This window comes from Pezoporus wallicus, unplaced genomic scaffold (assembly GCF_028554395.1).
Source record: "Pezoporus wallicus isolate ANWC-B61680 ecotype Strahan unplaced genomic scaffold, APGP_CSIRO_Pwel_v1 contig_5967, whole genome shotgun sequence".
NCBI lineage: Eukaryota > Metazoa > Chordata > Aves > Psittaciformes > Psittacidae > Pezoporus > Pezoporus wallicus.
Genome location: NW_026639377.1, coordinates 1,787,063 through 1,848,010, shown reverse-complemented (window position 1 = coordinate 1,848,010; position 60,948 = coordinate 1,787,063). Strand labels below are relative to the sequence as shown.

General features: G+C 39.3%; 1 protein-coding gene across 1 annotated transcript; it reads left to right on the top strand.

Moving 5' to 3' along the window:
* Positions 1–10,033: 10,033 nt before the first annotated feature.
* On the top strand, positions 10,034–40,398 carry SLC17A6 (solute carrier family 17 member 6). The gene is made up of 12 exons (XM_057414414.1): positions 10,034–10,631; positions 13,579–13,831; positions 14,670–14,788; positions 29,318–29,432; positions 31,820–31,907; positions 32,004–32,090; positions 33,018–33,160; positions 34,937–35,086; positions 37,177–37,309; positions 37,962–38,072; positions 39,469–39,596; positions 39,952–40,398. The coding sequence occupies exons 1-12, from the start codon at positions 10,546–10,548 to the stop codon at positions 40,282–40,284; spliced, it is 1,746 nt and encodes a 581-aa protein (XP_057270397.1). The 5' UTR covers positions 10,034–10,545; the 3' UTR covers positions 40,285–40,398.
* The last annotated feature ends 20,550 nt before the right edge of the window (positions 40,399–60,948 follow it).

The following is a 60,948-nucleotide window of genomic DNA, read 5'->3' as shown; positions in this document are numbered from 1 at the left end:
AGCTATATCAGAGCTTTGATTATTATATTATTATTCCTAATGGGAAGTGAAAAGGCCATGAACCTTCTTGTTCTTAAGGCCACAAAAGCTTCTGATGTGTTCAGCCCTTCAGAAAGCAGAAGACATCCAGAAAGAAGGGGATTTATAACATGGTGGGTGTGAATGAATTCACCGCCTCAGATCAATTACTGGACACAGGCATCCCTCCAAAACAAAATGAAACAAAACAAAAATAGGTACAACTAGTGCCTTCCTTATTGAGTTAAAGTCAATCATGATAAGGGAAAAGAAGTTATCTGCACAGAAAACACATGGCATGATTCAGATCACTGTAAGAAAATTTGGGTCCTTTGTTCTGGAAATAACTCCGGTGATTTTATTGGAATTATAGATAAAGTTAGACCTACAGTTTGGAACTGTAAGAAAATATTAAGTGAGAGAGAACAAGAAAACAAACAACTAAATTTAACAAGTTATGTGTTGCAGAAATTAATTACCTAGCTGCAGCCCCCAGGGTGTAATCTCAGGACATCCGGCAAACAGCAATAGAACTGTGCTTGTAGCCTACCTTTTCTTACATATTTATACACATCTCAGTCTTGATCTCTGCTTGGCTGTAGTTTAATGGATGTTTTTTGTGGGTAAAGCAGGCTTAACGTCTAAGAAATGCCTATTCTTCAAGAGGGCTTTAGAATAACCAACTTAACGACAGTCTTTGAGGAACTGGTATCACTTCTGAAAGGAGAGCATAGTGTGAAACTGTGATTGGAAGAGTTTCAGCTACAGACAGATAACTGGTAAAATGCAACTTGCACAGTAGAGTTAGTTCCATACAGAAAGTGAAATCCTGAATTCCTTTCTTCATATTCTGCAGAGACATGCCTCTTGATGGGTCAGGTAGGAATACAGCCCAAGCAGAGACTTTGACATTTGTCTTTTTCCTCCTTTGAGTTGTTATTTTTCTAATGGATTGAGAAGTTTCTGTAGCACTGAACCAGAGAATAAGCAGTATTGCCTTACAAGAGCTTTATATCTACACTTTAATATTTGGCTTTGGCAAACAGAAGGGGATTCATAGATCATACATCACAGCATACAGAGATAGCACCCATGGTGACAACTGATCACTTCTCCAGCTATGAAAACAACCCAGCCAGTTAAGTGCTGCCCATAAAACCATGCCCTTTGGGTAGAAAACAGAAAATCTTCGTCACAAGGGAAGCCAGAAAGCACCTTGACTGCAGAATGAGTTGTCATAATCAGACATAACACAGTGAAAGCCCACGGTGAAGGCCCAGTACACATCAGCTGTCGTGCTGAAGGCTGTTAGGCTGAAAACCAAAAGACAGAAAAGCTTGTCCTGGTTTTCACAATGGCAATGCCAACCTAAGAATAGACAAGGAAATCCTGAGCGTGGTAAGGGCTGAAGGTTCAGCACAAGCTTTTGAACTCTTTGGACTTCAAAACCACAAACACACCATTAAATAGGTAATTAAAATTCACCACCTCATAGGAGAAACCCTGGTGACAAAGAGACATCAGAACTGGTGACACAGAGACTGAATCCCACAAGAATCACTGGGCTCAGTTTGACTCGGATGGAACAGAATAAGCATTCCTTGAAATGTTTAAAGTTGTGGGTGACTACATCCAGCGGAACCTGGGAAGGAAGGGGTAAGACAGACAGAAGTGAATCAGAACCATGTTCTTAAGTACGTGGATGTACCTGACCTTAATCTGGTATATGTATATATAAAATTAAGGTGCTAAATAAGGATTGAGAAGCACTCCACCCATTTCAATTTGTGCTGTAGAGCCTAATCATGCAAGACCAGTGCCACTATGGTGTAGCTGTCAAAGCATATGTTCCCCCATGACACAACCCAACACATTCAAAGCCACAGCTTCCTCAGAAGAATCAAGTAGTTAATCCATCAGATCTGTAGTTATTTATTTATAACAAACAATGAGAAAAAACAGAATCATAGAATCACAGACTGGTTTGGGTTGGAAAGGACCTTAGAGATTGTCTAGTTCAAACCCCCAGCCACAGGCAGAGACGTCTTTCACTAGACCACAATGCTCTAAGCCCCATCCAAAATGGCCTTGGACACTGCCTGTAGATTTAAAATTTTTACACATAATGCACGTGAATCCTAAGATTGAGGGTGTTCCCTGTGACATTTAGAAAAGGGATCTGAACTGACAACTTGGTATTTTTAGTTACATTTAGAGATCACAGAGATTTTGAAATGGATGGGTTGAGTGCTCTGGCCAAAAGCCAGCTATTTGATACCCCGATCTTCCTCCTAGCCCCATGGAACACAATGTAATCACCATCAAACTCGTTAGCAGTGCCTTAAAATGCAGCAGGGATTTTCCTCCTATATAGAATTATGTACTGTTCTAATGTTTCTGGGAAAGAAGGAGCAACTTATGTATTCAATAAACCAACAGGAATAGTGGTTCTGTGCTCAGATTACCTCAAAACCTTTTACACTCTTTGCTCTTCCTTTGTATCTTGTGGTAAGGAAAAGAACATTTGGACCCTTCTGCCGTCAAACCCATGGGCATGTTCTCCAAAGAAGGTATCTATAGCAATTCTTAAGTATTTATCTCATAAAAGAGGTGAGACCTTTGTGGTTTATAGAAAGCAGAGGAATTGTTTCTCAAAAGATAGAGAATATAAAAGATAACTTTCACTGTTAATGAAACGTGGAATCAACAATACCAACAATATCTAACACTGATTGTTTCAGACCTTTTTTCTAGTGAAATCATACTTAGACATGTTTTCGTGTGTCCATTACCCTTCATAATCACTTTTGAACTATTTTGCCCAAATTTGCCAGAAATGTGAAGTGCCAAAGTTTTTACAATTTTAGGGGAAAGAGTTTACCCAAAACAGTTTTGTAAAGAAAAATAAGGGACATGATGAAGGAGAGGGAAAAGGCCTACTAGTGACATAATGGGAAGTAAGGATGCTGACAGGAAAGCATTAAGGAGCAGGCAGGAGTGGACAGGAGCTCTCATAGATACGGGGCCTGGTATGAGGAGGAGGTAGTAGCAAACTGGGGTTCCTGAAGACAGGAAGACTCAAGGAGCCGGGTGCATTCATTCTGATGTTCACAAAACAAGCAATATTTGATTTTACGATGTAAATAAAATGATTGGAGTACTTTGTTTAAAATACTAGCAATTTGAGGATATGCTGGCACTGCTAGCTTGGATTACTGCTATCCAATGTGGATGCAAACATAAAACATAATAATCCCCCCCAGATTCCATATTTTCCTGTTTTGGATCCAGGTTGGAGACAATTCTATTAGGCTGATTCCAATGAAATTTAAGAGATGAAATGTGATTACATTCAGTCTTAAATTTATGTGATGTCATGTCATGAAATAAAGCTAAACAAAGAAATATGGAATGGGTGGAATCCTCCCTCAGTGAAAAACATGGTTATTTCTTGGGAAGGTATAGAATCACTTTCTACAGACTCCACTAACCCCAAATATCAGCTAAAGACACATGGCTCCTCCTTATTTATCTTCTGCTACAGTTAAACACCCTGTCTCAATATCATTCTACAGAGAAAAGCTACGGTATAGCAGTTGAAAATACACAAGTATCCTTAGATCACTGGAACCTGTTCTGGCATATTCTAGTAGTGAAGGCAAGATATGCTGGCTGGCTGTACCACTGGCAAATTATACTTTGTGGCTATAGATTACTAATTACAGTTTTACGTATGTGTTTCTCCTTAGAAAAACCTCTTTACATGCAATAGAATAACCAGACATTCTTCCTACACAGCTTTTTATGTATTTTGGTTTAATTTAGCCTATTGAAAAATCAGTATTTGTCCTAAAGAAGGATTATTCTATCTCTTTCATAACAAAATACCCTGAGGCATGAAAAAACTGAGTGACAAATTGAGGCTGTAATGTCAGTCTCAGACCAAAGAGTCCAAGTGTCTGCCCACAAACTCAGGTGTCAGTTCTCTGTTGTACTAAGCACAACTACTTTCTAAATATATATTATGAATTGTGTTGGCTTGGTTTCCCCACCAGGAATAGTTTCCTGATCAAATTATGTATCTGAAGTTATCTTTAGTATCTCTTTAATGGTTCACCTAGCAAATGGATGTCTGTAATAGATTAAAGCTCTGTTCAAATCAGTGCAATCTGTCATCTGAACCAACAGAAATTCCACACGCACTCTCAAACTTCTCTTAATACAGTTTAGAGTAATGTTAAGAGACAAGTAAACAGAAAAGAAAGGACTACTGCAGCCTTAGGAAATCTGGTTCTGATTTTCTAATTCTAGCAATAAAAAAGCACTATAATCCAGTCTTCAGTTTGTACATTTCTCTCCAGGTTTTTCATGCAGTGAAGAGACCTATCACTAAGACCAAACTGCCTCTTACGCAAAAGCCTTGCCTAAGCTCTTAAACAGTGTAATGGACATAATGGTACAATAAAATAATAATAGATTAATGATAGAAAAGATCATTAACTTTCATATTAATAAAAGGTAGGATAATAAACTGCAATCCTTGGCTAAATTTCATTGTGGTTAATTGCATCCCACTCACCAAGTGTTGCATAGCTTGTGTACCAAGAGAATTGATGCTCCAGCTCACCCCCAGATGTAGGTGCATTTCTGTCTGTGGAATGTGACAGATGGCTGGAAGTCCTTTGGGATCCTTCACATTTAACTCATGGAACAGTACAGGAATTCAAGGGAGCAGATGTTCCTGTAATATCTGGAAGAAGATAAGCACTCCCATCTACTTTCAAGATATATTCAATACTGTCAAATTTCGCCACTGATATACCAAAAAAAAAATAGATTTTTAATAGTAACATCATTGTTTTCAGTTTTAAAAGGCGTTTGCCATTGGGTGGATTTTTGTTTGATTAATTTTTATTTATTTTAATCTATTTGCTAATATTAAAAAACAAACCAGATTTTAGACAGGAACAGGATGATGGAAGAAATAATCTTTCTGTGGTTTTCTGAATAACAGGAAAATTTCCAGCCATAGTGTACTCATATATGGTAACTGCAAATCTCCTAGTGGGATTTGTTTTTTTTTTTTCCGCAGTGAAATCCGCTATACATAGCAGCGCACAAAAATTGTCTGCACTTACAGTGTCTTAATGGCTTTTACCACTAGATGGCTGAAGGCAGCACCTTCAACAGGATAATGAACCTGCCCTGCTACCAGAGCCAAACACATGCTGGGTTATCTTGGAATTAGGCGTTGCCATTAGAGTTAACACCGGGACTTTAAAAGCAAGAAATTACTTAATAAATAAATAAAATTAAAAAATGCAGCTTCCAGATACTTTTGTGCCTTTTTCCTTTTTTTTTTTTCTTAATGACTGTTGTTACCTTCTCAGAAAACAATAGCAACTTCCCAACTACTAGGGTTTATAGCAAGTCATTAGAGTATTTCATCATCTATGCTAGTGCAGAGATTTCTGGCAAATTACCTCCAGTTTGTCTTAAAACTAGAAATCACCCTGAAAAAATGAGTGTGCAACTTCCATCTGCTATTATTTACCATTTCTTGTACTTCTCAGGCTACTGGCAAAGCAATGTAGTAACATTCTAGCAACTGCATGGGAGCACCTGCAAGAGAGCAGCACAATTAACAAACTCCAGGCTGTTGTATATCACACTTAGTTAAAGAAGTGGAAAATCTCCATAACTTTGTTTGACAAAATCCACCATTGTAATTTATTCTGCCTCTGTGGCAAACTTCTTGCTCAGTTTTCCTATTTGTTCCTGTGATCTTGGCTCAAAGCTCCAGATTTCTATTTCTAAGAAGCAGGAGCTGTTTGATAATGACCTTCCATGTGAATGGGCATGTTCTGCCCAGGCACACACATTCTTTAGCTTGTTTCAGCTCAAGCTTTTTCTCTTTGCGACACAAAATGAGAGACATCAACAGTCTTCACAATGTTTTTATAGACACAGAGAACCAACATGTGCTCCAACAGTTCAACTTGTGCCATGTCTGGTTTATAGCATTTAAATTAACAATCCAGCCTGCAGCTCAGGAAATTAAAATATCGTTCAAGACAGATCAATGAGAAACAGAAAGAAATTCACTTCTAGCATTATGACACATTAAAGTTTCTCCTTTAGACTCTGTGTATAGTACACATCTCAACAGAACATAGTAACCACGTTGTGAGAACAACCTAGGTTTGGAGTTATGTGCACAAAAAAAGAACAAGGACATTTCATAAAATATATGTTTAGCCACTGCTGCACATATCTGCAAGAGGCAAAATAACCTATAATGTACGGTGAACCCAGCTTCATGTAGTTTCAGCTGGGATTCAGGAATCTTTACAAGTGGGAATGCAGGATTCAGCACAGACACATCTTTAATGTATCAACACATGGACACTACATCTAAATCCTCAAATTGCTCTGAGTTTTTCAAGGGACTTATCCAGTTGTTGCTGGGAATCATCATGACACTGGAGGATAAAACAAAGTGAGCGACCCTCACAGACTTTCAGGAAGAATGAGGAAGCTCACAATTTTAAACAATCTCTTTGCCCTCTTTTTCTGCCTCTTCATCAAGGGCTTGGCAAAAGATTTCATTTCAGTATTTGTTTTGGAATATTGAATATTTCTTTTCAATAAATAGCTTATTGAAAAATTATTTGCATAGCTGTTGCTTCTTCCAGAAGACCATCTTCCTGGTGCCTGACAAGCAAGATCATTCTTTTGGCCTTGCTTTGGGATTTTGCAGTTCCATGCTCCAAAAGAAGGTAAAAATTTGCTTTGTTCTTAAGGTTACATCAAATTTTACTCAATTCAGTAGATGGATGTCATAGAAGTGAGAATCAGATCATCATTTTTAAGGCATACTTCTGTTATTCTCAGTCCCAGATGACTCGGTATTACAGACATGCATTTCATGGCATAACTAAGATTTTAAGCACATAATTTATTTCTGAAGATGATACTATATCCTTAAGAGCAGTATTTGGTCACCTCTGAATAGATGGGTAAAACGAAATCTTTCAGATTTAATCTCTATGATCATATGAATACAAAGTAACACATACCAGGATTATTTTTCAAAATGATTCATAAAACATATATTCATTTACAAGATCTGCATTCATGACCCTTGGGAAGGACCAAATCCATCTGGCAGTGTACCAGCAGTGAAGACAAGGTCAAAAGCGGAATTGAAATAATTTGTATTTTTAAATCACTGGTACATAACACTGATGAAAATTTTAGTGTGATGAAAATTTTAGTCTTATGAAAATTTTAGTCTTGTTTGGACAGACTAAAACTTAGGGAAATATATATCACTGTGTTGCCTTTGTAGTCCTCTAAAAGGATTATACTCTAATTAGACACTACACTAAGGGTTAATGAGGAAATTTTTGAGATTATCTATATAGCAATAAGAAAAACTAAGCTAAGAACCATGCCTGTAATTCTTCATCTCTTTTCAATTAACTTGTTGAAATAGCTCAATGAGGAACTTGTAAGAATTGACTATTTACAGAAACAAAAGCGCAGGTAAGGACTCAGTCCTTTGGTCTCCATGCAAGAAAAAAAACAAAACAAAAGGAAACTCTTCTCAGGCAAAGAGAGTTGTGTTTAAATACAAGATCTGGGGATTAAACAATAAGCTTTCCTCTCTATGTGAAAAACTGCAGGCACCTGCAGCATCCTGCATCCTACACTGTCATCCCAGACCCACAGGAATTGTTAAGAGTTTTTCAGAACTGCATTTTTTACTGGGTGATTTTTGACCAAATCTCTATTCTTCTGGTCAATATGTGAACATTTAGCTGTGACATCTGGATGGGAATTTGCTGCATCACATCCTATTTCACTTTCCACTGACACCAGTGGAAAGACCTCACAGGAATTTCACTGGAGTGTGAATTAGGTCTTTTGTGAAAGAGGTCTGTCTGTGACAGGTATTTGTTATAGAAATAAATATTGATAACAATTCTGAAAGCATATATTAATGTGTTTTTTCTTTCAGAAGTGCTGTAATCTACTAGGGCTAAATAACTTGTGTCAGTAACATGCAATAAATAATAAAATATAAAAAGTTTAAAAAGCTGACAGGTCTGTACATATTTTGTAACACTGATGACATTAGCTTTCTTTATTAGTGCCTCATGTAAACCCAAAGCAGATGAGCTTGATCAGGATGTGAGTCAGTAATAGCTGGATATAACATGTGATAGACACAGAATTTCTGCTTCAGATGGCTACAGCAGCAGCCCAGACACTGTAGCATTTCACTGTACTATTGCTGTTTTGCATATTTTACCCAATTAAGGACTAATTAATTCTCCTCAAGTATGATTCTACACCCAGGAATGTCTCATCCTTCCTGTAAATCCATTTTTGTGTGATATAATAAATTATCTTTCCCAAATCAGTCATTTACTTAGAAAATGCTATGATTTTTCTAATAATTATTGCTGCTATTTAGTAGCCATAGCATCAAAACCACGCCAGTGCTGAGTTTGCTAAAGAAAAGGGACAGAGCTCCTCCTAGGTAGTGCACAAATGAACAAAGCACCCTTGCTCTGCAGATTTCCAGTCTCAAATTCCAGCTCAGAAAAGGGCTCAGTACTTTTCTGGAAGGCTGGCGTTATGGAATCCTATCCCTTTGCATCCCTGCTAAATGATTTCCTGTTCCTACTGCCTGTCAGAAGAAGCTATTAATACAGGTTTCCTTTGAGCTTCTGCAATGGCACACTGAAGCTGTGAAACCCTGGGAAGACTTGCTTATGTAACTGTGCAGCTTTGCTTCCATTGGGAAAAATCCTGTTGGCAGCACAATAGTAGGCAAGATGCTGCACTGAAACCTGTGCTGAAACCCCCCTCCCTCAGTACCTATCACTATTCAGAAATCAGCTCTGTGTTATGATGTTAATTAGCAACATTGCAATTACCTATCATTTACACATCATTTATTTTCTCTTTTAGTACTTTGTGGCTCTTTTACGATTTTGAAAGGAAATATCAAAATTCTACGCTGATTATACATTATGGGAATTTCAATATTTAAAAAAAAAAATAAAAATCCTTGTATAAATGTGCTTTGCTGCTGTAAAACTTCATTAACCCTCCACGAGAGGGCAACATCGGAAAAAATAGTTACATAAATCCAGAGAGCAGCTGCATTTAGGGCACTGCAGCTACAACACCCGTTTCCATCAGGGAATCTTACTTTTAAATACTCTGTTTACCTTTTGTCATCAACGAAGCAAGTGAAAGAGTTTAATAATTTTAGGAGGATTTGATCAGAACACAGGTTTGTTGTTTTGTTTTTTTTTTAATTAAAAATACATAGAAACGTTAGGATTCACATGAAGCCTAAGAGAAATGTAGAAATGTAATGGTTATGACTTAGAAAGAAATAGTACATTTTGCATCTTCAATCTACTTCAGAGTGATTAAAGTGGGAAAATAATTACTAGACCTGCAAAGAAAAAATAATTCAGTTCAGAATACACCCAGCTCATTCCAGTTCTGGAACACTGACACAAGTCTAAACGTTATGCTGGCCTACACAGAGGCATGAAAGCAGAGGAGACAGAAGAGATAGGAAATATTAAATGTTTAAGAGAATGCAGTCACTAATGGATGCCTAATATGATATAAAGTAAGCAGTGCAAGTAAAGATGACTATAGAGATAAATATACCTTCAGAATAGATGTTATCTATTTATAGCAAGAGCGGTGCCATGTGCAGTTAGCGCCCTGACTGACGGCACGAAGGCCCCTTTCTCTCTCCACGCTTGCCCCGACGTACGGCAAATCAGCCCCGAGGAGCGGGGCGACGACGAGGAGAGTCCAAGAGGACCCTGCGGACTGCGGTGCTGTCCACGGTGCTGAACGGGCCGAGGTGCCCTGAGGGTGCCTCTCGCCGCCGCCGCCTCAGGGCGCGACCTGCGCGGCCGCGGTGGGAGCAGCCCTGCGCGGAGGGCGGGCGGCAGTACGGACAAGCCGGGGCTCCTCGCCGTCTAGGGTTTAGCCAGCGGCCGCTCTGCCTACGGCGGAGAAGCTCACCCATCCCCCTCCAGCCGCCAGCGCCAGCCCGAGATCGCATTGAAGCGCTCCCGCAAAGGGATCTCCGTCCCCTCCCAGCCGGACTCCCTCCACTGCCTCCACCTGCCAGCAGCGAACCCTGCGAGGCCAAGAAGACTTTCTGACCGTGCGTGGCAACTCCGTGCTGCCAGGAAAGCCGGGGACTGCCTGCTGCGTGCTCGGGCTGCCGCTCGCCGCCGCACACAGGCGCGCTCCCTCGCCCTCGCCCCCCCGCCCCTCGGCTCTGCACGCCGCCTCTCCGCTCCCTCTCACACACACACGGGCGCGCACGCTTCCTCTCACTCTCCCTTTCCCCGGAGGTACACTGAGAGCCGTTTAATGAGGGGAAAAAGTTAAGAGATTAAACCAATATGAACCACCGTTGCTCGTAGCAGTGCCCTATCCAGAGCAGAGCAGAATCCAGCGAGCACCCCCGCAGGAATGGAGTCGGTAAAACAAAGGATTTTGACCCCTGGCAAGGAGGGATTGAAGAATTTTGCTGGGAAATCGCTTGGTCAACTCTACAGGTAAGACTGCGATCTCTTATAGGGCTCTAACTCCTAGAAATAATGGGAAGCTTTTCCTCACCGGCAGCTGATGAAGGAGGTCGGATGCTTTGGGGAGGTTCGTAGTGGCAGGGCTGGGAGCCGTTGAGAGACTGCTGATCTAATCTGTACCCTGCAAACTACTGCTGAATCTTCTCAATATGGCACCCTCGTAACTTCTCTATCTGATTCGTAGATAGTGTCAGTAAATACGAAGGGAAAGATTACCCCATCTCTCTCCCACAAAAGCAGGATCCCATCTTGAAATCGTAAGCAAGGGAGAGCAGCTCCCGGTATTCTGGCTCTGTGTTAATTTTGCAATGCAGTCACAGGGTCTTTCCTGCTGCCCTTACCAATCATTAACTACTACTACTACTAATAATAATAATAATAATCTTTCCTGGTTTCGATTAGTCTTCTCCCTTGTGTAATTCGTCGCCAGAGGAAGATAAACATGGAGATGTATAAATAATTAATATCCGAACGATTTTTTTTTTTCTCCTGAAGCTGAAACATATAGAGGGATGTGTTTAATTATTTATCCGTCTGCCTTGAGAAGCTTCCACTTCTATTATAGGTAATACACAACTGCAATTGCTAAACCCAAAAGTATCCCTCAACAGTACGTTTGTGTGTGTACTGAACATTTCTGCCGCCTCCGAGCCCTGTACACAGACCGACCCCAAATTCTCGCACACCTGTGTATGAAGTGCATGAAGCTGACACATCGTGCTCGGTCCAATCTGGCCACCTGAGCGACCTCCAGGACGTTTGAGAGTACTCTGTGAAATTCCAGCGTATTTTCGATTGTTGCCTCTGCTACAAAGTACGCAGAAATTTGAGGATATTTTTCTCCCCGAATTACAGAGAGGGAACTGCGGATTTATCTGCCTAGTGCAGGTCACGTAAAAGTCTTTTCTCCCTACCTATGCGGCAGTGCCGGGCACAAGCACAGGGCTGTGCCACAGCATGAGTCACAACTGCTGCTGCCATTTGCAGGCATGGGGGACACATCAGTGAGGTGATAAAGGCAAAATGAAGATTGTCGTCTTAGTAGGAAGGGGGCGATTTTGAAAAGCCAAAGGCAAAAGCAAGCCATCAACACCGCAGTGAATATTCTGCAGGGTTTGGTCATATTTGAGTCATTTTCAATGGTCAGAAAATGAAAATAAAGAAAAAAAAAAAGAAAATCCATAATAATATAAACATATACATATACAATATAAATATAACGAAGGAAATAAACCTCCTATCTCCCGAAAAGACTCAAAAACATATAAAACTATCATATCTAGTGCTTTTTAAGAACAGAGCAAATAATGGAGAAACGGTGTTTGTATTTTCCAGCAGAACTCCGTTTGAACTCCCCCCTTGATGAACAAATGCACGATTTATAAATCTTTTTCATCTCGCGGGACTGAATTACTTTTCTTCAGAATCTTAGAATTACAGTAGTTTTCCTGTCCCTTATACACTGATTTCTGGTATCTGCCCTAAGACAAGAAGCCGTTTCAGGAGGAAAACGCTTCTACATCGTCCTTAATTTGCACAAACGAATTCTGAACATAAATCCAAGGTGGTTTATTTTGTCCACACCTTCAAGACGCTTCTTCATGCTGCTGTCTTTAAACATGGGAAGAAATCTCCCAGCAAAGAAAAATCAGGATAATTTCAACCGAGTAACTTGGAAAAAATACGGGGATTTTCTCCAAAACAGAGTTTTTGAGCCTCATTCTGCTAATTGTTAGTGCCCATTAGCCGGATGAGTTAACCTCAAAGGGATGCTCCTTGGAGGAGTATTTCCGACGTGAGGAAAGACTCCTGAGGGCAGGGATAGGACAGCCCAGAGGCTTGGGAATGCTCACATCAGGGCGATGGGGCTTGAGTGCAAGCGGACCGTTTTCCTGTCTTTTAAATATCTCGGTGACTGCAAAAGAAGATGAAGAGGTTCAGCGTAGGACACTTGCTAGATGGACCCGATCTTGTTGACACGGCATTTGAAAAGCTTTTCCACCAAGGAAGAAATAAATTGAAAAGTTCTAAATCCCCTTTCGTGAGTGCCAGGGGTGCAGTTTAGGGGTTCTTTTTAGGTGTTTTTCTGATGATTGGAGATTGCTGCAAATAACCCTTCCACTTCAGATTCCTGCACATTGTTCTCCAGGAGAAAATTAGAAGATAGGATTCTCATGTAAAAACGAGGCGGGGGAGGGAGACGGGGTGGGCGGGGGAGGGGGGGGACGGGACGGGGTGGGGGGACACGGACGGGGGACGACACGACGACACAATGAGATCTGGCTTAAAGTTGATCTGGGGAGGTTAAACCTGCTGAGGGATTCCTGCTCACAACGTGAAGCTATGAGCTATTGCGATCTTGTGGAAAGCCTTCTCTGAGGCCGCTCATGTTTTCTTCCCCTACATGTGACAGCCATTTTGCAAATCTAAAATAAGTAGCAATCCCTCCCCCCGTCCTTTTTCTGTTAACATCTCTTTTGCTCCCAGACCTGAAGCGAGATGCACACCAAGATCATTCCCCTTTGGTGCTCCTAATACAGCACGGAGGGAATAAAACCTCCTCCAAAGGACTGTCTCGCTTTCCATGCTGTGGCTTTTGGGCTACCCAACATGGCGCCTCCGCAGTGGTTACAGATGATGTCTTCTTAACGCCTCCTACATCTTTAAGGAGAAGTCTTTAATGATAGATGAGCGGTCCTCAGCCAGGGCTCCTCCCCGGGCTCCTGCGGTGGGGTGGCGGGGGGAGCTGACCATGACTAATCCTGACTCGCACAGGTCTAAAGAACAGTTGAAGGTGAACGGAAAACGAGGAATAAATCCCCAACTCAACCCCAAGGGATCCGAGGGGCGGGGAGCAGAGGGTTAAGCCCCAGGTGGTCGGGCTGCTGGGGCTTGACTTTCTCCTGGTGTCGGGCAGGGTCCTAGAGAAGAGGCAGAAGCCAGGGGACACCATCGAGCTGACGGAAGATGGGAAGCCCGTGGAAATGCCCGAGAAGAAAGCCCCATTGTGCGACTGTACCTGTTTCGGGTTGCCCCGGAGGTACATCATTGCCATCATGAGTGGACTGGGATTCTGCATTTCCTTCGGGATCCGATGTAACTTGGGAGTGGCCATCGTGGATATGGTCAATAACAGCACCATACACCGAGGAGGAAAAATTATCAAAGAGGTGGGAACCCTTCCCTCGCAGATCCCACTTTCTCGCAGCACAGTCTCGGTCGGGGGCCCTGAGGTGCCCCCCGCTCCCCAAGGGCGGCCCCGCGCGCACTGCCCGGCCCCTTCCAGGGCGGAATTCGTAAAGGAGAAGCTATTTCTTCCCGTTATTCCTAGTTTGCCTTTCCGCTTTCCAGCCCCGTTTTGCGGTAGTAATTTGAGGACACATTTATTTTTCTTTTGCCCTCAACCCACAGACACTTCGTACAACAAGCGGAGGGGCCGGGAGAGAGCAGGGCGCCGGGTGATCTGGTACCAGGGGATGCGCTGTAGCAGCGACGGGAAGGGGAATGTTGTGTAGGAATGTCTGAAAACACCGGAGTGGGAGCGTTTGCTTTAATAAAGACCCGTTCTCCCGTTCTAAAGCGAGTTACAGCTTAGGGAGAAAGTAGAGTTGCTAAGCACAGGTGAGAGGGTTCAATACACAAGTCCGGAGCCTAGCCCTGGGGCAAGGGGTGGGTGCTTGAAGCAGTAGCCGAGGGTCCCGCCGGTCCTGTGTTTCCCCGGGGCTCCTCGGCTCTGAGCACATGGGAATCTGGTCACTCCTGAGCCATGCGTCGCAGGAGGCCCGGTGCTCTTGTTGTTCCTATTGTTAATTAGGTTTGTAGCTGATGTAGGTGGTGTATTTGCTGGGCTAAAGCAGAGCCAGCAGCGCGGTGTGCCACCGCCGAGGTTAGACAGACCCCCCACGACTGCCCGGTATAAAGGTACTACGGGTGGATGCTTTAATTCGGCAAGATTACAGCCTTCCTTTTTTCTTTCTCTCCTTCTCTGCTGGTCCGTTGCGTTGGAAGAAAGCAAAGTTTAATTGGGATCCGGAAACAGTTGGCATGATCCACGGCTCTTTTTTCTGGGGATACATCATCACCCAAATCCCCGGCGGGTATATCTCATCCCGGTTGGCAGCTAACAGGTAACAGCGGTTTAGGATCTCCCGGGCACGGGGAGGGAGGTCAGAGCGGGGCAGGGACCGGTCCCCCAAGGCAGGAACACGCGTGAATCCTGGATTTAAGGATGTGCCGGTGCCTTGATGACCGATCTTCAGACCCTCCTGTTGGTTTCTTTTTCTTTTAAGCAGTCGTTTAAAGAGGTTGTGGCAATGATAGTCAAATATTCAGTGGCAAATTCAATGATTCATTATTTCGTCAAAGCTTGAGTTTTTGATATTTTTTTTTTCTCACGATTGAAGGACAGAATTTTCAGATTTTTATTTTATTTTAATGAAAAAGAAAACCATCAGCGGCAAATTTTCCACTCACGCACAAATGAATTTAGAATGGTCAAAAAAAGCATGTTTCAATGAGGCTTCCACAATGAAAAGGAAGTGCAGATGGTGCGGGGACTTAAGGACTCGTTTCTATGGTGTCTGGCAATTTCTCAAGCACCCAGGGTGCGATTCTACCTGTTAATTAGATCCTCTGAGTATTCAAGACACATGAGGCTTTCACATCCATGCTAATGCCACGGGCTCATCGTTTGCAGAAGTAGCCAAGGTCCTAATGCTACCCTTCAAAGCAGTTACTGAGTGCAAATGGATACTAAAATCAGCACTATACACCTTTAACTCTGCTTAGGAGTGTGTAAAATCAGGAGTAGGTCTTGTGTTGTCTAGGCTCACTTGTGTTTGAGAAAGGGGTGTGGGGAGAGGGGAGCTACAGCAAAAAAAAATGCTTTCCCCAAGGTAAATACCCTTTAGACAGAAAGGCTCATTAAAAATGATGACTGTTTACTAATGGAGAGATGCTTTGTAACTGAGATAACCCTAACATCCCCCCTTTTATGGCAAATAAACTCAAATGCAACACTGATTAATCTGGGGTACCCATTGCTTACCTGTTTACAAGTGCCACCTTTCTGACCCTGGCTCAGAAATGCAAAAGCTTATCTCAAATGACAGTTATTAGCCACCTAAAGGGTTCTTTCCCTTTTCTTCCTTTTGAGCATTTTTGCATCTTTACACAGTAAAAGAGTAAAGGAGTCTGTAATTCCTCAGGATTAATTAGTGCTTTACTCCCATAAAGAGTGCAGAATTAGACTCAGAGAATCCCAAATCTGCCCTCAGTCACCCCAGCAACTTCATTGAGGTCATTTGAGTCAACCCAAGTGTAATGTGGTGTAACCTCAAGGATTTGCAGGACAGTTCCCAGGAAAATTCAGTAACAGAAACATAGCCTGGTATACAAATGAGACAGATTTTCCTCTTCACAAACATTTACACTCACAACAAATGAGTACTAGTCCCAGTTATTAAACTGGTGTGTTTTAACTCAGAAATTTTCACAGATTAGTGGTTAGTTATTATTATGGTAGAAGCCTCTGAGACAACTCCAACACAAGGCAAATGACTTTGTAAATCACAGATTTAATTAAAGGAATGAGCTATGGAATACATACTAGAGGTTGCAAATAGTAAAATATGGATAGTCACTGTAATTTATATTTAGTTTGCAGATAAAAATGCCAGAGAAGAGGGTTCTGGGTAGTCAGAAGTAGTGTTTGAAATAACATCGCACTGAGGAGGCCAAACCTCCAGTTAGTTCCTGAATGCTAAAAATAGATTTTGATATCTATATGTTCAACTTGAACAGAATGACTGTAGGGTAAAGCAGCACCCAAAATACGGTGCAAGTCATCAGGTCCATACCCTTTCCAAGAAACTGCACGAGAAAGTCAGACAAGTGCATACACAGGCCTCAAGGCTGACAGCACCAAAGGAACATGACCTACTCTAAAAGTCTCTACTGAGACATGTTTAGTGCTCCAGCCACAACAGGTCCCTTCACATGGTGATGGATGGCAGCCAAGGACTTCTTCATATTTTTATAAAAACCTCATTTAATATCTTGGTGATGTCAGTGGTTTCTTTTGCATTCAGAGCAAGTCTGAATTTATACAGAAAAATAACAAATTTCAGATGTGCTTTACATAAAAAAAAAGAATAGAACCTAGAATAGCATCACCAGCCTCAAGATGACCTGTGGGAAACTCAGCCTTGAGCTCAAGAAAAAGGGAGATTTTTAAGATTTTCATTCCAGGAAGGGAAGGAGATAATGGTGTACATGGAAAACATAGCTGGAATGAGAAACTGCTTAAAGGAAGGATCAGAGTGCACTTTGTGAGCTTAATTTGTTAGTGACAGGGAATTGCTGAGTGTATGGCACCAAGTTTGCTTGACATTAAGAGTCAGTCTAGCAACCAATTATAGAGATTGGGTTGACATAATTTGATAGTTTTACTATCAATAGTAAATACAGAAGAAATGACTCTCCTGTGGTATCAAGTAAGCCTTTCTACACACAAGGCATTAATTTCAAGCTGGGCTGAAGTCCTTTATTTTGATTCTTCCCCTGTTTTAAAATGCTTAGTACCAATCAAGAATTAGGAACCCTGAGCTCTGAACTCTCTATTGTATTTTTCTTCAAGTGAGTCTGTCAGTGGGAAGCATTTTACTGAGATCCTTTGCTAATTGTGGAGCTCAAGGCTGCTGCTGCATGATTATTCTGCTCAGCCTTGACCCACTGCTCTTATCATGCATAGCTCCACTTCTGACAGATCAGATTCAGTGACTTACAGATCTACAAGTAGTAAATGAGGTTTCTCAGGACTTTGCACTTGATAGCTTTGATATCAATTTATCTCATGCTGCAACACTGAGAATTTTCTGTTATACAGTATTTTCAGCCCAACACAAAATTAAATGCTTTATATAGAAGACATGTTTACACAGCTGTAGCACCAAGAAGGGTCAAACAAAACTGTTCAAAAATTTCACAGAACAGTCAGAAACAGCACTTCTCCTGAGCAATTACCTCTCAGGTGGTCAATAGAAGTCGGGTTAATACATTACAAAGGTCAGTGCTCCTGAACACTTTCGACCTTTATTGACTTCTGTAGGAACAGAGAAACTTCAGCACATTGCAAGGCAACATCATCTTCCAAAAGACATGGATTGGGCCCCAGGTGCCCGCTCATTTGCAATTAGTGAAGCTTTAAACTTGCATCCTTTGAGTAGTGAGTGAAAATAGAAGAGGATTCCCTTTTGCCACAAGAGGCTGCAGACCTCCCAGAGGAGGATCTGCCTCTGGAAGACACTCTATGCAACCAACCACAGCAGGCTGGGGGAATGAAGGAAGCATGATGTGGAGTCCCATGGGTAGTTTGCTACAGCTATCCCTTTACTTGGGGTTAAGTTCTCAAAGAACAATGAACAATTAACCATGTCACAGATTCATCATGACATGATGATAGCAGAGAGTATTGAGCAGGCACTAGTAGCTTAGGGAGGAGGCATCTTGTCACACGGACATCCAGGCTGGCAACTCATCTAGGTTACTTCTCCTATCTGAACATACATACAGCCTTACACTAAACAAAGCTACTGGACACTGGGAGTAGAATTCATGGTCCCTGCAAAGATCTTTACGTAACTTTTTACTGCGAGAAAATCTCCCACGATTCAGAGGTTTGGAGACTGCAGGGGCAAGGATAGACAAGCAGATTCCAGAGACAAATCCAAAATAATATAAAGGTCGATTGGTCACAATCCTTTCTGATTAGCAATAGCAAAACTTTCTTTCCAAAAAGTGAATGAGATTTTTTTTTTTTTTGCGATTATTTGGGATTTGGTGCCATGTTTTTCACTAAATCACAACGGCTTTTGACTATTGTCAGCAGGGTTTTCAGGAGGAAGGAACTGAGCTGCTTTTGCATTATTTAAAAACATTTTTCCTTGAAGAATACAGAAAACATGAACATTCAAGTGTGATGCCCTACACCATGTATCCACATTATTCAGTCAGCAAGGCTATTACTCATAATGGCAGTTAATACCATTAAAAGCACATAGATCTCATTTGAATCCTTTTTAATGACAGGTTTCTATATCAGCATTACAGAGGCTCCCACCAGAGGGGTTGTCATCATACAATTACAATCCACTGTGAAGAGAAAGGGTATGAAGTGCTAACAGTCCTTCAACCCCACCTCATCTGAATTTCCACTTAGCCAATGAAAAGAAATTTTGATAATCAGAATTCATACAATCTTTACAAGTTTTTTAAAACAATCATCATTCTTAGTGACTGAAATCTTAATAATGAAGAAATTTGGGGTTTGGTGGTTCTTCACCTCTATAATTCAAATTTTGATTTAAATGGAATGCATTTAAACATCAGTGGCCAAGATGTTGAAATATTCTGCAACAATGCTATGAAGGCAGTATTCTTATAAATTCAGAAATGCCATCTAATGATTACATTCTTTTGTAGTATTTAACAACTATATTATAAATGGATTTTGCTGTTCTGATGCTTTGAAAATAGCAAACTGGAAACTGATGCAGTTTTTCTTGACCTTGAGCTCCTCTAGGGAGATTTATCGTGCTTATCTAAGTTAAAAAGCACTTCAAATCTCAGGTATATTTTGTCACCACCAGAGTATGCATACCTCTGCCTATGTACTGTATGAGGACCCCAAGTTACTTGTGGTATTGGTCAGGTCATCCCATGGTGTGATGAAACCCATTTTTTGATACTATTATGATACTGCTGAGTAGCCCTTAAACAAACCATACTGTGAGTTTCACATTTTATCGGGCATTTCTGGAGTATGTATAAATGCTGATAAACTTGTGGGTAGAAAGAGGATGAGATAATCAGGTGATATACGAAATACCATTCACTAAACTGAATTGTTTGATAAATATGACTCTTAAGTGCAAAGTAACACCAAAGAGGGGCAACCACCCCGAGAAAGCTGAGTGGGATCTTAAGTGCTAGGCAAGAGACCCATCATGAGCTTCCAACATAATGCTGTACTAAGGAAGTCGCTACAATCCTTTTTTATTTTTCTGTATTTAGTGCAGTGAGCGTATTTAGGTCAAGGACACTGACGTTGGATTGTGGTGGGTATTTTGGTTACACACATATTAATATCGGTGTTGAAAAATTAGAGATTTATTTAGAGATCTTCAATTACTTAAATGATGATAATATATAATGGCACATAGTGAAAGAAATAGCATATATTTAGGATATCAGTATATAAAGAAGAACATTAGGAGGTAATCTGATTACAACGTATGCTACTGAAAAAATCACTGAGAATAATGTGTGCTTTAGTCCCATGGGAAGATAATAACAAGAACCAGTAAATTATAGCTGTATAAATAAAAAAAAGCATAAATATGAACAATAATGACTAGGCACTGCTGGTCCAACCAGAGAAATTAAATGTTAGATTTTTCTTCTTTGGGTGTTAAATTCCTATATTGGGATTTCTATTTTAGCTATTATAAAATGTTTTCAGTACAAGGATAATTAAGCAAAATATAAAGGATAATCAAGTGAAACATAATGGTTAATGCCATAGTGAATCTCAGGCTACATGGCCTTAAAGCCAAGCACTTGTTCTGCTTTAATCTAGAAACAGAATAACTTTATTAAATTAGTATTTTCTATTTCACATTCATGTGACTGCAAAGCTGCATCTGCCTGTGAATGAAGTCCCTGCTGTGCTGTCACCCATATATGGGAAGGTGTGAAACTGGACTGGTTTTTAGCCCCTCATCTCAGGAGAATTTAAATATTGTTATATTTTAACTGCTAGTACCCTCTTTAAAAATTCTTTTAAAACCACACTGGAAATCTGTAATAAACCCCTTGTTCTATCAAAAGCATTCCCAAAATGCTGTGGCAGTGTTTCCTCACTGATTTTCTAAGTGAACAGTTTAAACATTTACTGTAAATCAGGAAAGATTCTCTGAAATGAATGGGACGTCACTAGATTACACAGGATAGGGAATTAATTCCCAAGTTTTCAGTTATATATTTAAAATAGAAATGCAGGTTTGGACTGCACGTGCCAAATAATGTTTCACAAATAGATCTGTACTAATCACAAACTGGGTTTTTTTTTTGTAAAACAAAACTAAGTGACCACTTTAGCTCATTTGTGTATATGCAAACAGAACTTTCTTACACAAAGAAATACAAAAGGCAGAATAGAATGATAGTGTTTAAGTAATTAAAGTCTCCCTGTAATTCTATGAGAATGACACATATTTCTAATTATCTGTTAAACTGCAGTGGCACTATTCCATTAAAATCATTACTACACAGCTACCCTAAATGTCTCTACAATGCAATTATCTTTCATCTATGTTGAACTCTTCATCATTGTCACATTCTCACCTGAATGAAAATATATAAATCAACCTTTCACTTCAAATTCATCTTTGTTTTTAAAGTGCCATTCATCTTGTTATTGAGGACTAAATCCTTCTTTCCAGCAAGTAATCCGATAGGATTATTTGCATGAGTAAGATGGATGATATTTTGGACAATTGTGTGCCAGTGCATCTCATCTCAGAGCCCCAAAGATTTTCACTGAAACTGTGTCATTAGTGTGGCAGTGAAATCAGTTTTAATCCCAAAGCCAGTCTTAATGACAACAAGCATAAAAACATGCAAGGTGAAGTACTTGTTTAGAAAAACAAGGACAAAGATTTCCTAGAACCTAATATCTTCACATTGTTCTGCTTGAAAAAGAGAAATAATTCCCTCCCCCCCCCCCCCCCCCCATCGTGTAGTTTTCTGATTTGCAAACAATGTATAATTCTCAGCAGAACCAAGGAATTTGGGGATGGGTAGTGTCCTGGGTTCAGACAAGAACCAACTTATGAACTCCTGAAGACATAAACTGACCTTGCACTGTAAGACAGAACACCTGAAGCTATACTTGCTGAGCCTGCTTTTCACAGCTCAAAATCCTGCAGATGAAACTGGGTGCTGCTGTGGGGTTCCTCTGTTTCCAGGCAAAGAAATCAATATTGCATACTCCTCTCCCACAGATGATTCTGTCACCTACTGCATTGCAGGGCCTCATAAGCACCAGTCACTGCAAGAAGGGTACTGGGGAAGGGTCCAGTGTGGCTGGTACCGCTGCTCTCTCTGCCATATGGCTCAGGGTCCTTCCATTTTTCTGTCATGAATGATGAAGCTGTTTTTGCAATTTAATGATCCAACAAGGGATTTGAATAAGGGTTTTGGTTGATAAAAGGGGGCCTCAGATGTGTGACAAAAATTAATAATGTATCCTAGCCGTTATTATACTGGATTAGATGGCGGGAGGTCGGCTTTTACATATTAATGCTTCATGAAGGCCTTATAATAGGATTTTGTATGAAGGGCACACAGACACACATCCCCCTCCTCCCTTGTACACATATGAATGAAAATGACCTGTTTTATCACATTTAAAAAAAAAACAAAGCTGCTATATTACAGCTTCTGGCCACAGACTTATTAAAAAGGATCTCTCATGAAGCACATTCAAGCTAAGACTGGCACTTGGGAATAAGGGCTCCTCTCTAATGTCAAAGGTAGCTTATTCTATCTGCTTTGCTGGGCAGCTGAGTTCATCAACCACTCTAATATTTATGGCATAATCCCAGCTTTGTTAGCCCTATGTCATTTTATGCAAATAAAGGCTTGATTCAGAAAAACCCACTACATTCTGTCTATCATTTCTGAAGCCATAAACTGTCAGGATGAGCATTCCACAGGAATATGTCTACAGTAGAAGGGTCATCAAAGTCATCAGGAAATTAGCCTATACTAGAGACAAGTCTGACTGATGATAAATGTCACAGAATAGCTGAAGAGTGTCTCCTCACACTGGGTTTATTTTTACTTAGTCCATATCAAATACTTAAGCATAAATAGTCAGCAGTAAACATAAATAATCATAAACATAAATAATCAGTTGTAATCAGTATGATTGCAGAATAGAACTACAGTAAGAGCAGCATTATCAGGAGTCACAGAGGAGATGAACAAGTGACACATAGGTACATGCTTAGCAAACATCATAGGTAATGTAAATATCCCACATGAGGGGCTACTCACAGTTTGCTGTCAGGGATGTAAGCATTGGTGCATGGGGGAATAGCTGAAAAAGTGCAAAATACTGTCATATTATATTGCTGAGGAAAACGAATCTTTTCACAAGTCAGGAAGAACACTGCTTACACTTACAGACATTGAAAGCAAGTAAGTCATCTTTAATGGTGATCTTAGCTCAAACAAGAACATTATAGGCTAAAATACTCTTTTCTCTGTTACTGTGAAGCGTCTGTACAACTCCCAGTTGACAAATGTGGATGCTTGGAATTATTTGGGTATAGGATGGTGGCATCTTCAAGATGATACTAAATGCAGACAACTGCATTTACTCTCAGTGAGCTATTTCATAGAATCTCAGACTGGTTTGGGTTGAAGGTTAAAGCTCATCCAGTTCCAACCCCCTGCCATGGGTAGTGACACCTTCCACTAGACCAGGTTGCTCCAAGCCACGTCCAACCTGGCCTTGAACACTGCCAGGGATGGGGCAGCCACAGCTTCTCTGGGCAACCTGTGCCAGCGCCTCACCACCCTCACAGGGAAGAATTTCTGCCTAAGAGCTCATCTCACTCTCCCCTCTATCAGGTTAAAGCCATTCCCTCTTGTCCTGTCCCTACAGGCCCTCATGAAAAGCCCCTCTACAGGTTTCTTGTAGCCCCTTTAGACACTGGGAGCTCCTCTAAGGTCTCCCTGGAGCCTTCTCTTCTCCAGGCTGAACAAGCCCAGCTCTCTCAGCCTGTCTCCAGAGCAGAGCTGCTCCAGCCCTCGCAGCATCTCCGTGGCCTCCTCTGGTCTTGCTCAAGGACTAAATACAAAAATTTTAGAACTTGTGTCTGTTTGTTCAGATATAACTAACTAGAGTAGGATTTTGTCTGAAATTTGGATTTATTTTTGCATTCCATCCTCCACTGATCCAAATTCTTTGAAATGAGTATCTGTAGAAAATTTGCTATGCAGTTTACATAAAATTACACCAGATGCTTTCGGACCAAGCTGATAAAGAAACTTGTAATTTCTTGAGATTATATTATCCATGATATGTCAATACTGTCAAATAACTTTGTTTCCAGTACTCTCCCAGGTCCCAAGCTTCCATGTAATACCATGAGTCAGTGGCATCAATGGGACTTGGAGAAGGAAGAAGGCTAAAGGGACTTGGTGTTGCTGATACACATTGACTTCGCCACTGCATGGCATTTCACTCTGGTGTTAGATCAAGCCCTTATATGGTCCATTTTGCTAAAAGACTTGTGAATATTTTAGGATTTCTTTATCATCAAAGCTGGCAGATCAAACCACAGCAAATTCAGGTCATCAAAATGTTCATTTTCTATATCAAAATCTTAGAAGGCCTCATCCCACCTGATACTGTTAGAGAAACACTGTAAGAAGGGAAGGGTTGTAGGGCTCCTCAACCCCTGATATTTCTATATATTAAGTCACTACACAATTCAAAGGAAAAATAAGTTATAAAGCATGATCACAAATTGTTATTGCTAGCAACATTTGCAGAAGGAAGGATTCTGAAACACTGCTGCATGTCTACAGGCATTCCAGCTTGCTCCTGCCCTGTTTCTCCCTAGACATTATGTTTTACTCAAAAAATGAAGCATTTAATCCAGAATTCAGCCTTGCAGCTCCTCTCAGACAAGAAATTCTACGTGTTGTATGAAAATTAACATGAATTCTATTTCGTGGTATTGGTCTTTTACAGGAAGAGGTGCGTCAAAGATGAGTGATAGTAGCGAGAGTTAAAAGGAATAAATTTTAGAAATCTTGAGCTGACAGAATAGTCTAAAAAGTCATTTTGTGTGATCTGTGCTCAGCAGTGAGCTGCTGCTCCTGCCCTGGGACTCACCAAATAAGCATTGCTCAAGAACAAATATCAAAGGATAGTCAAGATGCAGTTATTTTTTTAGATACATTCAATAAGTTAAGGCACTTCATATGCTTTGGAGCAGACATAGCATTTGGTTTCCATAGTAGTTTCATTCTTACAAAGTTGGACCAATTATTTAAAGAACAGAGATATAGGTAATTGTGGAATTTGCCAATTATATTAAAAATTACATAAACAGAAATACATGTGATTCAGACAGCTAAGGAACTGACTCCTTCCCATATACAAGAGAGGGATTTTCACTCCCAGTCACTGGGGTGAGAGGATGCTTCCAAGCAGGACCCCTTACATTTAGATCTCATATGTGTAAGCCAATACGTCACCCATATGGCATTTAGCGTGTGGTGTGCCTCTGTGCTCCCACTGGTCTCAGCTCACTTTTTGAGCTGCCACTTCTTCCAGCTGAGTGACAGTATCTGTAAAGTACTTGTATGCAGAATACTCATGCAGTATGAATTCCCTGGAAAAGGTAGATGAGAACAGTGGGACTGCACAGATGCAGATTAGAAATCCAGTGATGAAAATAAATACGTATTTTTTTTCTCTTTAGTTTGTCCCCAAAGAGAAAAATGAGCCAGCTGGCTTGAAATCCAAAAAGATTAATTCCTCCTGCAACTTCATTCCATTCTAAGCATTTTTCCTGAGCTGCCAGAGTCATTTCCTTCTTCTGCTCCCATCCCAAACATCTCTTAGTCAAATATGATTTTGCTATTATTACTGCTTGTATTACAGGAGGACTAAGTCACAGCTTATGACCTTCGTATAATGCCAATGTCAGTAAAACACTGAGGATCAGTGTTGGATTCTGTCTTTCAGGTCCAAGTCTACTGAGTCTAGAAATAGAAATAGGAATAGATAAGCAAAGCATAATTCTTTGTTTCAGGGCTGCTTCTGGTCACTTATGAGGACCAGGATTTATCTTTTTTGTCTCTCCTAGACATACTAGTATTGTATTTATTCGTCTTCTTCTGTATATATATGTGTGTGTATATATATGTATATAAATATATATATAACAAAAAACCCAACCGTGTGTATATGCAGATATGTATACAGTTTCTGATTTTGAGTCAAAAAGGGATTTTCCCCCAAGTCTAGGGCTGGTGGAGGTATGTCAGGGCATTTCAGTGCCAGGGCCAAGAATGGTGGCTGTATCATTGGCCTGCCCTGCCCTGTCACTGTGGCATGTTGCTGTTTTCCCAGTTTACCTGCAATCTGCTAAGGCTCTTTATTTGTGTTGCAGCATTCAAACATGTTAAAAAGTTGGGGGGTGGACTAGATGACCTTTGAAGGTCCCTTCCAACCCAAACTAATCTATGATTCTGTTTTATGGGGTTTGGAGTGTGCACAACATGAAATGGATGTTCAGGGATACCTCTGACTGAAAATTCAACAGCACGGCTACGTGATTTCTTAGCCTGAGCTCAACCCAAATGACACCATGCAGCAACGCTTGGCTCACTCTGTAAGAGGTGTGAACGTTAGTGGTGTTGGTGCTCGAGGTGTGAAGCCTTCTCCACAAACCCATGTCACTGTAGAAATCAGGACTGAAGAAATGCATTCTCAGCTGCAAGAAATACAACTATGGAACCCCTCATACTGTCAATTTGCCATAGAAACATAAGGATCTTAAAGAAAAACATGGTTTCTAACCCACTGTTGGAATTCGTATCGTAGCAAAATTGAGCAAATGCGAATTGTTTGGAAGCAAAACAGAAACACATCAGATCATAATATCACTAGTTTCATAAACATAAGTAAAACATAAGCACAAAAAAAAAGAAAAATTTCATTTGTGAGGTTGATGTGTGGGTCAGTAAAATGCTCCATTTCCCAATTAAATGTATTTGAATGTGTGCAGCATTCAAATATATTTTGGTTTATTGTAGCTCAAAACCATTCTTCTTTGATCTAAATCATAATAAAAGCAGTTAGCTGAGATATTAAATATAACAGTAAGATTGGACAAAAGCCAGAACTATATCACAATACATTGTTAGGAAGAAGAGTTTAGTATGTATGGAGGTGAAATAAGTGTAACAAAACAAAAGAGCATGAAGGAGAAATACTGATTCTATTTGTGGATGTGCACTGAGATGCAAAATAAATGTAGGAAGATGTATTTGCTTTTGACTAAGAGTTATAGAGGAAGCTGATTCATTAATAGCTGTGTACTAAATTCATGGTGCTGCTTTTAATGTGCATTCAAAAAAGAAGTATAAAAAAGCCATTTCTTACAAGAATCATAATTGAACCCTAATTTATTCTACACTTAAATACATATATTTTCTTTTGGGGGAAATCGCTCTATCTTTGAGACCTATACAAAATATAGGTCTGAGAGACAATTGACTTACAAGTGACATTGTGGAGTTATTTCCTCATCTGCTCCTCGATGTAATTAAATATTCACTGATACTTGTTTGTCTAAATACAGGCAAGGATTTCACTTGGGAGATGCATGCTTCTGGTGATTCCTTAAATTACATTTTCCTTTCTCTTCTAGAAGGAGCAGACACAAGGAAACAGCTTCTCTTTAATGAACATGAGGACAAAAGCAATTCTGGGAAGCACAGCTTTTAGTTGTGGCAAACAGGAGCTTATTGCAGATACAGAATTGAAAAACTGAAGCAAATTTCCTTGAAGAAACAGCTACCTAGCACAACAATTTTACAAATCTCATCCTCCTAAAGAAATGGCATTTTTTAAAATTCCATCTTGGTGTGATTTTAACATGAATAGTGATTTAGAAAGAGTTGCACTGATTCACCCTAGCTAAGAATCTGCTCCAGCAAGTCTATGCACAGATACAAATTGAAAACCATATTGCTGCAGTAGGCATTTGGCTGCATAGCTGTTCAGGAAAGAAAGAGTAAAGGGTACAAACTAGTCCTTCCTGTTTATGAGTGAAGAATGATATTCTTGATGGACCTTTAGAACTGTTGGAGCCTATTGCTCTTCAAAAATGGCTAACGAGAACATCTCACTTTTTAAAAGAAATTGTTAAAATCACAAACAAAAATCCTGTGAGTCCCAAACTCTTATCATGAATAAATAAAGATGAAAGCAAATGAAACCCAAAACACCATTGTGGTTTATGTGAGCACATGGAGGTATTAAATTGTAAAGAAACAAACTGCATATACTTCTGGATTAGAAACTTACACATAAGGAAGTTAAGAGTAAAGGCTGAGTTCAGGCCAGAATAGTTCACATACTGCACCAGTCAGTCCTAGTAAAGGTACTGAACATGCTGCCAAACAGAGCCAGAACTGCACTGCCCAGCTAGATAGTGTTTAACATGAGGGGGGGGATCACAGGAAACACAATGACGAGACCAGATTTAGAGCTATTGAACTAAGCTTCCTTACTGTGCCAAGGCTTTTTTTTCTGCTGCCCTTTAATATTTGTCAAATAGAAGTGGAGAAACACTCAGCTATTTAAAGATACAGCTCTTTAAATAATTTCAAATTATTCTAAAGAATTCTGTAATTCGAAAGAAAGGACGTGAAACATAGATGTCTTTGAGGAGAATTTTTGCCTTGAAACTTATTGATGTTTCCTGCTCCTTTAGTCTGAGGTCTGTTTCTTACTAACTTATGGCACTGTACCAATTTCTGAAGAACACATGCTAAGGTTAAAGGTTTCTGTCAAATCATTTCCACATCAGATACTGTGATATCATATGTTAAGACATCTCCAAGATTTATCTTAGCATTACATAGTCTTGTATAAAGAAAGTGGCCAGTCATCACTACTGGTTTCATCCCTTTGCAAAATTCCATTGAAAGGAAAATGGTGGAAAAAATTATTATTTCCACAATGAATGAACATAAATATGATATAATATTGCTGGAGAAAAGCCTTTCTCCTATAAGGGGCAGATATTAATTGAATCAAGTTACAAGTCAGTCAAAGCAGTAGAATTTTGCAAATGGATCGTCACTTCACACATTTATTTTGACCTTGTAATATGCTTTATTGGAAGCAATTCCTAGGATGCTCTTGGAATCAAAATCAGCAGTATTCAATGAGTAGCCTCTGAAAAAACAGCAGAAAGAATGATCCGTTCTATGCATATGAGATTCCAAATTAATTTACTCTTGTGTCTAAGAAAATCCCAGCTCTGTTTGAAATTCTTCCTGCTGCTTTGGCATTTATAAAAGCAGATTTTCTACAGCTTTATAAGCAATGAATGCATGGTGCCACTTTCTTACAGTTAAAGTATTAATGAAAATCTCTCGTTTTCTTGGCCAACTGTTTTAGCAAACCATTTGGAGACCTAGTTCCTAATTTCTCTAGAGGGCGGTGAATTCAATCAGATTTGGTTGAAATAGATGTGAAAATGAAAGAGTGGGGATTTATGGGGAGAATAAGATGTATAACTGTGATTTCATAAGATGTATTTCCTTAGGAAATTAGGCTAAATAGATGTTTATGTCCATGTTTGGTCTGGGTCTTATCAGGCAGGTTGTTACACTAGATGGAAGCAGACACTAATTCAGTCCAGCATTTAGTATATTCCCTACATAAAGAACATATGTTTAAATATGTCTATATTGATACGTGAACATATGTGGAGCAAGTCAATTGGAACAACACTGAAGTTACTTCCTTTTCTTTTGTTTCCCCATATCCACAGAGTATTTGGTGCTGCTATACTGCTGACATCCTCACTCAACATGCTCATACCATCTGCAGCCAGGGTGCACTACGGATGCGTCATCTTTGTGAGGATCTTGCAGGGCCTTGTAGAGGTAAGGAGAAATCACAAAATAACCAGGAAAAGGGACATATGTTTGTTAGCCTTTAACTAGAAATTGTGATTTTGGCAGGAAAAACAAAAAAGGCTTTTAGTTTATTACTTATTCCAGTGTAATGGGTTTCAGCGTGTGGATTACAGCTATTTGATTTTCCTTCATCTATAAAATTTATAGCAAAGTTGTCTCTTGCTAAGAAGCTGGTGAGGGATGTATTTAGCAGTGAAGTTCCACTGAAATCTTGTACCGCATAGGGCTTATAATGGTGCTATTCTCAGCAGCTATTTCCTACCCAGCCTCCCAGATTAAATCTGTAATAAGGAACTAAGCTTCTATCATAGGCCCTGACCACACTCTTGTTAGAATGAATGAGAGTTTTACCATAATTTAAAAGAGAAAAAAATTGAGCCTGCCTTCTAATTATTTTTTTTTCTTGTTTCTTTACTGAAAGACAGATTTTTAGGCCTGTGATTGCTGGTTCTTTGCCCCTCAGGGTGCACACTTCCACTGTATAAGATGATCTTAACTCATGCCCTTTATTGTATAAAAAGACTCCAAAAGAGGGTGCAGAACGTGCTTGAAAGTTAGGTAACTGTCAGTCAAGTTCTTAAAGTATATGTGTATAAATGTGGATGCAATCCTGAAATGCGATCTGTGAGGAAAAGAGGTGAGCCTGTCTGCAAAGAGAGGAACAGAAACAAGCGGGTAATTACAAAACAGAATAGAGACATTTCTGTAATACTGTTCAAAGGTATTGTGAATACAAAACATCTCAAATAGGAGCATTTTAGAGGGTTTATAATAAAACATTGCAGTCTTAAGATTATGTACTTTTTCTTTAAAAAAAAAGTCAAGAAGACTGAAATAAACATGAAATTTGGCATGTGATCTTCTTTCAAACCAGAAGAATGTATTTTACAATGATTGCACATTGAGACTGATAAGCTCAAAATTTATAATAACCTCAACGTTCACAAAAACTTATTATTCTATTTTTTGCACGGGAAACAAATTATCAGACTAAGAGAAAAGTGACAGTAACTATACATGCATCAGAGCTATTCTTAAGTAGGAGTTCTGAGGAAAATTGCTGTACACTCCATATTGCATTTTCTAAATTATCAATACTGCAGGATGTAATGATGTTATTTATTTAATTGCATTTTTCTTTATTATTAGTAAGTTAAAGGCTTGTTTTCAAGAGAGACCTAAAAAGTACCTGGTTTAAAATGAAACCAACTGACATCATTCCATTATTTGCTTTAAGTGCTCAAGAAGACTCATTAAAGACAGAGTGAAAAACTTTTCTCTAAACATTCTATTTTTAAGCTTTTATGGATCATATTTTCTAGTTTTAAAGCAGTGGAACAGTAATCTGTTTTTCCTAAATTCTACTTAAAATGTTAGATGAAAAGAAGTTGGAAGGCCAGCAAAACAGAGGGTTGGAGAATTCAGCCCAGCATTAGAAAGACTCCAGAGGGTCTGTGCTTTCGTCTTTCCTTCTTGTGCATTAAGATTCTTTTAATTCTCCCTTTCTCGGAAGGGGGAGAGGTAGGAAAAGGAAATGAAAATAACTGTAATTCATAACGCCTCTTGAATGCATTGGTGTCCTGGGTTCAGCAGTTGCAGTCATTTTTCTCCTTCTTAGTAGCTGGTGCAGCGCTGTGGTTTTGACTTTTGGCCTGGGAACAGCGCTGATAACACCGATGTTTTTAGTTACTGCTCAAATGTTTAGACTGACCAAGGACTTTCTGAGCCTCGTGCTCTGCCAGGGAGGAGGGGAAGCTGGGAGGAAGCAGAGACAGGACACCTGACCCGAACTGACCAAAGAGGTATTCCTTACCACAGCACATCATGCCCAGGATGTAACTGAGAGTTACCCGGACAGGCTAGTTCACAGTGGGGTTGGAGTAGGTATGGGTTGGTGCTCGGTCGGGCAAGGTGGGGGTGAGTTATCAGCCGGTGGATGGTGAGGTGTTGTATTCTCTTCCCTTGTTATTTCCTTTGTCATTATTTTATTGGTGGTAGCAGCAGTGATTTGTGTTATACCTTAGTTACTAAACTGTTCTTATCTCAACCTGTGGGAGTTACATTCCTTTTGATTCTCCTCCCCATCTCTCCGGGAGCTGGGGGAGGGCAAGAAGGGGGGAAGTGAGAGAGAAACTGCGTGGCTGGGTTTAAACCACGACATTTGGAGTGATATACAAACCCCATTTCAGCTTGAATAGAAATCACAGCTCTTCTATGGCTGTGCTCAGACTTTGCTATAGGAATGCAAAGTGTTCTCAACTTCTTGTTTCTAGCAATTAAAAATCATAATTGTGCAAAGACACTGAAGTAACTGCTTGATGATCATTAGCTAACCTCTGACACCCATTTCTCAGGGGGTCACTTACCCTGCCTGCCACGGGATTTGGAGCAAGTGGGCCCCCCCATTAGAAAGAAGTAGGTTAGCAACCACCTCCTTTTGTGGTAAGTACCTTTCTATCCTTGACTTTCTTTCACTCATAATGTAAAACTATTTTCAGACTGATTTCTCCTTTTTCATCAACACATCTTGTTTTGTAGGTTCCTATGCAGGAGCTGTTATTGCAATGCCTTTAGCTGGAATTCTGGTGCAATATACTGGGTGGTCTTCTGTGTTCTATGTGTACGGTATGCAGTTTTGCTCACCTCACTCCAATATTGTATGACCTTATTCTACGCCTTCTAAAAATGTAAAAGCTACCGGTAAGAGGCCAAAAAAAGAGAAGTGGGTCCATAAAGCTGAAAATACAGTTGAGAGAAAAGAACAGGGAAAGTACAGAATTTAAAGGAAACAGTAGGAAAGCAACATTATTAAATAAGAAGACAAGGCAGTTCATGGTGAAAACTTGGTCACTTCCAGTACAAGTAGTGCAAACTGCTATGCAGCTCTATATAATCTCCTGCCATGTAAAGTTGCCCTTTCCTTCATACAACTGTAAGTTTAGAGTACTTGCCTGTCTAATGTCCTAATTTTTATCTGAAGACCTACATAATTTTATTCACACTACTTGTGCTACCTTAACTTACACCAACAGAAAAGGATGTCCCAAAGGAGCTCATTCTACAGTGTAAAATTGATGTGAATTAGGGGAACACCTTATACAAACTTACTAAACTACTCAAGAAGCGCATTGCTATGTTGAAAACAATGCCACAGACTTGTATTTTGCAGGTAAAAAATTTAGTGCAGTTATCAAACAACCGTGGCTTAAAGCAGAATGGGACTTCATTTCCAGGCTGGTGAAATGAAATGGAAGCTGGGTCATTGGATTGCATTATACAAATTGATGCTAAAATATCAGTGAATATTCACTTACAGTGAAATGATTCTTAAATAAAAGAAAGAAATGTTCACTGTGCTTCAGCTCTGTATGCACTTTGCACAAATTGTGTTTGCAGTACCCAACTGTCTGTTAGAATGACTCAGTAGAGGAGCAGTAACAACAATTGCCATTTAAATTTGTTATATTTATTCACATATCATAGATTTTTTCCCCCCCTTGTTTCCTGCTTTACAGTTCATTTCTTTTTAAAGCCTTTCTTTTCATTCCAAAGGGAGCTTTGGTATAGTCTGGTACATGTTTTGGCTTCTGGTTTCATATGAGAGTCCTGCAATGCATCCTACAATCACAGATGAAGAAAGGAGATACATAGAGGAAAGCATTGGAGAGAGTGCCAATCTTCTAGGTGCAATGGAAGTAAGAATATTACTCACACACTTGATCCCTATCACATAGTAATAAAACTCCCTAAAACCAAATAGAAAGAAACAGACAAAAAAGATCAAACAGCCTTCTTCTTTAAGGAAGAAAATAATGTCTCAAACAATTGATTTTTTTTTTGGGGGGGGGGGGGTAGGGAGATCTGAAATCTGCTGAGGGATTTCTGGGTGAGTATTGCTTCTGAACAAACAGAATACAGGTTCCAGTTCCTCCAGCAGATCACTCATGGAATTTCTGCCTGGTTTTCTGCTCCAAAGTATAAAAAGGAGCTATGGTTGCATTTAAAATTGCAGTTTTACTGCGACTTTTATATTTTCTTGAGTTCAAGCTGCTAATTTCCTTCCTATATAATCCTTTCTGGAAGGATTTCTTCTTCCTAAAAGTAAACTGGAGGAAAAGCACTACTCAGTGTCTCTTGAAGTCTTCAGAACTTCTAACAAAGCAAATCCTGTCTATTCTCTGTTTCATTTGCAAGAAAAACTGTAAGTTGCACTCTTCATTATGCTTTCTAATTGGTCAGAACATTGGTTCTTGATTGAATTCAGGAATAAAACATTTTTCTTTTCTTAAAAAGCTTTGGTCCACACTAAATAGGGAACTAGAAATATGACATTTCTCAATAGCTGACATTTTTAGGAGTTCTTGAGGAAGTGTCTGGATTGCTAACAGCATTCATCAGTGTTCATGGTTTCTTATACCTACAAGTGCTTTGCAAAATGTGGCATGACATGAGATACTGAGGTACTTCAAAGGATGTCCACATAACTCTAACTTGAGCTGGATAATATCTGTCTATTTTTCATTGTGGTTTTGTTTTTTTTTTAATTAAAAATTTTTTGGAAGTGTTTGTGTCAATAGTTCAGGTATTTCTAAAACATGTAGGCTGAATTCTTCCATAGGATCAGGTTAGCTTTTCTGGCTGGCTTCTCATTAATAAAGGCACAGTTAAACTTTAGCTCTCAAGTGCTATTTAATAGGCATAAAAGTTATTGCATATATCCATTTATGGACTGGTTTTCTGGGAAGAAAAGCCAGTACTCAAATCAACAGTAGACTAAATTCCACCTGGAACCTTGCTGAAGTGATTTTCAAACACTCATCTGGGTCTGGATCCTATATCAACACAGATGGGCACAGCCCTTGGCTCGTGGAGAGGTGGTGGGACTCAGCAGGACTGTAGTTCTGTCCATCTGTCTTTTTTTATCCATTATGCAATTAATGTTAAAAATACAAGAAAACAAACAAAAAATACCTTGACCAAGCAGTTTCAGCTGAGACTTGATAGAAAAAATTATTATTCAGAATATTTTATTAATATGTAAATACAAAGCCATGTTTAAAATAAGTCTGGATGAAATTGTGGGCTTGCAGAGTAAAATCTGACTGTTGCTTTAGATACAGCAACATTATTTTTTAAAGACATATTATCATTTCAGACTTTGTATGTCCGTGTTTACATAATGGAGATAATAGCATTTACATGAGGGCTGTGATACAGCAAAGTATCACTGAGTTTCTCCACTTGTGCATTTTGTAGTAATTTTTACTTGCTTGTGTTTTTAAATTAAATCATGATCATTCTAATGTGGACTCATGTCCTTCTTGATAATTGAAGTCATATGGATTCAAATATATAGAGCTCTGCATATACAAGCTTCTTGCAGTACAGATAAACATACCATCTAGAAAAAGGGAAGACAAATGGTTGATAATGATCAAAATGGTGACTGGATCCCCTCTTCTGTGTTTCAGAAATACAAAACTCCATGGAGAAAATTTTTTACATCTATGCCAGTCTATGCAATAATTGTTGCAAACTTCTGTAGAAGCTGGACTTTTTACTTGCTGCTTATTAGCCAGCCTGCTTACTTTGAGGAAGTATTTGGATTTGAAATAAGCAAGGTATGTAAAAAAAAATGTAAAGCTAAATCAGTATCAGAGCTACTTTTGTGGTATTTAATAGGAGAAGGGAAGAAAAGTGTTCTGTGTCTTTATCATGGGTTTACCATCCTCAAATCTTATCCCTCCCAGATATTGTTCCGTTGAGCAGCACGTGGAAGTGCAGAAACAACGGTGGCAAGGGATTGGATGGAGAAGGTGAAAGCAGGGTGAGATTTAGTGATGATTTGCCTGGGGCCATGATGCAACCAGATTTTCAGTCAGGTGCTTGAAACCTGATTGTGCATGGTATTAGAAAGGTATGGAGAGAGCTATTATGCTTCTGTCCCTGACCCCAGGGCATGCAGGATCCCATCGAAGCTGTAAAGAAAGCACTGACAAGTGATTTAATTTTTTCCAGGTGCCTTTTACAAAGCAGGACCATCCAGTTTTAGGAAGAAGAGTAGTTTTTCATCTTACTATATGCCCCTTTAATGTGGTGAGAACTGCTCCCCCTTTTTCACTTAGGAAATGAAAGAGATGGTGACAAAATATGAGGCATAGGGAGGATCTAAGGTTCCACATAATTCATATGAATTTTGGATCAGACCTGAATGTCAACAGGGATACATGCAAACAGGCCTTCAGAGTTATAGTAAGCTTTCTACTAATACAGATTTCCTGCTTGTGAAAGCGCTGGGGGCTTGTGCTTTTTGAAAGACCTGTATTGTTTTGCTATTGTTCACTCAGGTATTGTCACCCTAAATTGAGGTGTGACAACTGGATGAGTAGTTTCCAAAGTGTTGCTGCATTATGGAGTAAAGTCTTCCTGCATTTAAATATGGGCTTCTGTATTTAGCTGGACTTCGATTAAGAAACTTTGCCAAGCTTGAAACATCATCTGTTACACATGTAATAAAAATGGTCAAGTTCTATTGAATTCATCTGATCATTTTGTTCCAGAAGATTTTTCTCAGAGTGTATTCAAAGAAATGTGGATCTTTGTAAACAACAACAGCAGGTCAGTTTTGGATATGGGTGCTCAGAATTGAATAGTTAGCATTTAATAAGAACGCCTCAAATGAGTAACTGCAATACTGTATTTTCCTCCTGGTTAATACCTGTGTTATTGGAAGAAATATCTACTACCATGAAGCTAGGGGTCACAACATAGTTGCTAGTTGTATAAACTGCAGTGAAATGCAAAGTTTCACACCTTTAGCTGAAGAGCAGAGAAAACTTCCGTTCGTTCTGACAGATTCTGTCTGCTTGTAACTCAAGTCAGACACCAGGCCAGCTGACAGACTGTTCAGACAGGAATTATACAACCCCCCCTGTGCTTAAGCACTCTTTCAGATATACACAATAATCAGACTTCCCTATTAGAACAAAATGCCACGTGTACTAAACAAAGGCAGTTCTGTTGACATGAGATAGAAGGTGGCAGTTCATGCCATTCTTATGGATGACCTAATCTGCTTCGAAGGAAGGGTCTTCCTATATATTATTATAGCTTGGAACAGTCACCACAAAATGACTATGTCTTACTCAGCTAGTATGTGTTGAATATTGTCAATGGATATTTAGCATGTTCTCTTCCACTATGTTCAGAGTTTCTCAGAGATATCTTTTGCCCACATGAAATTTGAAGGTTGAGGGATGGTCAGAAATCAAAGGCAAAAGCCCATGCTGCATGTGAGGATGATCCACAAGGAACCTGCCAAGACATGTTAGGTTTGTGGGCAATGCTGCACCAAACACATCACCAACAGAAATGTGGCCATTCAGTTCAACACAATTGATCATCAGTTTTCTAAAAAGAAAGATCAGAGGTCTGTAAGTCAGGGGAAAAGCCATTAGCTTAAACGTAAACTGTGAAAACAATCTAAAACAAAAAGTCTCATGGCATCTGGGGTTCTTAAAGACTGTATGTCCTTCACAAAATACAACTACAACTTAAGGTCACCAGTTTTGTTCATTTAATAAACCAAGTTAAGAATTTTGGTTTAGCCTGTACATGAAGAGAAAAAAAAATCGTTAGTTACTGACTGCTTCGGAAAATGATCAATATTTTCTTACAGTTTATACTCTGCTAATTCTAATGATTATTTTAGGTGGGTATCCTATCTGCTGTGCCGCATTTAGTGATGACAATTATTGTTCCTATTGGGGGACAAATTGCAGACTTTTTGAGAAGCAAACAGATTCTTTCAACCACTACTGTGAGGAAGATAATGAACTGTGGAGGTAAGACTTCCTATTTGCTTACAAAGCTTCTCATACAGATTCAATGTCCATACAGTATGCAGAAACAAACTGCATGGGTTTACGTACTTTGTGCATTTGTTGTGTATTCTAATGTGGTTACTAAATAAAAGTAAACAAAGTTGTTCCTATTCTCAGTTCCAATATAGATGTCTGGCATTTGAAAAAGTGTTTAGATTCTTAAAGAAACAGATGAGATTTTGACAGGTCATTTCCTTACCCTTAGCTCCTAATCTAAACACCCTTTGCACTAAGAGAGCCCAGACTGCTACCTGAGATTCCACCCCTGACTTCTGAGAGGTTAAAGTCTCATGAGCTGAATCCTGGCTGTGATAAGGGCAGGTTAAGTGTATATTCCTATCAGGGCTGGCTGGAAGGACACAAGCAAATCACAAGTATTTCTGTTAATCTCCAAAATGACAGGAGGTACCAATAAATTAGTAGGCAAAGAATAAAATAAGGATTATTTGAGATAGCAAGAACGTTTTTATGGATGAAAGAAAAACCTGATTGTATTCCACTCTGAACTAATATTTTGCCTCTGTCTTCCTATGAAATATTATCATATCCTAAGACCTGCAATATTTGAGAGGGAATTATATCCAGTGCTTGTTTTTCTTTATGATTTCCCCAGGTTTTGGTATGGAAGCAACTCTTCTTCTCGTGGTGGGGTACTCTCACAGTAAAGGAGTGGCTATTTCATTCTTAGTGCTTGCTGTAGGCTTTAGTGGATTCGCCATATCTGGTAAGATTATATTGCTGTTATTAGTAAATTATTTTACCTCAGAAGATAGAACATCTAATTTGGTATTTACTCACTGATAATAATTTAAACAAACCACAGAATTCCAAATGGCACTATTTATGATCATTACAAAGGAAAGTACAATCAGTACCACATCTTTTACATTAGATTATTGTTGTTCAAAGCCATCAATCTTTTCCATATTCACTGCAGCTAATAAGATTGCCTTTTCATTGAGGTGCTAATATACACCCTAGATTTTTATGAAATCAAACATATAACATAAATGGATTGCTATTATACAATGCTACCTAAATTTAAACATTTTTGTTTAAATATAGGCCTTTTACTTTCTTTTCAGTGTATATTAGTTAATGTTTTGCATTATTTTATTACTTTGGGGCTTAATCACTAGCTTTTTTTTTCCTGATTTAAAATTAATCTCTTGCCCTTTCCTTCTGATATATTACCCCTTTGCCTTTGCCTGTCCCAAGCACAAGTCACTTGGCTGTCCCTTATTTTCCCACTGTGATCTTAGCATCCTCTCCCATGCTGGTTCCTTATGTCTAAAACAGGCTCTCTTTTCTTCTGTGCCAAACACCTAAACTCTGCTTAATCAAATCTGTCCTAAATCCCACTTATTCTGCAAGGTGTACTGCACTTTCTTTAACAGTTATCCATATCATGCTGCCTTCCTTTTGCTTTTTATTATCTTTCTGGTTCCAAAGATTTGCCTTCTGGTTTCACCTACTTCGGCGCTTATTTTGGGGACAATGAGTTCTGTCACTTCAGAGAAGCATGGTTTGTTTCTTTTGCCCCTCAGATTTTCTAATTACCGCATAGATTGCAACAGAATTAAGCTGCTGGAAATTCAAGACAACAAACAAAACAGTGATAAAAATAATTAATACAGCATTTATAGATATTGTCTTTTGCCCCACTTCCTTTTACCACTCAAGCACAGAAGGGAGCTCCCTTCTGCTGGTTTGCTTCACAAAAAGAAAAATGTGGGCAACAGGGAAGGGAAGTGGTACAGGCTGGAGGAAGACATGAAATGTTATTTACACCATGAAATGGCCATGAATGACACTGTGAAATATGAACTTTCTCCCTGTCTAAATACCTTCTGGGTTCTCTACTGCACACAGTCACTACTGCAATTCTGGGAAGAATATACATTCAGTATCCTCTTAAAATATATTTTTAAAGAAATTAGCAACCCAGAGTCTCTCTAGGAATATTTAACCATTATAAGCCTTTCAGAAAAAAAAAAAAAAAAAAGTAATTAAACAGCCCAAATACGTTATAGTAAAATTGCCAAGTGACAGCATTACTTTTCAGAACAGAAGTAATGCTCTGCTTTGGGTATGGATGTTTGATGACCTTTGTATTGCAGGATTCAATGTCAACCATTTAGACATTGCCCCGAGGTATGCCAGCATCTTAATGGGAATTTCTAATGGAGTCGGGACCTTGTCTGGAATGGTTTGCCCTATAATTGTCGGAGCAATGACAAAGAACAAGGTAAACAGCGATACCATTTTCATATCTTCTAGTTTAATACTATTGCCTTCAAGAAAAATACCTTTCCATAGTACAGGTTGCCATATTAGAGCCTGGAACCTCCAGGGAATAGTATCCAGGAACTTGCAAATTTGAAGCATGCTCCATTATATGCTCACCACCAGGTCAGTGCTTTTGTAGGCTAATGAACAGTGATTTTTCAAAGAAAGATAGATATAAATAATTGGAAACTGGACAATTAAATGTTTTAGCTGTGCTGACTCTTGCAGCCTCAATGCCTGATTTAAATCTTTCAGCTCAGAGGAGTTAGATAGGTCTATGCACTAGTCTGATTGAAAAAATCTCTTCTTTACAGACACGTGAAGAGTGGCAGTACGTCTTCCTCATTGCTGCTTTAGTTCATTATGGGGGTGTTATCTTCTATGGCATATTTGCTTCAGGAGAGAAACAACCGTGGGCGGACCCTGAGCAGACAAGTGAAGAGAAATGTGGCTTTATTCATGAAGATGAACTTGCTGAAGAGACAGGGGACATTACTCAGAATTATGTAAATTATGGTACCACCAAGTCTTACGGTGCTACAACCCAGGTCAACGGTGGCTGGCCTAACGGTTGGGAGAAAAAAGAGGAATTTGTACAAGAGGAAGTACAAGACTCATACACCTACAAGGAAGGAGATTATTCATAACAAACCTAAATATTGGGTATATTTTGTAGTGTTTGTGATTAAATTCATTGTGATTGTTTGCACACAGAAATAAAATGTGGTATAAATATGTAAACACATATCAGACAGGAAGGTCTTACTGTAAAAAAATACATCAAAGTGCAATTTGTATGAGTTGTGACATGTCATCACTTTCATTAGGTTATATTTGTTCTATAAACATTAGAGTTTTAAGGGTTTACTGGTCAAAACTATAGAGGCAATTAGATACATACAGTATACAAGAGCTAAAACTCATAACTAAGGATTAAAGCACAACTAAGCAACCAAGTTGGCACATCTAATGCTCTTCTTAGAAAGCCAAAATTACTTGATCATTAAAAATGCACTTATATATTTGTTACACTGTATTGAAAGAGATTGTGCTAAATACACACATTTACTCCGTGCAATGTAGGAATTGTGTATTTAGCCTAAGAGCTTTCTTGAAGAAGAAAGTTTGAGTCCTAGGCATTTACATTGGATTGGTCCAGTTCCCTTAATGGTGATTGTGTCAAGCCTAAAGAACAAATAGGGCATATTGTATGTTTATTGTGATTACATGCTGCAGGCTACTCTGTGATGAAGAAAGGAATTATTTAGGAGTTTTATCCTGAATGTTTGGGCACAAATTCTTATTTCTATTCTTTACAGAATTTTATGAAGTGATAGGCATTGCCATGTTCTTCCCTGCATTTACCAACTAACATAAAACAATATATGACGTTAAGTCTGTCACATCCCTTTATCAAAAAACCAAGCTTTATTATTCTGTTTTTTGCAGAATACTCCAACTTTGTACTGGTGTCTTTAGAGAGAGAAAAAAAAACAATATAACCTAAAAAAAATATAGTCTTTTACAAAATTCCAAAGAGAAATTTACTATGAGCAAGTAGCCCTATAAAAAGGATGTATTTGTTCTGCAGACTATTTTGAAGCCAATAGAGGAAAAAGAGAATAATTTAACCCTTATGCTTCCTTTAATAGCTTTCATATTTTTACACATCATGCCACAATTGTATACATAGATATAAGTTTATTGAAAATACTGTAATTATAGAAAATGTTGCTATTTTAGAAATCCCTGAAATAAAAGAAAATGTACCTGTCTTTCCATTAAGCCTAATAATAATGGACACTGAATATGAGTAACATATAAACTCACATTAAACCAAAGTGGTAAATAACTAGTGTTGGGTTGAAAGAAGCCAACAAGCATCATGCTTGTCTTTTTAGCATAACTGAACAGTGACTGCAACATTAGTGTACCAAGCAATAAGTGCAATGCATTATGAAGTGCATAACCTTCTAGACTATATAGTAACCTTCATTTAGCTTGTTGTATATATTTGGGGTTGTTGGAATTAAACCAAACGGCACCAACTGAAGTTAGTAACACCAGACCACTTCTTAATACTCTAAAATGACAACAATGATCCATTTCTTAATTCAATCAAATGATTATTATTGTATGTAATAATCCATTCTGGATTCTTGGTCTATTCATTGTATTGTGCTAGTGATTGAAAACCCTGCTACTGCAATATACAACTTGAGGATTGTTTCTTCTCCTTTTTTTTTAATACAAATCATACCTTGACCTTAAGAAAAAAGTATTTTGCTTTGTGCCTCAAAGTGATGTAAAATGTGACCATAGCTTTTGCTGTGTTTAATGAAAAAGATGTGGACTGTGTCACTTTTGTTGCTGCAAAAAAAGTATTAATAAAATGCTCTATTTATCCTTTTATATAAAAAAGGACCATTGTCGTTTCTTGTCATTTTTTTCAGAGGTGCTTTAATATAGATAACTAAAATTACAGTCACTGCGGAACACAGAGGTAGGATTTCATGTCCTAGCTGGGAGCTATGCTGCATACCTGATGCTCTATTTGTCTAGTCTCTCCTCTGATCATGCACTGGTGTGTGGTGGGACAGGCTGTTGTTCCCCCTCTCCTAAGGATGGCTGGAGTAGGTGTGGAAGAGAGAGGCAAGGGGATCAATGTGCCAGCCTGTACAGCAAAACTGGGAAAGAGAGACTAACCTGTGTTGGCTAAAAAGCTGGTGTAGATCAGCATCCGAAAAAAAAACAAAAAAATAAGGCATCACAGGCTGTTGTGCTTGGAATTTGTTTCCTTTCTTGTTCCTGCAATAGACTCTTTAACTGAAATATAATGTTGCTTTTCATCCAGGAAAAGTAATTCCTGCAGAAATCAGTAAATGGAAGAAACCCTACAATAAAAATGTCTTTATCTAACAAAATTTTTACTCCTCAGTAATTTTATTGTACCAAGAATGTAGAAACACCAAGCTGAACAAAAGGATGCAGAACACTACCCAGAGCAGTAATGTGCCCCATATTCTCTTCAATAGGCCAGTTGTCATGAGATGCTGACTCAGGTAACACACCAAGTTACTGCTAATTGTTTTGATGGACTGGTGTGATGTTGCCATGGAAAAGTCCTGAAAGGTGCAAAAGTGGGATAAATAGGGGCTATAAAAAGTCCTGTTGTGTTTATTGTAGGAAGCAGACAGCTTAGAAAATGAAAACTAATTAAGAAAATGAAAATCAATTCTAAATTTTCAGTCTAATCTTACATTAGAATTACATTAGAATTATTTAAATAATTTCTCTTCATTAAGTACAGTTTTTGTGGTTTTTTTTTCTTACTAGCTTGATACCTTTTAATTACTTAGAACAAAGGAGGGACTTTAATCCAACAATTAGACACTGCATTATTTAGCTGTGCACAACTCAGTGGGAATTCAGCAATTGCCTTTAAATGCTACACCACTCTGAGATTTTCCACACTGTCTTTCTAGCTCTCTGCTCCTCCTTTGAGTCCCCTACTCCCTCTACTATGGCAGAGCAGAGGAATCGGTTCTTCTGGGAAGGATGAAGGGCATGACAGGTTTTAAGATTTTTATTTCTTCAAAGACTCATATTCATGGAAAAACACAGGAACCAATCATCAGGAATACAACTAGGAAAAAGGGAAAATGGATAAAATAACTGGGTTCTTGCACAGGATGATTCAGTGAAGACAAGCATCAGCAGCTGGATCCATTTTAGGGAAAAAGAGAGTCGAGGGGACATGACCATCTAAACTCCTGTGATTTTTCTCAGTAAATAAGTTATCATTTTTATGAAGTGGCATTGCTAAAATACACCTCTTCAGCTTCCTCTGAACTGTGCCCTTTCTGCCCAGAGATCTCTCTTCTGCACTCAAAGAGTAGGTCTGCGGATGCGTTGCACTTATATGGCCCAGTGTTCCTCCTCTGGAACTCTTGGCAGCTCAAATGATCCCAGTTTATCAATCAGACTATGTTCACAGTCACTTGATAGTTTTATCCTGCCTATTTCTGTGCTGTTCCCCTATCTGGTGCCCTCTGCTCACTTACTATGTCAAAAAAAAAAGGAAAGGAATTGTTACGTGTATCTTTATTTATCAGTTAGTTATCTTTTCAGTTATGAACAATAAGAAAGGGTCAGAACCCAGGCTCCATTAAAATCCTTAGAAAAGCTTTGAGCTTACATGGGCTGAAATATCACCTCAAGCATTCACCTTTATTTCTTCAAATGATTTCATATGCATAGTATCACTCAACCAGTGAGAATTTCTTTAATGTTTGAATCTGCATTGCTCAGATCCCTTCTGTTAACACATCCTCTTTGTGGCAGAGATAAAGTTATCAGAAAGTGCTCTTTGCTTTCAGAAGTGATCATGAAATTCAATGGAGAAATTTCATAAAAACACTTTTCTATGGGGGAAATGAAAGCCTCAAGGAAAAAGCTGAATAACAGTGACAAAAGAATATCTGCAAATATGAATGAAGCTTGGAATAGGAATGAATGTGGAAGCCAGAATAAATGTCACAGTTCAAAGCCGTACCACTAGGAAGATAACATCACAGGCCTAGTTTCTGCCTCTGAAAGATGAAATGTTTTGTTCCTTTCAGGATAAGATGTGAAGGAGTTTGAAGGCTAGTCTAAGTCTAGATTAACTGCTTAGCAGCAACTGCTTTTGTACTTATTTTCATTTATCTTTGGTTTTTGCTTGGATAATTTTCGTTGCACTGGGAGATTTAAGAGTAAATAGTCAAAGGACCTAGAACTACAGTGAGATATTTTAATTAAATATCTATGTATATCCTCTCTGATCCAGCTAATGCATCTGTTGTTGCTATTCTAGCTTTGCTTAACAATTCTTCACTCTGTTGTAATCCAAAGCACAGCAGAGTATGAAATGCTGTTTTTCTTCTCTCTGGGAAGACCTTGAAATCTGATAGCTTGAGGAAACGTCAGACCAGCAACCCAAAAAAGGTCTGTAAAACTGGATGGGGATATTGTCAGGAAACACTTGGTGTTGTATTGCTCATCTTGATACTTCCACAATTAGATTTTCTATGTCTGAAATGTAGAATAATCTAGTATTTATTTTCCCCATAGCAGGAATTTAGTACTTAGTACTTAATTAAATTGAGATAAAGAAGGCTCATAATATTTCTAGAGGTATGAATAGCATAATAATATTCCCCAATATAAGGGATCTCCTTGAATTCAGAAAGTACCTTTTCAGAGCATGTTTGTTCTCTCAGAAAAATAAATATGAAACAGGGCTTTCCTTGAAGAATGGAGTTTCTTTCACTCATTCAAATGGTTGCACTCCTCCTGACAATGTTCTCAAGCTTCCCATGCATCACACTGAAAAAAATCAACGGATTAAGTAGGACATGCACATTAAAAATGCTACAAGGAAATGCTGGACTTATATTTCCAGGACATACAGATGAAGAGCACATGCACTGTAAAAACATGCCACCATCCATGCAAACAGTGGCTGGTTTAAATCAGTGTTTAGAAGATGTGAGTGGATGGTGGGATGTCCAAGGATCCAAGAAATTCCTTGTATTTTGAAAAATATTCCTGTGTGATAGGGGGAGTCATATCTAGAAGAATCCAGATAAACATCTGATAGCCCTACTCACTTACTTCTCTCCACCTTTTCGTAGCATCTGGGAAGGTCAGCAAATCAAAGAGAAAGACTTCCTCACGCCAAGAACAAATGTAAGACTAAGCAGAAATGATGCTTGGAAGCAGAAGATTAACTAGATAAGAGAGCATTTCAAAGATAAAGAATAATGTTCTTAAAATTGGAAGATTGCCATTTAATTAAAGTTTGCTTTCTATAATCAATTAAGTGTGCCAACACTGACTAACTGCCATAGATGGCCATGAACTAAATTAGTTTTTGAGGAGGATATGATAATTTTCTTCAAGGTAAACATCAGAACAACCAGCAGAACCGCTTTCAGTTTTAATCTGGAAAGTTACAGTGTTATTTTCTTTTTGGTAAATGTTGCTTTGTGTCATTACAATCAAATCACATTAAGACAAGGCCAACCACAGCTCAACAGTTTTCTCAGCTGTGTTTTTCTGTGCAGTTATATCTGATCATAGTATCAATAAAGCACAAACTGTATCCTGTATACATGATGCACCAAATTAAACATGATGTACGAAAAGATGCTTGTCAACATGCACAAGTCTTAGGCTTGTGCATCACAAGGCAGCACTGTAAAGTGAAGAGTGACCATCTTGCTCTACTTTAGGAGTCATGAAGACAATGATCCATAGTTATTTCTTCACTGGTGGAGTGTGATGGTATAGAATAGGATGGGACTATGAAGAAGTTGACTGGCTGTGCTTTGTGAGCTAGTATTCTCCATTGCATAAACATGCAAACCCCAATTACTGTTGACATATGCCCTTTAATAAAAATATGGTAATAATCCCAGCCTAAAGTCTAAAAGAAGAGCTAACTCATATAACGTGTGTATACACCCTCCAATAACTTTTTAGCTCATTTTAAGCAACCTTAAAATGAAATAGATTGAAAATTCAATTAAGTATATTAAATATATTCAAAAGTTATGTTTCAGGAAACATAATTTTGATTTTTTTTCCCCTATTTCTCCTGTATCTCAATCATACCTACCCAGCTAAAACCAGTTCTCATTTTTCAGATATGGTCTGGTTTATGCTGAGAAGCTTAAAATGTGACTTTTTCATATATCAATGTGACTTTCTTGTTCAAATTAAATAAACATTTTTATATACTGAACACATTCAGTAGTCAATAGGGCAGAAATGAAAACCTAAAGAACCACAATTACCTCTTTAGGCCAAGTATTTCAAAGGATATTGTGTGTGTGTGTGTGTGCGTGCGCGTGTGTGTGTGTGTGTTTCTTATGAGTAAAAAGAAAGGGTGTATGTTTAAAAAGCATTTTCTAGTTCATTTATTTTCTTGTCTTAGAATATTTTTATTAGCTGAGAAGCTTCTTTATGCAATGCAAGCCTTATTGCAACTTTCTTTTACTGTTTATATTACTAACTGTAAATACTCCATGTTTTATTTAGAATAAAGTTCTTTGGGCCATCAGGGGTTTATTTGGTCTTGTGCATTAACCTGATGTGAGAGGACACAAAAACTACTTAGCAGAAAACATACAAGCTGAAATAGTTCCTGTGGAGTTGGAATACCAGCACTATTTAGCATTTACCTATTGGCACTCATTTATGATCTATTCCCTAAGCGATACTTTAATGCACAGATCATGAAACTTTGGAGAACTGGGCCCTATCCTCTATCAAAATACCCTGTTCTGCTCCCTCTGGAGGCAACGTGTTTTGGAGACACTGAAGATTCAAGGAAGATAACTCTAGTTTCTCAAAATTGCCACTGTTGTGCCCATGACAGCACCTTGTGTTATGTCACAGCTGCATGGAAAGCACTGAAATGCTGCTCTAGAACGACTATGTAGGAGATGACCTGGAGTGCTGCTCCTCACTAGATTTCAGATTCAAAGCTTCTGGCATTTGTTAGCTCTCTGTCAGTATGAAAGCATTATCTTCTCAGAACTTCACAATGAGAACAGTTCAGAACTAGAGTAGTCCTGGGTCATGGCTGATGCTGCTGCAGTGAATCTGAGCCTCAGGTGTAAGCCTCTCATACTCCAGGCAGATGTTCAAATCCTTCTGTCACTGAATTGATCTTCTGTAAGCTCTGTAATCTCTCCTGTTTACCTAGCAGGAGTCAGAAAGGGTATTTCAAGTAAAGAGAAATGACGTCTTTGTGACAGAGTAGAATAGGGAAGGTATAGCTCCTGGTCACCCAACAATGCATGTGTCTGCTGCCATGGTGCCAAAGTGGTGGGTGTTCCAGATGTTCCGGTGCCAGTATCACTTAGGTAATACACCTAAAGGCACACCTTAGTTTCTGTCAATAGTGCCCATAGTAAGTCACACAATAAAGACACTCTCACACAATACAAATGAAACAACCTAGAAGCATTATATGATCAGAAAAACACTGACTAATAAGTGAATGTGGAGGCATGCTTGTCAATGGTTATTTTCTCTTTTGCTATTGATTGATTCAAACTTGTGAATCTATCACTTCCAATTATGTCATAAAAATGAAATAGTGGGTCATATGCAAGTTGATTAACAGCAACATATTGGTAGCATGACTTATTCATTCCCTTTCTTTCATTTCAAGCAACTCTGGCTTTCTTTTTCTGCAATGAAATCACAAATCATGTGATTCACCCTGGAATAATGTCATAAAAGTAATCAAAAAGGCATACAGAAAAAGGAAATCATGAGAATGAACAAAACAGAAAAGAATCTTCCAGCTGACCAAAGGGAGATGTTTAAAGCTTGCCATCCTAACAGGCTGCAAAATGACGCATCAGAAATGAAAATAAAATCAATGACCAAAAATCATCGTGTTGATGCTTGAGTATAGACACGTTACATGCAAACACTTTTGGGAAATCTCAATCACTTCCAAAACAAAAGGTCTGTCTAATTTTTATTTAGAGCCAAGCTTTCTTTTAAAAATGTTTTTGATGTGCATATGTCACAGTTTATATGGACAAAAAGTGTTTATGGAGTAGCTTGAAGCCTGACATCCAGTTAAGTGTGACTTTGCTTCTGCTGCCTGAATAAACAGTGTAGGACCCACAGAGACTATATATCATTCTGTAGTGAAGTGCTGCTGATCACCCGGGGAAAAATGCTGAAGTCTGTCCTTTCATTTGTGGTGTGTGGTCATTAATTTCATTTGGGATGATTAGCAAAGTACAGGAAAATGTATAGAGATGAAATATTGATCTGCTTTTGGGCACTAATTAGAACAGGTTTACAGTTCATCTCTAAAGCATTCTTCGTCTTGCATGCAAAAAAAGAAAACAAACCCAAATTAAATTTGTCCTCTGTTGTGATTAATTGAAGGTATGAGAACAAATCAGTTTTATATTCATAGAATCCCAGACTGGTTTGTGTTGGAAGGGACCTTAAAGCTCAACCAGTTCCAACCCCCTGCCACGGGCAGGGACACCTTCCACTAGACCAGGTTGCTCCAAGCCCTGTCCAACCTGGCCTTGAACACTGCTGGGGATGGGGCAGCCACATCTTCTCTGGGCAATCTGTGCCAGAGCCTCAGTGCCCTAACCGGGAAGAATCTTTTCCTTATTTCTAATATATATTCCTAATATATTGCTAATAAGGCATTTGTGAATGAATATTTTTGGTTCACAGACATTGTTCTTATACCGTATCTGTAGAAAAAACAGACTGTCAGTAACAGCTTTGCCAGAAGGCAGGGCTTGGGGTAGATTTAGCTCTACGTTGTATTTGATTTGCAGCAGATAAAATGCTTTACTAAGAAAATGCAGTAAAACTAATTTTTAAAAAGGCACTTTATAGTGTGTTTATGAGACCCCAACCTGTACACTAAGTAATATTTCTCTTTGCTAGTGTTCCCAAGCCATCTGTGGAAAACAGATGGGGAAGCACAAACAAAATGAAAAATATCTTTTGCAATGGAAAAGCTGATAACGGCTCACTGAAAAGTAAGACAATCTCACCCCTTCCATAGTCTCAGATGTGGGAAAACTGTCCCAGGATCTCAAACAATTGAGGAACAATCTATCTGATTTATCCAGCTCCTCACGTCTCAGCTATCAACAAAAGGCATCCTATTGCTCAAGAGAGAAGATACAGAAAGTATATGCCACAGGCCACCCTATGGTTTTACCTGTGGAAGGATCATTCAAGGGGTTGTGTAGCTGCTGTGCTTGGAGCTGGGGTAGCTGCATTGTCTGTTGCAGCCAAAGTTTGAGTAGCTGCTGTACTTGTAGTTGGGGGTGGTGGAGCTGCACTGTCTGTCGCTTTGCTCTCAGATCCAGGACATTTTTTTGCTTTTGAAGGTGCTGGATAGTGTTGAACAAGGTCCTATAAGCATAGGCCAAGCTCCAGCACGTTACCATGATTTGTCCATATCTGGTATGGCCAGAATGACAACACACCATATTTAAGTGTTTTACTAATTTTTCTGTATTTTGCACTTGTTTGGTGGTGAAATTCCAAAGTACTGGAGGGGCCCACTGACCTAGATACTTGCCCATACTATCCCATACACCCTGCCACTCATGGCTGTCCAGCCTCGGGGAAAACCTCTTGGTCCTCCTATATCGTCGTCTAACCCCAGGCAAGACTCAAACCTGACTCTGCTTCACTCTTGAAATCAGACGAAATGGTTGTGGGCAAAATGTGGCCAACATGGTGATCCCCATCACAATTAGCAAACGGATCTCAACAGTATTAGAAGGCCATTCAAAACCTTCAAAACTCACAAAAAATTCTGCAAACGGTCTGGGGTGGGGTGCGCTGGAAGGGTAAGAGAATGTCTCCTTCACAGGTTGACCACTCAAGAAGGAGAAAAAAGATGTGTAATTGCTAAGCACTTCTATTATATACCTCCCGAAGTATAAAGGTGGTGACCACACTGGGAACATAAGCCAGATCAGTTTCATGATCAATGATTCTAATGTATTACAAGTCATTAACATGAAGTACAATGAGACAAGAATCTTAGCCCAAGGCCCCCAGTCGACAAGCACTAACACAGCAAATACCAGCTCTAAGTAAGGTACAGTATGTTGAAACTGTGAGATCAAGAGAAACAAATTGGAGAGCCAATAAATCAGCATTGTGATGAGTGACAATCCGAAACAATGAATGCTTATCACAAATACGATTAGACACACTATGGTCAGATCTGTCGTTATCTCAACCATTCGTGCCCCACGTTGGGTGCCAAAAAGAACTGTCGTGGTTTAAAGCCTGTTGACAAGTTGGCCATGCAGTCCACATTGCCCCCCCCCCCCCCCCCCCCTCCCCGAGGGATGGGGAGGAGAATCGAAAGAATGTAACTCCCACGGGTTGAGATAAGAACAGTCCAGTAACTAAGGTATAACACAAACCACTGCTGCTACCACCAATAATAATAATGATAGGGGAAATAACAAGGGGAGAGAATAAGATATCACCCACCGAAACAAGCTCAACCAAGCAGAAAGTGACCTTCCGGGTAACTCTCAGTTACCTCCCCAGCATGACATGCTGTGGTATGGAATAATTCTTTGACTAGTTTGGGTCAGGTGTCCTGTCTCTGCTTCCTCCAGGCTTCCCCTCCGTCCTAGCAGAGAACAAGACTCACAAAGTCCTATGGCCAGTCTAAACATTTGAGCAGCAACTAAAATCATCGGTGTTATCAGCTGTTCCTAGGCTGAGAGTCAAAAACACAGCACTGCACCAGCTACTAAGAAGGAGAGAAAAATTACTGCTACTGCTAAACCCAGGACATAATAAAATCATAATTTAGCATATGATTATAGACTAACACTGTCTTTCTCATTTTCCTTTCTTCTTCCTCACCTCTCAGAGCCTGAGATATGCCATTTGCTATCAGAGGGCAGCAAAGCTGAAGCTCCACTCAAGGCCTCCTTTAAAGTGGCGCTGTCAGTGTTGTGCGCAGCACTGCCACAGTCCTGTTCCTTTCTCCCCTCTGGCATCAGAACAGCTTCAGAGAAGAGCTTTGGCCAGAGACAGTTTAAAATAAGGAGCCTGATTGCCAATATAAATTTCCTGTCATTCTTTACTACGAGGATTTTATGTCAGGTTTTGAGTAACCTATAATGGTACCACACATCCAGGAAAGGAAATCAGACTTTACAATGTGTCATCTTGCAGCAGGATCCCCTTACTAATTCATTTTTATATTGTTTTTAAAGGCAACATAGTTTAGATGATCCTCCACTCTGATGTGACACAAAAATGGGACAGAATCTTTATGTGAAATAGTAGAATTTAAGATGTCTGCATGAATGAAGTTCTAATTTATCTATCTTTGTTACTGATAAAACTTTCTTAAGGCTAATTAAACTCACAATATGGTTTTTGCATTTAATATTTTTCGTGGTTTAAGCCCAGCCAGCAACCCAGAACCACACAGCCGCTCGCTCAATCAGCCTGTTCTTCCTGCCGCCACTCCTGGAGGGATGGGGAGGAGAATCATAGAATCATAGAATAGTTAGGGTTGGAAAGGACCTTAAGATCATCTAGTTCCAACCCCCCTGCCATGGGCAGGGACACCTCACACTAAACCATGTCACCCAAGGCTTTGTTCAACCTGGCCTTGAACCGCCAGGGATGGAGCATTCACAACTTCCTTGGGCAACCCGTTCCAGTGCCTCACCACCCTTACAGTAAAGAATTCCTTCCTTATACCCAATCTAAACATCCCCTGTTTAAGTTTTAACCCATTACCCCTTGTCCTATCACTACAGTCTCTAATGAAGAGTCTGTCCCCAGCATCCCTATAGGCCCCCTTCAGATACTGGAAGGCTGCTATGAGGTCTCCATGCAGCCTTCTCTTCTCCAGGCTGAACAGCCCCAGCTTTCTCAGCCTATCTTCATACGGGAGGTGCTCCAGTCCCCTGATCATCCTCGTGGCCCTTCTCCGGACTTGTTCCAACAGTTCCATGTCCTTTTTATGTTGAGGACAGCAGAACTGCACACAATACTCCAGGTGAGGTCTCACGAGAGCAGAGCAGAGGGGCAGGATCACCTCCTTCGACATGCTGGTCACGCTCCTTTTGATGCAGCCCAGGACACGGTTGGCTTTCTGGGCTGTGAGCACACACTGAAGCTGGCTCATGTTCATTTTCTCGTCGACCAACACCCCCAAATCCTTCTCCTCAGGGCTTCTCTGCCCAACCTGTAGCTGTGCCTGGGATTGCTCCGACCCAGGTGTAGGACCTTGTACTTGTCATGGTTAAACCTCATGAGGTTGGCATCAGCCCACCTCACAAGTGTGTCGAGGTCCCTCTGGATGGCAGAAAGAATGTAACTCTCACAGGCTGAGATAAGAACAGTCCAGTAACTAAGGTATAACGCAAACCACTACTGCTACCACCAATAATAATAACAATAAGGGAAATAACAAGAGAATACAACCACTCACCACCCGCCAACCGATACCCAGCCTGACCCGAGCAGTGATCTAGCCCTTCTGGGTAACTGACCCAGTTTATATACTGGGCGTGACGTGCTGTGGTATGGAATACCTCTTTGGTCAGTTTGGGTCAGGTGTCCTGTCTCTGCTTCCTCCCAGCTTCCCCTCCTCCCTGTCAGAGCATGAGGCTCACAAAGTCCTTACTGAGCAACAACTGAAAACATCGGTGTTATTAGTGCTGTTCCCAGGCTGAAAGTCAAAAAACACAGCATTGCACCAGCTACTAAGAAGGAGAAAAATGACTGCTACTGCTGAACCCAGGACAACATTTACAATAATCTCACTCCTTAGTGCTAGTATATTTATTATACCTTAAAAACAGAAGATCAGGAAATCATGTCTCTTTTTCTCTGGAGACTTTAAAGCAGCTGAAGTCCATAGACTTCAGAATAAACCCTTCTTTCAATTCCTCCTGCATTCCTTCTCCTCCAGGTGATGCTCAGGCATAAACCAGAATGTGTAACATGTACCCACAAAAAGTTCTGTGTGCTACACTGCATGTTTATATGGATATACATATGTGTGTGCGTGTATAAAGATTAAAGATTGCAAAGACAAGTATTAGCAGTTAGGAGACATTAGAGTTAAAATTTGCATGTACAACCCTAATCATCTCCTTTGCCATGTACATTCTGAAGTAACACATGATGAACTGATGTGTTGAGACGTGAGACCTCTCTGTCACTCACTACACAAATTAATACCATCAGCTAATGAGAAGTTATTGAGTATTTTGTTTTCTCCGCCCTGTTCAATGTTATTACCCTATTTAAATCCTGATTTGAAGACAGAATGATTAATTTCCTTGTTTACTCTTCACTAACACTCATCACTACAGTGTCCTAGCGCTTCAGATATCGATCTAAATTTCCTCGGCACCTCTGCAATATAAGAGGGCCTTTATTGCAGGCTCAGGTGGAGAACTAGATGAAAAAAAGAAAATTATAACTAATTTATACAGCACTAATTTGAGAGGTTTTAATCCTGATTTTTTAGAATAATTAGTGATAACTATACCTACCTAAGTTTATAATACAACCTCCCCTACCAGCTGTAGTTACAAATGCTCTAATGCCATCAAATCAGATGTATCATCTGACCATAATCAGATTGTATCATCTCACACTATCCTCCCAGAAAGAAGAGACAGAGTTATTTAATATCTACAAGTTTTGCTTGTTTTGTTTACTAACTTGTTTAATTTCAGTCTAGAAGGTCTGGAGTAAGAAAAAAAGGAAATCAGTTCATAGGGATGGCATTTGACAGTCTCAAATGCAACATCATCTTTTGGTAGTAATTTGATAGGCACCCTCTGCCTCAGCCACTAGTCCCAAACTATAATCTTAATTTCATTGGATTTCTTAGTCCAGAGGACTGTTTGGATTCACACAAAATGGTTGTACCTCATCTACCCTCATGCCATCCCTCTTATGAGGTTGATAAGAGCAGCCATCATGGTCTACATCTCCCATGGAATCTTCTTCACAGGGATTCTCCCTGAGCTTGAACTCAGTGCATGCAGATAAATATTTGAGCATTTGGGTAGAATGGAGTGGTTCATCTTTTGCTACATTCCAGTGGACAAATATAACAAGTATCCATGCTACTTTGAAACGCAAATATTTGAAAGCATGCTTTCAAAAATCTCAAAGTTTCAGGTTTTGCATAGTGATTTCATTGTCTAAGGAAGGAAATCTCAATTTCAGGAAGGTCTGCTTATTGCTCTGTGAAAGACTGTTTTCGTTTTGTTGTGTATATTGCAGAAATGGACAGAAGTGGATGGGATATGCTGATAGTAATGAAGCAACAGGGTTACAATGAGACGGTCATTCCACTTTGGTAGAGTAGCTGTACTGTCTTCAGATGACTCAGGCCAGTTCAGTAAGATTAAGAGTGTCCCCCATACATCTGCCATTTAAATTTTGGAAGACTTCATTATGTGCATTTTTTATCAACACAGTGAAAAAAAAAGTCAGGCAGAATTCCAAGAAACAAATCAGATTGAAAGTGAATATAATGAAGCTGCTGAACTACTTTATAAAGGACTTCTGCCTTCAAATATCTGTGGTTATTTCACTTAAGAATCAAAATCTGTATGTACATTAAAGGAAATGCAGGAAAAAGCCCTTCAACAAACAGTGAATCGTGTGCAGGAGTCTAGTCTAAAAAAGGCAACTCCACCAGGAGCCACTAGAGTATAAGAAATCTCACTTTTTTTTGCAAATTCACAATAAATATAGCTAGTCAAATCCAGACCATGAATTATGAATGGTTCTGAGCAAAGGGGGGAAATTGTACATACTGTACAACTGACAAAGAATATTTTGGCATCCAAATGCTGTGAAAAATACTGAATATAAAATAAATAGCGACTGACAATATGAAAACATTTTCTGTCTCAAAGCTGTCAACCTTGTGGTGAAGTATATAGTTTGAAGATGTTGTCCTTTAGTTACATAAAGAATGAAATGCTTGAGGCATGGACTATGTCATCTATCTGTCTCTGGTATTTCTGAGTTGCTTCCCAATTTTTAGTTCCTAATGTCTGTTTCTCTAAACAGCCTTTTTTCAAGAGAAAAATGTTGCCATTAGCTACATACATTTTGAATCTACAAAACCCAGCAGTGTGGCTACTATATTAGATAACAGCAAAAGAAGAGCTGGTAACACAATGTGCAGGAGGTCAAATGCTCAAAGTGAAGTGGCATACTTCTGGCTACTCCTACTTCTGACGTGTGTCTCATCCTTCATTTCTGATTCCTGGAAGCTGCCACTCTACACACTCTATGTCAAGTTGATTAGATACAGAATAATATACATTAAGGATGGGATCTTGATATGACAGCTACTATGATTTTTCTTTCAGCAAGCTGAATTCCTTTCAAGATTTTCAGATAGACTACGCTGGTATGAAGAGAAATAATACCCTGACCTAAACCTTTAAAAACAACAAAACATCAAACATGGCCAATGTGTGGAGTTTCACTTGTATTCTCTCACAAGCACATGTTCCCCTTGTATCCTAAAAGCTTATTAAACCAATTATTTCTCCCTTTTCTCCATTTCAAAACCTTACTGTCAGGACTCTGACATAAAAAGATCTTGCAAATCCATAGCAACCTAATTTTTTATCTGCACCACCAAAAATAAGAGCGCGCACGTGGCTGCCTCCCCCTTCTCCCCCCAGCCCCCCCTCAGTCATCTGCTCCACTGACAAACCCAGCATTTGGAGGGGAAGGGATTAGTCACTGGAGCAGCAAGAGAGAACTAAGGATTCCTTACAAAAGAAGTGCCTGCTACTCATCACTCCCATCACAGGAGAATTCAAAAATACTTGGCATAGTTTATGGTAAGTTGCCTTTTTAAAATAAAATGATAATAAAGGGACCCCTCTAACAGCTGCCCTGCGGTTTGGACTATGAATATGGGTCCCAGTGGAGGCAGAGTAGAGGCCAAAGTGCAGATGAAATGGGGAGAGGTGAAAGGTCATCGGCTTGTAGAACTTCAACTTCTACTTCAACTGTAGATCTTCACCATGCAGCAATACTGTCAAATTTAGATCATTATTTTCGTTATGGTTGAGTGCCTTTTAAAATAGAGTATATATAAAAATATAGATTACAGAGTCACTATATACCTGAAATAGCATGTAGCAATTTTTGGAAATATAATGAATCATAATCAAAAAGAAAACTTTATGATAATTATGCCTTGTAATTAGTCAAGGCATTCATTACAAGAAGAGGAAATCTTTAGATCGATTATTTTTCTTTCATTCATGAATTATTTCCATATTTCCACAAAACATGCCCTGCTACCATCATTTTTCTGCTTTAATTTTTCTATTCAGGAGCAAAACCTGACAACTGTCAGTCAACTTATTTTACTGCAAGGACTACCTAGGAATAGGTAGGCACTATCTCCCCAGCAGCATCAGATATCGTACAGAGAACCTGTGGAAACTGCTGGTAGCAGCTGCTGAGACTGGGAAATGAGATATGCTATGAGAGCATCAAGAAGCATTTATCTTGTTCCATCACCTGATGTAGCCATGGGCAAAGCAGCTCATTTCTTACCTAGCCCAGCAGAACACAGTTCCTTTATGAAGAAAAAGCAAGCTGAGCACCTCTGTGTTCATGCTGAGCCCCTGTTAGGATAACAACAGAGTACACAGAATCATAGAATCAATCAGGTTGGAAAAGACCTTTAAGATCATCAAGTTCCCCAGCACTGCCAAGGCCACCACTAAATCATGGCACTGATGGCCTCACCTACACAGTTTGTGAACACTTCCAGGGATGGTGACTCCACCACTGCCCTGGGCAGCCTGTTCCAATGCCTCACTTTTGGGGAAGAAATTGTCCCTAATATCCAGCCTACACCTCTCCTGGCACACCTTGAGGCCATTTCCTCTTGTACTGTCACTTGTTCCTTGCTACTTGTTAGGCGCTACCATAAAAGTTTTAGTGGCAGCTCCATACTGCCTAAGGATTTACACACCATTGACACTGTGCAATGAGAGGTCTGCTAAAACCTCACACAATATCATCTAGTTTTATTTTTTCATTTGAAAGATACCTCATACTGAGTAAATAGATAAAAAATTATTCTCAAAAGAGCATTCTAATTAAGCACTTGACATCTAGGAAATGCACAAGCTCTAGATGATACAGAAATTTCAATCCCTGGTCTTTCTGTGCATGTACAATAACATTTTTTAAGGATCTGACACAATTTGAACTCATTTTGCACACACACAATGTACACAAGGACACTGCTAAGAGCTCGAAAGCTATTTTAAAGGTTGCTTTTTCAAACAGTTTAAGTCCTAACTTATTTGCTACTTGAACGGCATGCTTTGAATACATTTTTGCATGAGTTTTCGTTATATTTTCTACTGATACTCAGTAAAACCTTTTACATCCAGAGAAACAGTCTTTTATCTTCCTGAACATGCCAAGAGGTCCCTGCAGCACACAGAGAATGATCGATACTGTTGAAAACATCAGACACATACCATTCCCTTTCCTCCTTAAAGCAACAGCATGTAGCATATGCAACTTGATGTTCAAAAACGTGGCATAACATCACATCCCCCTGCATTTCAGCATCATATCTGGCAACTTTCAAAAGCTATAGGAAATGCTACTTGAGGGGGAGAAGATTAATATTAACAGTTTAATAGCAATATTTTTTTTCTAAAAAAATTCAGTGCAAGTTTGGATAAAGAAGTATATTTTGGTATTCGACACACTTGAGTAGAGCCAGTTACTGTGTACAGCAGGCACTGTCAATGTAACTCATTTAATCACTGGAACCAGCTCAAGAAAAAACTCAGCTAACTGTGGTCTTATATAAGGCGTGACATCAGTCCATGTCTCAGTACTGGAAAATAATGCAGCCTTGTGGGGCTTTTAAATCCGTCAGGTGGCAGACTGAGGTTGACAAGGAGAAAGACTAGAAGCAGGAGCTACTTTATATTTAAAGCCTGAATGCTCTGTTCAAAGTCAGGAGAGATATGATATTTTTTTTTTTTTTTCCTTTTCTTTGCCCTCTGCCAGTTTGGAACTTACGTGGAGGCAGTTGTTCCAGGTTGCAGTGTGGCAGCTCTGGAACTAAGATAATTTAAATTTTATTATTATAATTTGTTTAAAGTTGCAGATGTGAAATTGTGATAATCATAGAATCCCAGACTGGTTTGGGTTGGAAGGGACCTTAAAGCTCATCCAGTTCCAACCCCCTGCCACAGGCAGGGATACCTTCCACTAGACCAGGTTGCTTCAAGCGCTGTCCAACCTGGCCTTGAACACTGCTGGGGATGGGGCAGCCACAGCTTCTCTGGGCAACCTGTGCCAGTGCCTCAGTATCCTCACAGGGAAGAAATTCTTTCTAATATAAAACACTAATATAAGCACAAATCACTGTGAAGCAGCATTTATCACAATATTTTTCCTCAAAGGAATATTCAAGAAAGGTATAAGTAGTCCTTATTTCTTTATACTGGTTTATGTACTGGGAGATCAGCAAGGGTCCTGGTCCCACAGACTTACTTCTGTGTCATGCAGAATTGGTGACTCACTTGGTCATTGGTGTCTGAGTCCATGACAGTGGGAAGAAGAGCAGATAGTAAAGAAGAAAGATGTGGCTACAGTACAACTAATCTAATATTTTGTTTTATGAAAATGACAGCAAAGCTACTGATTATTTATATGTTACCAGAGTGATCTCAAAGAGATCTTCACAGACAAAAGGAAGTTGTATGCTGTCTTATTGTAGCAAAATCCAGGTACCACAAACTGAAAAGACCAGGACACATTTACCCAGTAGGCTAGTGGTCAAGCTAGAAAACAAATCCAGTTTCCAGCTGTAACATACTATTGAACTATGCTATATTTTGGTGAAGAAAAAAGTAGACGCACACTTGAATTAATTGGATTGGACTTTGATTGACTTCAGCACAAATTAATTCTTGATTCCAGCAGAGCAGTGACTCATCAGAATGAAATTGTGGCAGAAGTGCTGGGAATGACAACAATTCTTTACTCTCATTCCTGTAAAGGGGACTTCTATAATATCAGGCTGTGGGCACAGACGTGTTTTTCCACTTTTAAAATTTCCATTGTTCTCCTTTAAGCAGTGAATTGCAAGAAACCAAATTTTACTGGGCAGTTCTTCAATAAACCATTTTGAGCTTCCTGGCTTTGCAGGCATACAATGAATGAGTAACAAATGCTCCTGGAAGGATCAGAGCAGTTGCCAGTGAATAACATTACATGCCATATCCACTCACACATAGTAACTCTAGAGGAAGATATTAGAACTATGTTATTAGGGGCATACCCATTTCTATATACAACTATTATCTCCTCAAAGCCAACATCTGCATTTCAGGTTCTACACCTCTTAATGTAGCATTTGGAAGAAAATGCGTGAGTAAGTACAGCAATCCTATGTGAGGAAATTCAATTTGACTGAATTTTCTGCAATCATATTTCTGAGAAAGCTTTAAATGCTGTTTATATATCTTCCTCAAGGAATAGCAGCCTGAATTTCTTTCTTTGAGAAATGTGTTCATTTCTGCAGCAATGTAACAGAAGCATACAGAATGCCTAATAGTTTATCATTGAGATAAAGGAATGAAAGGCTCTTTTCTTTCTCATTCTTAAGTGTGAGCAAGTATATTTCTCCGTGCCATAAATCAGAAATACACAAGAAGTCCAAGCAATTTTCCAATAAAATATGACTCCTTTGGATTTAATGGATAAAATATATGAATTCTATCCTAAGACAATGACAATGCTTTTATCACAGTGAGTGACTGAGTTACACAAACCAAGGGCAGCTGTAACTTGTGTTGCCCCAACAACTTCTGCATCTTTTCCTGCCTTCTCCTCTTGCTGTGCAGAAAAAAATACATACAGGTAGTTACCATGGTAATTCCTGCTTCACATGGTAGCCAGAAGCTGTTGCAGATATATAGATCATCTTCTTAAAGAAGCATGCATAGATAACAGATAATAAATGTAGATAACCTTCCTTGTTCAGTACATCTTAAATTAGATCAGGTGTAAAAACCTTAGCATGGAGAAGATCATGTCATGACTTTACAAGCCAGACAATGGTAACAGTAAAAACACATTTGCTTGAAACTTGCTCAATGGGCACAATGATCAATAAGATTTTAAAACCTTAGGGCAGAAGTTGCATTACATTCTTGTACAGTACAAACAGTATTACATATACTTTGCACATAATCATAACAAAAATAAGGGATTCTCTGCTTTGTAATATAATCCTGAAAGCACTTGATAGATATGCTAAGAAGGGTTCTATATGCATTAAACTCATGCAGTCATGCAGAAACAGAAAAATTAATCTGATTTTGAAATACTGTTTTGTTTGTTGCTGGTAGGCTTTTTCTTTTCAAATATGTGAGTAACAACTTCTAAGTTCATAGAAGCATAGAAGCCCAGACTGGTTTGGGTTGGAAGGGACCTTAAAGCTCACCAGTTCCTACCCCCTGCCACAGGCAGGGACATGTTCCACTAGACCAGGTTGCTCCAAGCGCATTCAACCTCATGAGTTTTTGTCTTTGTTCACAACCTAAACACCAATCCTGAAGAAAATATCCCAGTTATTCAAACAGAAGAAAGAGTATGCCCTTGTCTCACCTTCTACACCTGAAAAAAGAGCTCTTGCTTTTGAAGCAGCTTGTCTTTAACTG

Bases quoted from the DNA above. Each gene is read 5' to 3' on its own strand.
- SLC17A6 (XM_057414414.1), top strand. From the start codon at position 10,546: ATGGAGTCGGTAAAACAAAGGATTTTGACCCCTGGCAAGGAGGGATTG. The intron at 14,789-29,317 runs GTAACAGCGGTT...CCATATCCACAG, and splicing joins TCCCGGTTGGCAGCTAACAG to AGTATTTGGTGCTGCTATAC. The intron at 31,908-32,003 runs GTAAGTACCTTT...CTTGTTTTGTAG, and splicing joins AGCAACCACCTCCTTTTGTG to GTTCCTATGCAGGAGCTGTT.